The sequence below is a fragment of the Vigna umbellata genome, chromosome 10 (genome assembly GCF_029865625.1).
Source record: "Vigna umbellata cultivar VRB3 chromosome 10, Vumbellata_1.0, whole genome shotgun sequence".
NCBI lineage: Eukaryota > Viridiplantae > Streptophyta > Magnoliopsida > Fabales > Fabaceae > Vigna > Vigna umbellata.
Window position 1 is genome coordinate 7,574,600 of NC_142174.1, and position 72,089 is coordinate 7,646,688.

At 35.4% G+C, this 72,089-nt stretch overlaps 3 protein-coding genes and 1 pseudogene across 3 annotated transcripts; 2 read left to right on the forward strand and 2 right to left on the reverse strand.

The window, feature by feature from the left end:
• Positions 1 to 4,605: 4,605 nt before the first annotated feature.
• On the forward strand, positions 4,606 to 6,751 carry LOC148191783 (glycine cleavage system H protein 2, mitochondrial-like). Its single transcript, XM_088100107.1, has 3 exons — positions 4,606 to 4,763; positions 5,933 to 6,192; positions 6,416 to 6,751. Exons 1-3 carry the CDS (start codon positions 4,685 to 4,687, stop codon positions 6,539 to 6,541), a joined length of 465 nt encoding a protein of 154 aa, XP_087956233.1. The 5' UTR covers positions 4,606 to 4,684; the 3' UTR covers positions 6,542 to 6,751.
• A 9,423-nt stretch (positions 6,752 to 16,174) lies between these two features.
• Positions 16,175 to 19,272, reverse strand: LOC124829136 (uncharacterized). Its single transcript, XM_047302602.2, has one exon. It carries the CDS (start codon positions 19,255 to 19,257, stop codon positions 16,258 to 16,260), a length of 3,000 nt encoding a protein of 999 aa, XP_047158558.1. The 5' UTR covers positions 19,258 to 19,272; the 3' UTR covers positions 16,175 to 16,257.
• Positions 19,273 to 33,260: 13,988 nt separating this feature from the next.
• On the forward strand, positions 33,261 to 41,788 carry LOC148191784 (uncharacterized; annotated as a pseudogene).
• Positions 41,789 to 44,921: 3,133 nt separating this feature from the next.
• LOC148191785 (uncharacterized) lies at positions 44,922 to 46,049 on the reverse strand. Its single transcript, XM_088099961.1, has 2 exons — positions 45,866 to 46,049; positions 44,922 to 45,709 (listed from the first exon to the last, which is right to left on the reverse strand). The coding sequence occupies exons 1-2, from the start codon at positions 46,047 to 46,049 to the stop codon at positions 44,922 to 44,924; spliced, it is 972 nt and encodes a 323-aa protein (XP_087956087.1).
• Between the last annotated feature and the right edge of the window lie 26,040 nt (positions 46,050 to 72,089).

Consider the following 72,089-nt stretch of genomic DNA (forward strand, 5'->3'; position numbering starts at 1 on the left):
TTTTAGGAGAATTTAAACTTGTAAGTTACAGAGATATGCTCGCTAATCAAGTTATTTGGTTGTTGGGTGAGTGTGTATTCAGGCACTACTCACTAGGCAAATTTATTTGGTGGTTGAGCAAATTTGCTATCAGGTACTAGTCACTAACCGAGCAAGTCTTGTGGTTGAGTGAAAATACCAAAACTTTAACTAAATTTACATATATCTCTTATGATGGGTTTAATGTGTGTGTGATTATGTGAATGTTAAAACAATGATCGGTTTATAACATGACATGTGAATGATTGATAATAATCCAAGGAGGATTGATGATGCTTAAAGTAGTGTGTATATTGATATATGGATCCCGTATTAAGAGTTATCTTACGCTTTAATAATCATTCAATCTTAAGCAGAGAAGGGTCAGGTATGTGGTGAGAGGAGTAAAAGGTCCTAATACAAGGGCCTTGGCCAAAGGTGTTAACGAACGAACCTTGTGTGTAGTAGGGTGAAACTCATTGGCAATTGCTCTGTAGAGAAATAGAGGCCACTATAAGTGCATAACTCATCAAAGTCTAATATTAATACATGTATCCGGATGGTCAAGTCTATAATGAATGATTACACGCCTTAGGATTGGTTGATATAAATTCGTATATGTGTTGCCATCTATATAAATGTTGTATGAATGTTGTTTTGGTACATTAGCCTACCCTTTCTTTCTGTGTGTTTGTTTATGTTTCTTCTTGTTTGCAATGATCACCTAAATGGTGAGTAGACGAGGATGTTCCAGTTGATTAGGTGCAGGGTGAGGGAGATGTTGCCGCTTAAATAAGATTGATTATGTTTTTTGTATAAACCTTTCTTTTTTGAAAAATTCTAGCTTCTAATGGTGTGTATATAAATTTTTATATTCAGTACATGCTTTAAGGATGATTGTAATATAGTAGTTGTATGTTTGTCTCGTCTGCTTGTCGATAATCATTCTTATAACTTTCATTTAGTAGTTTTACACTATTAAAATGAAATGTTACATCGTTGGTATCAGAGGAGTTGTTCCTTATGAAACCTGTTGGTTAGAGTGTGCTTAGTTTCTATTGTGTACTCTTCATTATGTTTGGTTAGTATAGTTTCTTTGAGTTAGAATAATGGCTTTTATTTGTGTAGATAGAGTTATGGTACCTAGGCCATCACTTCCTCCCCCTCCAACCTCGAATATACCCAACCTAGCAAGGGCAATCGAGTCCATGGCAGCAGTCCTCCAACAATATAGTGTTGTCATGATGCAACAACATCAAATGACCTTGCAACAGATGGAATCTGATAGGCTCTCTTTTGAAGCCACCTAGTAGTAGCATGTGGAGGTTTCAAGACAGTTAAAAGAACTTCTTACAGCATCATCCGACGTAGTTTGATGGGAAGACCCACTCCAAAGGGGTTTGATTAATGGCTAAGAGATCTGAAAAGCATCTTTGACACCAAGATGTGTCTGGGTGAGAATAGGTTGCCTTATTTAGAGTATTAGTTGTCTAGAGAAATAGTTCACTAGTGGGCATGATGTTAGAGGAAACTGGAGAAGATATCATATAGGAGCCCTTCAAGAAGAAGTTTTATACCAAAAATTTCCCTGACACTGAGATATATGCGAAAGAGGTGAAGCTTTTGAAAATGGTTATTTTCAAACCAACTTATAGAAATTATTGAATTTTATATACTTAAAAAATATACAATTATTTAAAATGTAAATTCAAATAAAAAATATTAAAATATGATTTAATATATCAATATAAATAAAGTTTAATGTAAAATATAAAATTTAACAAAATAGGAAAAGTTTATAAATTTATATTATTTTATGAAATATAATTGATAACCAAGTTTAACATAGTTGAAATTAATTTTAAAGTTTTCTTTATTAACATTATTTTCTATTAACAATTTTAAATAAAATTTAACGTAAAAATATAAATTTAAATAAACTTAACCTTATTAAAAATATTTAATAAAAATATCAATTTTAATACATATTTATATAAATACAAAGACCAAATTGAGATAAAATAATTATACTAATAATGACACGTGACATGTGACACTAACATTATCACATTACATTGTTACTATTACTTGAAAGGTTTAATACCTCTTTTGGTCCCTCGAAAGGGGGCAAATGTTCAATTGGGTCCTACCTTTTTTTAGAAGTTCAATGTGGTCCCAAATTTTGTAAAAAGTGTGCAATCAAGTCCTTTTTGGAAACGGCGTTAATTTTTTAACGGAGCAACTGACAGGGTGGACTGAAGTTTGCTACGTGGCTGTGTGAGGGTAATACGTGGTTTTCCTAATTCGAAAAATCCTAAATTTGAAAATTAGGAACCTAATTAAAATTAGAATTAAGAGGGAAAACTCCCAATCTGAAAGGATTATGAACCCTAAATTGGAAATCCCAATTTCTTTCTACCCTCTTCTTCTTATGTCTGCTTCGTCACGCTCATGTGAGGGAAAGATATAGTTTTCCCTTCTCTTCTTCTCCTTCGGCGCTGCTCTGCAACCATATGGCAGCTTCCTTTCTCTCACGTTAGGACAACTTGCGACAGCTTTGGGGTGGTCCGCGGCGGCGGAGCTTGTGAGCGACACAGCGGCAGAGGCGCGACCCTTGGGGTTTCGATGGTGGTTCGCGCGGTGGGTCTCGAGCGACAGGTTTGCGGAGATCAACGAAACTTCGCCGAGGTTGGCCGCTCGATCTCTGGGTTTTGGTTTTTGTTTTTGGTTCTGGTTTTCTGCAGGTGGAGGGCTGGCCTCGCGGTACTTTTCGAACACGACGAACACCCTTCAGAAGAAGTCATTCGTATCTCAAACACCAATTTCTCTCTAACTCAAACCCTAATTTCTTAACCTCAGTAATATTACCCTCTCACAGCCACGTATCACCCTCACACAGCCACGTATTACCCTCACACAGCCACGTAGCTAACTTCAGTCCACCCTGTCAGCTGCTCCGTTAAAAAATCAACGCCGTTTTCAAAAAGGACTTGATTGCACACTTTTTACAAAATTTGGGACCACATTGAACTTCTAAAAAAATGTAGGACCCAATTGAACATTTGCCCCCTTTCGAGGGACCAAAAGAGGTATTAAACCTACTTGAAACAACATCAACTTCACATGTGATAATTTTTTTATTTTTTAAAAATAAAATAAAATTAAAATTAAAAGAAAAGATAAAAGCTTGACACCTATTTAAGACACATAAAATAAACTTAATTGAGATTTTTCAATAAAATGTGTACCAAATACATAATTTAACTTTTTTTAATTAATTAAATTGTAAGCGACCAAATTTATTAAAATGTTTTCTATTTTAGCTTTTACAAGTGAGTTAACTATTTCTAACTTGATTTCTTTTATTTTAACTTTGAAAAAAAGAAACAAAGACAAATGAATAAGTCAATCGAATTTTAGTAGATGATTAATGACTATTTTAATTTTGATCACTAAATATTTTTTCCTATTTTTATTTCTAATTGAGATATAAACTAAATTTTAGTATTTAACAACCGAAAATTTCCTTCCTAAAATTAAACTCTTTTTCAGTGTTTATCATGTGCACTTATACGCTACTTTTTGCAAAACTAAAACCTTTTTTTTATAAACTTTTAAAATCTAATTTTAAGATAGTTATACGCTAACTTTAATTTATAAAGAAATTTATTTTAGTTTTTTTTTAAATGATTTGGGAAAATTTATTCAAATGAAACCCTTGTGAAGATCGTTCTTACATAATTCAAGATAACTTCTATAATTTACATACAGCTTTGTAGAATTTGAAACTTAAGAAAAATATGATTAACAAAAAATGTTTAAATAATAATGCTTTCATGTAAATATTTATTATCTTTCAATGAATAACATTAAATATTTTTAAAAATAATTAAAAGATAATATTTTGCAAGTTAATTAAGTCATTAGTTTTATTTAAAAAAATTTACACGACAGAGGTCATAAAATAAAATATCATTATATAAGTTATATGATTATTTTATTTTAGTTTATAAAAAAAATATTACTTTTAAATCCTTATCATTTAAATAAAAATAATTTAAAAGTTATTGTTAACATATTAAATTTAAAAAAAAAGTAAAGTTAGATGCAGTTATTTTACTTGTAAAAGAATAATAAACATAATTTTTATTTTAGCTAAAATAGCAGAGTTATTTTAATTAATTAATTTTTATTTTAGTTAATAATTTTCAATTTTAGCACCAAATTAACTGTAATAAACTATAGACACTAAAGAAACAACATTAAACAAAGGTTGGATATTTAAAAGTAACAAAACTAAAAAGAAAACTAAAAGGCAATATTTACAAGGCTATTTTTTATTTTATTTTTAGTACTGTATTTATTCTTATAATATAATAATATAATATATTATTATAATAAGCTTTTGTAGTAGTGTTATCTGAGACACTCCATGAATCCAATTGAAACGCCACCAAATAATTAAAAAATAAGAGAGAATATATCTTGTTTTAAAAAAAGATAAAATATTTTCTTAATTAAAAATAGATAGTATTAAGGAATAAGGAATAAAAAAAGAAAGAAAACTTTCACCAACCCTCAGCAATATAAATAAGTGGGAAGTTGTCTCTTCATGATCACCACAAAGCAAAAGTGTTGAACTCACAAATACACAGAGAAGAGAGAAATGGCTTGCAGGCAATTATGGGCTTCAAGGGCTGCTTCTTATCTCAGGATCTCCGTCTTCCACAGAGGCTTTTCCAATGGTAACATGCTTTCTCCTTAACCCTTTTCTTCTCTCTCTGTTATGCTGCGATCTGCTTTTTATTTTTTTTCATTCATCATTCAAAATTTATTTTTCTTTTTTTGTGCTATGATGTGGATCTTGATCTATGTATTTTGTTTAATGATCTGAATCTAGGGTTTCTTCTTTTCGAGATTGGAAATTCATATTTCTTTGTACGATTTCTGATGTATGAAGTGCATTCATCATTGTGCTAACTTATAGTGCGTGGATTCAGATCTCTCAATTTGATGGCACTGTTCACATTTTTTGTTTTTTTTGCACCGTTTCCTTGATGTTATTATCTATGCATGTACTTTAATGGCACGGAGCTTTCTAACGGTGGTGTGGGGAAAGTGCACCCACCCACCCTCCCTGAAAAGTAGCACACAAATAATGCGTCTAATCTTTTATAATATTATCTTCACATTCTTAATGGCAGTATTATCTGTGACCTATAGAATATGTTACGTTCTGAACCTGGTATGATCAAACAGGAGGATGACAAGGGTGGAGCTGGTAATAGATAGTGTATAATGATAGAAGGGGTAAGAGGGATTTTAACTAGGATAAATTCCATTAAAATTTAAAACACTTGACATTTGTAAGCGTTTTCAGAGTTTATTAATGAAAGTTCGAAACATGGGTTGTAGCTATGCTGTTTGCTAGATTTAATACTAGATCAGAGAGAAAGGATTTTTGTTGTTTTCTAGTGCATTTTGGAAATTTGCTAGAAAATAATTTTGGGTGTTTTGGCTTTTTGAAGTTAACCATTGCCTTTTTTCGGCAATGCATTTTTGGGATACATTTATCAATTTCTTGTCGTTGAGTAATATTTTAAATTTTACCTAACTTGATCCTTTATAATCATTCATCCTAATTGGCTGGGTAAACATTTCCATCACACAGCTGCTTAGTTTCATATCGTAAATGTAAACATCTCAAGGGCTTTGATGTTTTTCTGACTCTTATCCACATCTGCAATTATATGTCAAATGTAATATTGCATTTGAACCTGTAGGATATGGAAATGTTTGGTTGTTTTCGCAGTAGTTGCAAATAAGATTTATGTAGTTCATCTACATAAAGGCTTCCATATATGAAAAAGAACATCTAACTTGCATTGTTGGCTTCGTCCATGTTTACTTGCAGTTGTTAAAGATCTGAAGTATGCTGATTCCCATGAGTGGGTCAAGGTTGATGGAAATTCTGCAACCGTTGGCATAACTGATCATGCCCAAGATCATTTGGGTGATGTTGTGTATGTTGAGTTGCCTGAAGTGGGAGCCACCGTGACACAAGGAGACAGTTTTGGTGCAGTTGAAAGTGTGAAGGCAACTAGTGATATTAACTCTCCTGTTTCAGGAAGGGTGGTCGAAGTTAATGAAGAGCTTAGTAGCTCTCCTGCTTTGGTGAGTTTTTTTGCCTAATTCTTAAAGAACAGCATTTTACATGAAAGACAAAATGTGTATGCTGAGTTTAGAGGCACTGACTATTCTCCCCCCTTTTTGTACTTTGTTGTTTTTGTATGCTACATCTTGGATCACTACGCCTATGTATCAATGAAGTATTGCAATGAATACTTTTTCTATAAACACTAAGAGTTTTCATGTTGTCCTACATTTCTTCACACAGGTAAACTCAAGCCCTTATAAAGATGGATGGATAATTAAGGTTGAACTGTCCGACAGTGGCGAACTAAACAATTTGATGGATTCAGAAAAGTATTCCAAATTCTGTGAAGAAGAAGATTCACATTAAGATCTTTCAGCACTCTTCCATGGTGTTGTACATCATGTTCATGTTTTAATTGGGAAAGCTAAGAAGGGCTTGTTCCCTTTTCTACATGTCATGTCTTTAATTTTCTATTTTTATTTTTCCTGAAATTCAGAATCAGTGAGATGATTTTTCACTCTTTGCAATGGAAATATGAATTTGATAATGTGGTAAATTCATGATTAGTTTTCTTTATTAAGGTATATCAATTTTGTTAGTTGAATGTAATAATTGAGAAATAAGATGAGACATTGGTTATCAAGAATTGAAGATGAATTGAAATTTCAACTTCCATATTCTTTACACGCCATAGAAACCATTTTTGATATAGGAAAAATCTGTTCGTATCGGTGGTTTAAAATGTATCCCATCTCACTTAATTCTTGCATGATTATGTAGGTGCCTTGTTCCATACATTTCAGAAAGCATTTAAAGGGAAACCTATGTGTATTCTAAAATAAGATAAGACTAGGTCTGAAAAAAAAGTATAGATTATTATGGCGCTAAACGGAGTTTAACTGATGTTACATTTGTTCACATCAGTCACCAGTCAATTTTTGGTGCCATATTCACTATTTGTGCGCCATGTTTAACCATATCTCGATGCTGTAACAATTTAATATCAATATGCAACTGGAAAAGTAGTGCAAAACAGAAAATAAAAATACTGGTATGAGCCATTGGTAACTATATGCCAGAACGCATAATTATATACATACATATACATACATATATATATATATATATATATATATATATATATATATATATATATATATATATATTCCATCAGGAAACATTGCGTCAATAACCAGCGTAAGTTGTTGTTCTTGCTCAGATCTGAATAATCTTTGTCATCATAATAGTTGTTTGTCCTTTTTGTACAGATCAAGAGGGGTAACTTCAGGGTTTTACTTCCTGTAGCCTGACAATTTCTTCATGCACTCCTTCAAATTTTTAAAATGATATTTTATCTTTCATAAAGGTCATTTTTGGATTATACATTTCTTAAACAAATTTTCGAAAAGAGATATCCAAAATAGAATTTTTGAACCAAATTTTTGGAAAAAATTTTCGAAATACATGAAATACATTCCGAAACAAGTTTTCTAGAATGGGATTTCTGGAACAAACTTTCCAGAACATATAATGTCATTTAGAATGAATTTTATGAAACAATCCTATATGAAAGGTTTTCTGAAAAAAAGTTTTTCAGAACACATGGAATGAGTTTCGGAAAGAGTTTTCCGGAATGAGTTTGGAAAGAGCTTTCTGGATTTTGTTTCCTCCTTTTCTTCTGCTGTGATGATGAGAGCGGCTGTGGTCATATCAGTGGTGAAAGATGATTAAGTCTTTTCCTGTCGTGGGTATGTAATGAGTAATTGTGGGAGTGCAAGAAACAATAGCCATAAGGAGAAAGTCCAACTCTAGCACCATTGGACCTCTCTAAGAAATTATAAAACTCAGGGTGTTGCTCCCTCCACCTCCACAGCCTTCTCCCTCCACCTCCCCAATTATCTTTAATTCCAATTATATCCTTAAAGTTAAAATTTTTTATTTTTATTATTTTATTATTTTAATATTTAAATATAAACTAATATAAATATACATTATTAAAATACATTAAAAAGATATTCAAAAATAATAAATCAAAATATTAAAATATCTAATAAAATAATAACAGAAACATAAAATTAAAACAAAGCTTAAACGGATGACATCCTTCAACGGATGTCAACATCCGTTTAAGGTGAAACGGATGTCGACATCCGTTTTGCCTTAAACGGATGTTGACATCCGTTGAAGGATGTCATCCGTTTAGGCTTCGTTTTCATTTTACGTTTTAGGGTTAAAGGATTATTGGAAAGATTATTGGAAGGATTATTGGAAGGGTTTAGGGTTTAGGGTTTAGGATTATTGGAAGGATTATGACTACGTACCTGGAGAGGAACCACGACAAGCACATTACACCACAAACGCACTGCACCACGTACTACACCGAAAGCAAGAGGAAGATTGCTTGATAATTCTTTTCACAATCACTGAGCTTTGCAGAAAAATATTTTACTCATACAAGGAACTATGTAGGTTATCAGTGAAATATGTTATAAATGAGTAAAATTATAAAACAATAATTCTAAAAATAAAATTTTACTGAGGGGCAAAATAGTAAAGGGGAGGTGGAGGGAGAATGCTGTGGTGGTGGAGGGAGCAACACCCTAAAACTCATTATCTAGATATTCAAACTTTCTAGAAATTATAAGGACTTTCTGGAAACTAGTATTGTAAGGACTGTCTTTATGAAAAGAATCCAGGTTACATTTAATCCAAGTAAGAGGAGAGGCGTTGACTAAAATCTCCTTTAGGAGCTTTAGAAGGATGAACCTCAATCTTAAAGTTTTTAGGATTATAAAATGAGTATACAACACTATAAACTCACACAAAACAGATTTTCCATCTATATTTTCTTTCATTTTTTTTTGAAAAAGCCATATAATGTGTTTGGACGAAATTTTTTCAAAGATTAATTTATTTTTATGAAATTTTTTAAGTACTTTCTAAAAAAGTAATTGATCTATAGACAATAAATTTTAAATTCTAAAAAATGGAATTTTTTTAAATACTTTCTAAAAAACTCTCTTATGCTCTTTATGACTCAGACAATAAGAGGTGAATTTTAGTCCATACTTGTAACATCCTATTTTAGTAGAATAAGATTATCAAAATAAAACATTACATATATATTAACTTACAAGAAACTACAAACTATTGATGAAAAAGATCTTACACTTGGAGAACAAAACCCTATTTATGTTGTTGCTTCATTCTCAACCTCACACTGAATGACCGGAAAGACGTCCTTCCTAAGCTCACACCATTTAAAGATGATTATCGCAAAAGAAAAAACACAAACAAATAATCAAAGACAAAAACAAGGGTAAGCTAGTGATACAAAACATTTTCATAATACATCAAAAACATATTAAACATTTTACTTAATGATACATATCTCACACCAAATCAACCAAACACTTTATGCATGACAACTCTTTGACTTCACCATCCAGATTAGTATGAATATCGAGCTATGACAGTTCGGGCACTTGTTGTGGTGAAACAGCTGGTCCACCTCAAGCTATCACACAATATTAGTCCGTTATCACTTGCTTTAGGCCAAGGTAAAACCCCTAGATTAGGACCTCCTGTTATTCTCATGACATGCCTCACCCCTCTCTACTTGAGAATGGGTGACCATTAGAATGTCAAGATGAGAAATAGAAACACCCTTACAAGTCATTAGAAATCACATAATAAAACAATTTTTCTTTATAGCATCTTGATACCCACATTAGGTAAGGAAAACAGCTTGAAAACTGTCACCAATAGCTCTGAAAGGGTCCAAAACCCCCAAAATGACCTAAAGAACATCCAAAATTAATATCTAGAACCCTAACACCCCCCAAATCTAGTGTAGTGATGCCCAATATGCGCTTAGTGGCACTCGAGCGCTCAGTGCCCTGGCCACTGGAAACGAGCGCTCAACACCCAGTTTGGGCACTCAGGTGAGCGCTATCAGAAAGACTCTACACTTTTTGGATCCTTTCACACACTTATCCCACAACTTTGAATGGTTCCTAGGACCTTCTAAACATTGAAAAACCTCTGGAAACACCACTCTAACTCATATTGAACACTTGAAACCAAATCACTCCTCTAAGCTATCCAAACTCCATTTTACTTCTTCCATCACCTATATCAACATACTAACATCATGGAAAATTCATAATACATTCAAGAATACACCCTAACACCTCAATTTTCTTCTAGCTTTACTACTTTCATTTTCCAACAACTTAAACCCCCAAAAAGTACTAAAAGTAACTAATAAATCACCCTCTTCTAAAACTAACACTTCCACGCAAGATTTTACTGATTTAGATGCCTAGACAAGTCACAAGTAATCTATTAACCCCTCAAACTTCTCAATACAGTTTATACCCCTCATATCAAATTCTCACTATTCAAAACCCCCATTTTTACACTAAAAATCTCTTAAAACTTCCACAAAATACTACCTATAACAAGTCTCAAATCACTTCATAACAACCCTATGACAATGGTTTTCTCACCTCAGCCCCTATTTCTCAAACTCACCCATCAAAATCTTTCTTTTTACCTTAAAACTCAAAAATTTGGTTAATCTTCACTCCAACCACTTTGAATTCAATACCAAGTATCAATACCCTTCATTTTACGCAATCATAAAAATATCATTACAAACACACCATATCAAACATTTCAATCCTCACATAATCATTAATCATCATTTAAACACTATGAATATTAGTAAAACCTACAATTTCACTCGAATCAAGTCATCATACATGCAAGCACTAAATTTACACAAATAACATAATAGAAAAACAAACACTAGCTTTCCTTACCTTACACCGAAGCTATAGAGCTCTAAGAATGAACACACTTTGCTTTTCGTACAAGGAACTCTAAAAACACCTACGAATAACCAAATTGTGATAGGAAATAGTCCTTAAGACCACAAATTGACAATGAATCAAGAAATGAACACTAATGATACATGCGTTGGGGTTTCCTAAGCATGATCATAAACAAAGAACGAAAGGAAAAAGAGGTAAAAACTTACTTGCTCTAAACGAGGAACTGATAGGTTAGAAATAGAGATTACTCAAATGTGATCTCATAGGAACTTCCTAGTCATCAAACAAATGACTGAGGAGTTAGAATTTTTAGAGAAAAGATAGATAACTCTAGAAAAGTAATTTCTAGAGAGATGATACGTTTTAAAATAATCAAACTCATTTATAACAAAATTATTTATAAATAACTCATTTAATATTAAAATAATTGAATCTCACTGTTTTTAAACTATCACGAATTTTACAATATTTTTTTTACTTTTGAGCTCCTACTCTTATAACAACATCTTATGCACATATTATCACTTAAAATTATATAATTTTAAATTTCATTTAGAAAGTAAGAATTTAAATTGTTTGGTATTCTTCTTTCTCACCTCAATTCAGTCTTGGTCAAGGCATCATTTGTTGAATTTGATGATTTTGCTTAGGTTAGAGTTGATCAGTTTACTTTTTAACAAACATCATTAAAATACGTTTTTTCACTGATGTAATGAACGTATGCATTGGTTAGGTAATTTTGGTCAATATCAACATTCATTATTGTTTTTACCCGCATCAATATTATTTTTCGACTTATATCAAATATAATTTTTTCAATTGATGTTAGTTGGAATCGTCGTTCAACTAATACTGATCGAATTTAGTTTTAGGCAAACATAACATAAGCATTTTTTTTTTATCGATGTCAATGAGGGTTTTCTCGTCTATCAATCCTTATTAATCTCATAAACATGAAATTTTAAGCTTACACGTGTTAAAAAAAATAATCCTAAGCAATATCAATCATATATAATAACTACATTTTACACTACTCAGAACATAACTTTGATCGATATTAATTAAAAAAAAATCTTTATTAGCATTAACTAAAAATTAGTAATTTATAAATTGAGTATCACTTTATTATTCTTTTTACAGCATATGAGATTCTCCCAACCTACACTATACGCTTAAATATATTATCTATGTAAAATTCAGCAGATCTTCATTTCAAAGGTTCTTACTTTTAAATGTTATCTTTGCCTTTTTCTCAATTTGGAACATTGTTTTACACAAAAGTCAAGCAACGATGATAGGTTATCCTTTTTTTTTTCGCAAATAATACTGATTTTAATATAAATATATCCAATGAAATAGACTAATATACGACCAAGTGAAAATTGGACTTCTTAGAGACTAAATTTTCAAACTTTTTATTCTTTTTTAAAATTCCGGAAATGTAACCTACCTTAAAGTCAAAATCTGAAGGAGAAATTTCATATATATATATATATATATATATTTCCTTTGTGTACTGGAGCCATCTAGCAGTGACGTTTTTAGTTGTATTTTTTTAGTTATAGTAAACAGAAGAAGTCAATTCATAAATATTTTATTTGTTGTAATGATATTAGAAGTTTTATTTTGCCATTGAATTAGTGTTTTTTCTTCCTACACGTCTATGATTTCTTTTTGTATGTGTTACTTCATTTTATTTTAAAATATCGGTTTAACCTTTTTATTTTATAACAACTTGTTTAATTTGGAAGGCTTTTGAGTCAAACAATCTCTATTAATAATTTAAGTTTAAGTATTTTTGCGAAAATTTTACATTCAAAAGGATTAAGTCTATTTTTTTTAATTATACATTGAGAAATGCATAATTTAGAAATATATATAATAAGTATAATATATATTATCGAACAATAATATAAAAAATAATTTTTATCGTACAATTTTAAAAACATTATTATAGAATTCGAAAATAAAATATTATTCTTTTAATTTTAAATATTTTATTTCTGCATTATACATTCATAATAAAATATTTTATTCTTTTAATTTGAAATAAGTTTATCCAAAATTTTGTCTTAAGTTATATAATCATCAGCCATTATAAAATATTCCAAAAAAATAAGAAAAGAAAATTAATAATAGAAATAATTTGGATTATTTTCTTTTAAATTTATATATTTGCTTGAAATTAAATGTAACATCCCAAATTTAAGCATCTTACTACTGGTTATAAAATTGATTTAAACAAAATAATTTGTCATCTCTTATAGATATAGTATTAATACAATTATTTAAAATAAATAACCATAATAATAATTATATCTAAAAGACTAAATAATCAAGAAGACATTCTACAACATCACTGCTCTCTACTATGATACTTCAACACCTATCTCTCATATATTTCCACTAATAAGGTGATCATCACAAATGAAAATAAACATCACACCAAGAACAACAACAAAGACAACAGGGTAAACTAATATTCAAAAGAAAACTTCATAGACAGTTTAATACATCACATATTAGTTCAATACTGAAACATTCTATAACTCATATAAACATCTCATCATTTAACTTTAGACTCAATTATCCGGATACAATGCTTTGACATAGACTTCAATAAAGGCGTGCACCTATGGTAGTTTTTATACTACATAAAGTTATAAACAAGGGTAACTCGACCTACTACTCATGAGATTAATCTTCCACTTCTAAGACTAAGAAGTCTAGGGTAAATACCTCTTGCCATTCTCTCTGCCACCCCATTCATGTGTACATCAGTTGAATGGTTGATAGAGTATCAAGATACTTCTTTTCAGAAATCTCACTATTAAGCATACACCATACCTTTCTCAAACACTAAACCTCTCCTTGAGGTTCTTCTCACATCACATATCTTCCATTCTCACAATCACATTTATATAATTCAATGAGCATCAATAAATATCAATTCAAGTATATTGTAAATCAAAGTCAATTAAGACACAACTTAGAGAACCCAAGAAAATAATAAAAGAAATTATAGAAAACAAGCATCCAACACCAAGTCTGGAGCCTAGCGATCCAAAACTCTCGCTTAGCGAGAACTCTCGCCCAACCATTGTAGAAACACTGAGCTTTATTTTCCTAACGAGAACTCTCACTCAGCCATTGCAAACACAATGAGCTTTGCTCGCCTAACGGGAACTCTCGCTCAACCACTACAAAAGTAGTGGGTTTTGCTTGCTCAAAGGGAACTCTTGCTCAGCCACTCTATATAATTACCTAACAATAGATCTTAAACTTCCAACTTTTCCTACTTACCAACCTTCTAGACTTTCATATGCTAAAACCTCATTCTAGACCAAAAACCTACCATTTTCTTTAGCCTAATATGAGACCAAGGTTCAACAACACTTAATCAAATTAGGATACCCAATTTAACATTTCCAAATCCTCAAGAGTCAAGCATAAAAGCAGTAATTCATATATACGCAAAAATACATCAAATTCCATTCAACATACCATCTTCATTAAGCAACCCAACATATCAAATTTCACAAATAATTCAATTTCACAAATCAACTACCATACAAACATCAATTAAGACCTGTTTATAAGTTAAAATCAAATTAACTAGCTCCTCTTACCTGTTAAACTATTGCACGACTTTAAAGAACCCCAAAAAACTCTCACATATCAAAGGATCTATAGCTACGAACAATGAAAATATGATCAATGTATGCCATTATAACTATTGATCATCACAGAGTCTTATAAAAGACTCAAACTTTACATGCAAAAACACTAAGGCTCGTCGAGACAAACCAAAGAAAAAGAGTAGAAGCTAGCTTACTATTTTGGAGAAACTGATTAGGTAGACTTGAAGATCTAGTCACTGCGATCACTTAGATGGTCTCTGATATTCAAACAATGAACCCAAGAGAAGAACTCCTAGAGATAAGTTAGAAAATTATAAAAAAGTGGTTTTTAGAAAGATTACATTTTCAAATAATAAAACTTGTTTATAACAAAAGTATTTATATTAAAATAATTTAATACTAAATAATTGAATCTCATTGTTTTTAAAATATTACTACTTCCAAAATGTCATTTTATAGGTCTCGTCTTATATGTCTTGGATATCAAAGTAACCAATTATTATGATAATTTCTTAATATATAAATAATAAATAAATAAATTAAGAATTAAATATGTTTTTAATTCTTAAATTTAAATATAATATTTCTTTTAAGATTTTGATACTTTTTCTTTTTAATTTAAAAATTTTATTTTAAATTTTAAAAATAGATGAATATAGTATTTTAATTTAATGTGTTGTGTTTTTTAGATTTGTTAAACTTTGCTATAGATTGATATTTGAATTAAAAGTTGTCTAAACAATATAAATGTTATTTTGAAAAATGTTTGACAAAAAAAAATTTAACATAATTAAATTATGAGATTATATATATTTATTTTTAAAATTTAAAATCAATCTATATCAAAATTTAAAATATTAATAAATATCAGTTTTGTGTCCAAATTTAAAAATTAAAAATATATTTAATTCATGAATTAACTATCTACCGTATTTGCCGCACATGGTCTGCTTTTTATCACTAAGGTGAAGAAGTATTTACTTGAAAGTGTAGCTTCATGGCCTCTTATATTTTAAAATTTTTAATTTGTATAATAGTTTAAATTTTCTTTATGCTAATTATTTTAGTTTAAGAGTTGGTTTAGAACAAGAAATTTAAATATTGTTTGTTTGTTTTGAAACAAAAAAAATTCTACTTTTCAGTATTAATTTTTCTAATAAAAAAGCAATATTCTATGACAATGTGTAAAATTTATGCACAACAGTGGTACAGAGAAAAATTCCTCGCAAAAGTCTGAAATATGAACACGCATTTTGATTATTTTCATGTTCAAACTAAAAATGTATGATAATATTAATAATAATAATAATAATAATTATTATTATTATTATTATAATAATAATAATAATTATTACATTTCTCAAATTAAAAAAAAATCAACCTTTCTTATGAGTGTAGGGGAGGTTGTATGACTCAGATTATTTGGGAATTGGAAAAGGATACACTTTCCAATATTTTAGCAACTATTAGTTAAACTATAAATTCTACAACTTGCATTTATTCCTATTTTACAAAGTCCAAGTAATTATTTATCAAGCAAAATAAACGTGAAATCTTCCAATAACAAAAGAGAGACAGAATGGATAAAGACTACCATAGTGTGTCACTCAGCACCACGATTCACTATTCCTGTCAATCTTTCCTTAAAAGTTGCTAAATGTATTGTCAATGATTCATTTATCCTCTGTGTTGACTCATCAATATATTGAAAGTAAGCAAGTCTCCAACTTCTCTTCAACAACAAGCTTCCCGTCACAGCCCAAAATCCCATAAAATAGCCAAGTGCAATGACACAGTAAAACCACAATTTCTCTACTTTATCCTCTTTGTGATCTTTTTCTTCATCTTCATCACCTCCTTGGAAATCATCATGAAAACACTTATTCGGAAGTGGAGGTCCACACAGAAACGGGTTTCCACCATAAATAGAAGGATCCTCAAGGGTTGATAATTGAGGTCCTTGGGGGATTTGTCCTGAAAGGTTGTTGTAGGACAAGTTTAAGTAACTTAACCAAGTTAAACTAGTTATGCTTTCTGAAATTGCACCAGAAAGTTGGTCATGAGAGAGGTCAAGAGATTCTAGTGATTTCATGTCTCCAATTCTTTTGGGGATATGTCCTGACAAACGATTGTGTGATAGATTTAGGCCATGCAATGCACGAAGTGATGTTATTCCTTCTGGAATAGATCCAACCAAATTGTTATTTGACAAGTCCAAGTTTACCACAAGTTTTAGATTTCTGGTATACTCAAGTTCTCTTCCTTTGATGACCACTCTAACGTCTTGTTCATACCATTCAACAGTTCTGTTAGATTGATTTACAGAACTATTCTTTTTTGAGGCCATACCTGTGAGATTTCCTATGCAATGAGGGATTGGACCCATCAAGTTGTTGTTTGAAAGATCCAAAATTTGCAGTGCAGAAAGTTGGCATAGTTGTAAAGGAATTGTTCCATTCAACCTGTTCTGCCGTAGCCTTAGAATCTGCATCGAGGAAAAGATATTCCCCATCCATGAAGGGATAATCCCAGACAAATCATTATCTCCAACATTCAAAATTAAAAGTTGACTTAAATTTCTCCAAGATGACGGAAAGCCCCCATGAAGGCTGTTATTGTTCAAATGTAACCATGCCAACGTGGGTAGATTACCAAGAGAGCTAGGAATGACACCGGATAATCTGTTGGATGCCAAATTTATGACACCGATTTTTTGAGTAACACTCCAACAATTAGGAATTTCACCAATTAACATGTTTCCTGAAAGGTCAAGATTGTACAAGGAGCCTATTCTGCACAATGAGTTTGGAATGGGACCACTTATAAGGTTGTTTCCAAGAAGCATGTAACCGACATTGGGCAAGCTATCAGAAATATTTTGGGGAAGTGACCCGCTGATACGATTATCGGTGAGATTTAAGTAGACAAGTTGCCTGGGCCATCTTATGTCAGACACCAAATTCTCCAAATGGTTTAGGGATATGTCTAAGTTCTGAAGGTTTACAAGCTGACTAAGACTGAAAGGAATGCTTCCGTGTAACTTGTTTTCAGAAAAATAGAGGGTGGACAAATTTTGAAGCTGACCAATATTGTGAGGAATGCTACCATTTAAAGAGTTTCGTGAAAGATTTATATCTGTTAGGCTTACAAGTTTCCCTAAACTCCTTGGAATGATCCCATCAAAATGATTGGAAGAAAGAATTAAAATCTTTAAACTGACAAGTTCCCCGATACAGTCAGGAAGAGAACCGGTGAAGTTATTGTTGGAAAGCACCAAAGTCTTCAGATTGACAAGTTTTGTTATTATAGCACAAGGAAGTGATCCCACCAAGTTACTGTCAGTCATAATCAATGAACTTAGATTTTCAAGCTGTCCCAACCATGCTGGCAAAGGACCATTACATTCGTTGTGACTTAAATCCAAGTACATTAAATCGTGCCTAATGCATTCAAACTGCGTATGGTTTCCAAGTGCATCACTTTGAATTTTGTTTGTTGACATATCTAATTGTTGAAGATGGCAACAGTTTCCCAGAAGATATGCCAGAGATCCCTCAATATGATTGACATCGTTACTTGAAAGATTGAGGTATTGAAGACCCTTTAACTCACCTAACCAACCCGGAACAGAATCAAACTTGTTTTGTGAAAGGTCGAGAGAAACCAGGGAAGTCAGATTCTGCAAAGCAGATGGAAGTGAGCCATAAAAAACATTACTATAAAGAAATAGACTGTCGAGGTTAGCACAGGTTTCCAACCAGAAGGGAGTGGAATTCAGGTTGTTGTGAGAAAGGTCAATGACTGTAATGGAAGTCATATTTTGAAAAGCATCCAAAAACGGAGTCTGAAGTCCATTTTCTGCTAGATTGAGGTATTCCAGTCTGGAAAGGTTTGTGGTGCTAATATGTTGATGGGTGTGCAATTTATCAAGTCCACAATTTCTCAAATCTATTTCTATCAAAGAAGGAAGCATGTTGAGTGACTGCAACAAATTTTGTGCTTTATCAAGAATCACATCACTCATGTATAGGTATTGGAGAGATGAAAGTTGAGAAATCCAATAGAAGTCATCCGTATACAAAAGAGCATTGAAGCTCAAATCAAGAACGAGCAAATTTGTGAGGTTCCCAAGATTGGACGGGATCCTACCACTAAAATGACTATCAGAGAGATAAAGGGATTGCAGATGCTGCAGCTTTTGAATGAACGCTGGTATTGAACTATTAAGAAATTTGTTTCCACTCAAATCTACATAAGTTAGATATGTAAGCTGCAATATAGAAGGGTGAACATGTTGAGCTTCGAGGACATGATCGTAAAACTTACAGTTTGGTTGAAAATCTCCTTGTAAGGGATAACAAGGATTTCTGAGATCTAGCTTCACAACATGGCCTGTAACATTATTGCAACCTACGCCTTTCCATTGGCAACAACTAGTTCCTTCCCAAGATGAAAGCCTTGAAGGATCTTTGAAGCTTCCTTTGATCCTTAGAAGAGCTTGCCTTTCTTCTTCATTGCAACCAAGTGGTGCATGTCCACATGAACATAACACCGCAAATGCTGCAGTCAAAAGGAAAACAATACCAAAAGGAAACCCCAACATGTCTGCAGAGAAGAGTGTCAGAAAACAAAGAACAGAGTTGGCGAGGATCAACGAAGTAGACAATATATAGGCGTCACTTAGTTTATCATATAAAACTCCGAAAACAGGAAACTGAAATATTGATGACTCGGCACCACTAGTAAAGCGGTCAAAGCCAAAGTGTTGAAGTTTGATTTTTGTGGTTATTAGACTTTTGTGGTCAAAGCCGGCAATTTTATTAATAAAATTTAAATGTCTAAGATAATTCTTATGCACCGGAAGATACTGATATGTATATATAAAGGATATTACATGTAATTTTACAGGTTTTATATGTAGACTTTATGAATATGCGTCAACCTAATTAAGATGCCGTACTTCGATAATCATTTGCAACATTTGCAATAATCTGTTAAAAAGAGAGAGAAAAAATGAGAAAAAACCAAAATTCATGTTCTAAAAATTACAAAAACCTTTTTAAAAAACAGTTAAACATGACGGCAAAAAGAGAGATTGACAAGGGTAGAGCTGGTAATGTATAGAATCTAGTGATAGAAGGGGTTAGAGGGATTTTAACTAGGATAAATTACATAAAATTGAAAGGTTAATTTTAAAATATATCACGTTTGTATTCGTTTTCGCAGTTTATTACTGAAAGTTCGAAGCATGGGTTGTAGCTATGCTGTTTGTTAGATTTAATATTAGATAAGAGAGAAAGGCCTTTTCCAGTTTTCTAGTGCATACTGGAAATTTGCTAGAAAATAATTTTGGTTGTTTCGGCTTTTTGAAGCTAACCATTGCCTTTGTTTTCTTTCTGTACTGCATTTTTGAGATACATCTATCAATTTCTTGTCGTTAAGTAATATTTTAAATTTTGTCAAACTTGATTCTCTGTACTCATTAATCCTAATTGACCGAGTAAACATTTTCATCACACAACTGTTTTATTTCTTAAATGTAGACATATTATGGGCTTTGATGCTTTCGTGAATCTTTATTTACGTTAAAATTGAAATTTGTTAGTGTTTAATTTTTTGATATATTTTAGTCTTTAACACTTAAAAAATAAATGTATATAATCTTTTTAATTCAATGACGTTAAATTCTTTTTACGTATTAAATGACGTTTCAATATTGACATTTGAATTTAAACATGTCAAATGATGTAAACATATGTGAAGGAAAGGATATGTGATGGAAAGCTTGACACCCTACAAATTCTTCTCAATGGGAAAAAGTTGATCATGATTATCCTAAGTTTGGGAAAGAACTACAAAACCTATGTCTTGTTTTATCTAATAATGGAATAAATCTATATGGTATGAAAAACAGCTCGCATAGCACGTGACCCATGATTATGATTATATATAACCTACTTCCATGATTATGCATGAAAAGGAAATTCATGATGTTGTTCATGTTAATTCCAAGTCCAAAACAACCAAGGAATGACATAAACATATACTTGACACTTTTTATTGAAGACTTGAAGGATATGTGGAATGATGAAGTTTTCTTCTAAGGGCAATATTGTTTGGCATAATTAATTATTTTCCAGTGTATGGTAATTCATCTAGAAATAGTACTAAAGGAAAATGTGCATGTCTTATATGTGAAGATAATATAAATTGGGTGTGATTGGAACATGGTAGGAAAATGAAAGAATCATTGGGCCCTTACAGTACTCTAATCCTATTGACTGTGCACAAGGTGAGGGTAGCCCAAGTACTACTGCAGAAGCTGAACACGGCCCAACCAATACTCCAGAGGCTTCTAGTGATCGACCTAAGAGGGTTGTGCGTCAGCCAATTTATCTTAGGGATTTTGTTACTGAGTGACGTGTCTCCCTTTTAGGGGAAACCGTTATACCATGTGAAGGAATATTAGCTGTAAGGAGTAGTGCTTATATAAAGCACCTTTCTGTTATGCAGGGAATAAGAAAGAATTATTACGTGTCTCTTCTGAATTTTCTCCTTCTCTGTCCTGTTTTCTTCCAGATTATTCTATTCTCTGTTTTCTTCCCCTTACAATTGGTGCTTTCATTGAGTCTTACTTCCTCCATCCATGGCCGACTCACCTGACCCATTCACCTCCCTTGACCGCAAATTAGAACAAATATTACTAGCCCAAGCCAATTTTTCCAACACCCTCATGGACATTGACAATCGTACATCCCACCTTGAGAACCAACTCTCACTCAACCCTAAACCTCTCAATACCCCTTACCGTCCGATGAAAATGGACCTTCCGCCCTTTGATGGAACGGATTCCCTTGGTTGGATCTTCAAAGCCAATCAGTTCTTCGCCTTCCACCAAACTCCCCTAGAACAACGCATTCAGCTCGCTTCCTTTTCTCTTGAAGGAAAAGCCCTTTCCTGGTTTCAGTGGATGCACAACAACGGGTTACTCACCTCGTGGGACTCTTTCCTCCGAGCGCTCGAACTCCGATTTGCTCCGTCAAAGTTTGACGATCCTATCGCAACCCTGTGCAAGCTTTCTCAAACACACTCATTGCAAGACTACCTCTCTGAGTTTGAGCAACTCTCTAATAGGATCTCTGGTTACCCCACCAGCTTTTATCTGAGTTGTTTTATCTCGGGCCTCAAACCCCACCTTCGTCGAGAGGTCACGGTCCTCCAACCGTCAGACCTGAACCAAGCTATTGCGTTTGCCAAGCTGCATGAGGACAAACACTCTAGCAACCCCCCATTCAATCGTTTTTCCCGTCCATCTCCATCAACCAACACACCACCACTTACCTCCCCAAAACCACTACCACCACTCTTACCCACACCCCCCAATAAACTACCCATCAAAAGATTAACAGATGAAGGTATCAGAGGGGGTATTTTTCGAAGAGTATAGCGCAGCGGAATTAAAACTTAGAGAGCGGAAAGCGTATTCGATCACAATTAAACTTAATTTGGTCCTTTTAGTAAAAATAATTTTCTTTCAGAAAATTAATCAAACAGTTGATATACGTAAAATAAAATGAGTGTAGGGAAAAGAAAATCAACACAGAATTTTTATCTTGGTTCGAATCAAAAGATTCTACGTCCAGTCGTTAATCACTATAAATAGTGATTAACCTTTTTCACTAAAAATGGTTTCACAGATTACAACAAATAGTGAATAAAGCAGATAAATAAACCTTCCTTCGACGAACGAACCGGAAGAAGAACACTCTACCAACTCGAAGAGAACCGCTCCGACTATCGACAAACGAAACGCGAGCTTCTCCTATTCACGAGACCAGGCAGAGCACCTTGCTAACTCGAAGAGAGCTTGCTCCGACTATCGACACACGACACACGAGCCTCTCCTGTTCACGAGACCAAGCAAGGGAACTTGAACTATAGCTTCTGAGAACTTCCTCTGACAAACAGTATTCTGCAAGAGCTTCTGTTCAACAACGTTCATTTCTAATTTCTCCAAAAACAAAATATATAGCCAAGTACACTGAATGCCAAAGGTCAGCTCCCAACTGCCATGAATAATCGATTATTGTAAGTGATAATCGATTATTCAAGTCCGTTATAGGCTTTCAAAAATGTGATAATCGATTATATGAAGTGATAATCGATTATTCAAGTATGACTTGTGATAATCGATTATTGCTTAATCATAATCGATTATTGTAGTTAAAAATGCAAGTTTACAAGGTTTACAAGAATTTCCTACTACATTTAATTTCTACAAATTGCTTTTAACTAATTCTAATATCTTCTACAACTAAAACTTCTTGTAGCATCATCAAAACAAATTTCTTCAAGATTTACCAATACTCCTTATTGGTAACAACAGAGACAGAAATGCAGGCAAGAAGAGAGAAGAATTTATGCTACAACTGCGATGAACAGTATACGCGTGGGCATCGTTGTAAGTCTCAATTTCTCCTTCTAGTCTCAACCGAACCAGACGATGACCCAGATACACCAACAGACTCGGATCCACGGGTTATAGATGACCCTTCTCCTGAATCAGGCCTCATTAGTCTACATGCACTCTCGGGTCAATGGGCTCCTCGCACCCTACGTCTGACGGGATCCATTAACGTGTACAAAGTCCAAGTTTTGGTGGATAGTGGAGCTACACACAATTTCATACTAGCTTCTTTGCAGCTATCCATACCAAATTTCTTAAGAATTTCTAGGGTGGCTCATTTCCTTTAGCTCCAGAATGAGCCCACTTCAACTCCTTTGAGAGTAATGGTCGGTAACGGTGATTTTCTCCCCTGCTCAACTTTTTGTCCCAAGGCCCAACTTCATTTGGCCTCTTTAAAATTCTCCATTGATTTGTATCCATTAGAATTGTCTGGTACTGACATTGTATTAGGGGTTCATTGGTTGACTCAAGTAAGCCCATTTGTGATGGACTACAATGGCCCTTTTATGAGATTCATGTGGGAAGGTCAATTAGTGGAACTGAAAGGAGAAACCGGCCCAATTCTGAGCCCAATTTCTGTCCACCAATTACGGAGACTGCAACAAACAAATAGTATTGAGGCTCTTTTCCAACTCACACTCGAGCCTACATACTCATCATCCTTCCACTCTTACTCTGCCACCACAACCACACCCCATCCTTCCCCCGCCACCACTATTACACATACTCCCACCTCTGATCACCCCCACCTTCAAGCCCTCCTCCACAAATACTCCTCTCTTTTTCAACCACCAACTACCTTACCACCCTCAAGACCCACAGATCACCGTATTACATTACAGCCAAATACTTCACCAATTTTAGTACGACCTTACCGTTATCCCCACTTCCAAAAGCACGAAATTGAACAGCAAGTGCAACGGATGCTTGACTCAGGCTTTATTAAGCCTAGTACGAGTCCTTTTTCTTCCCCAATTATCCTTGTCAAGAAGAAAGATGGGACTTGGCGTTTTTGCGTTGACTACCGCGCCCTCAATGCTGCCACTGTGAAGGACAAATTTCCAATTCCAACCATTGATGAGTTATTGGATGAGCTGGGTAATGCCGCGTGGTTTTCTAAGTTGGATCTATTTTCAGGTTTCCACCAAATCTTGATGCTTCCCAGCGATTGTGAGAAAACTGCCTTCCGCACACATAACGACCATTTCGAATTTCGAGTCATGCCATTTGGGTTGTGCAATGCCCCTTCTACATTTTAGGCCACCATGAATGACCTCTTTCACCCACATCTTCGTCAATTCATCATTGTATTCTTTGACGACATCCTCGTCTATAGCCCAACACTGGATTTACACATTTCCCATCTAGAGTGTACTTTTCAATTGCTAGTGCAGAATAGCTTTCACCTTAAAGGGGAGAAATGTTCAATCGGAAAGGAGTCCATACATTACCTGAGCCACATAGTCTCTAATAAGGGCGTGCAGCCAGACCCTAGTAAGATCCAAGCTGTTCTTGATTGGCCAACACCCACGTCCGTCAAGTCTCTTCGGGGCTTCTTGGGTTTGACTGGATTCTATCGTCGCTTCGTGAAGGGTTATGCCTCCATCGCTAGTGCTCTCACCGACCTCCTCAAACGTGACAATTTTTCTTGGCAAGATAGTGCCTCACAGGCCTTCCAACATCTGAAAGAGGCACTAACGAATGCTCCTGTTTTGTCACTGCCCCGTTTTGATCACACGTTCCTAGTTCAAACCGATGCCTCCGGGTCAGGCATGAGGGCTGTTCTCTCTCAAAACGGACATCCCATCGCATATTTCAGTAAACAGTTTTGCCCGAAGCTGCAAAACTCATCCACCTATATTAGGGAACTATGTGCAATTACCTCAGCCGTACAAAAGTGGCGGCAGTACTTACTTGGTCGAAGATTCATTATCCAAACAGACCAAAAATCAATCAAAGAGTTGTTATCCCAAACTGTTCTTACTCCAGATCAACAACCTTACCTCTCCAAGTTGTTGGGCTACGACTTTGAGATACAATATCGGCCAGGGAAGTCTAATTCAGCAGCAGATGCTTTATCCAGACTTTCACAACCACAACAGGAGCACTGCCTTCTCATTTTATCCATCCCTCAATTGGATTTTCTATCTGATCTGAAGCAGTATTTGTCTACCAATGCTGACTTCCTTTCACTAAAGGAGGGAATCACAAAAAATCCTGTTAACTTTCCTCTATATTCTTTGAGAAATGGGTTAATCTTGTTCAAACAACGCATCTGGATTCCTTCATCATGCCCTTTCATCCCCACTATCTTACATGAGTACCATTCTACACCTTTGGCAGGACACCCTGGGGTAACACGCACCTTTGGGAAGTTAGCAGCTAATTTCTTTTGGGCCAAAATGCGTCAAGACGTTCACACATTTGTCACCCAATGTGAAATTTATCAACAAACTAAGATTCCAGCTCAAAAACCTGCAGGACTACTTCAACCAATTTCCCCACCTACCAAATGTTGGGAGGATTTATCCCTGGATTTCATTGTGGGCCTTCCTCCATACCAAAGTAATTCTACAATATTGGTTGTTGTAGACAGATTCTCAAAGGCTGCACACTTTGGCATGTTACCCAGGTCTTTCTCAGCTTCCAAAGTGGCTGACTTATTCATACACATGATCTACAAATTGCACGGCCTTCCCAAGAGCTTAATTTCTGATCGAGACCCTGTGTTTCTTAGCCAGTTTTGGCGAGAGCTTTTTCGCTTAAGTGGTACCAAATTACGGATGTCCACAGCTTACCATCCTCAATCCGATGGCCAAACTGAGGTGGTTAACAAGGTACTGCAACAATATCTTCGTTGCTTCGTTCATCACAAGCCTTCATTGTGGGGCAAATTTCTTCCATGGGCCGAATGGTGCTTCAACACTACTATCAACGCTTCCATCAAGATGACCCCATTTGAAGTCGTGTATGGCCATCCCCCACCATCTATTCCCCAAGGTCTTTCTCCTGACACTTCAAACGCTGCTGTTCAGTTTGAATTGCAATCTAGAGCTGACATCATCCGTAAACTCCACAACAACCTCCAAAAAGCACAAGAAGATATTAAGCGATGGGCAGACAACAACCGTCGCGATCTTCAATTCCAACCTGGAGACTGGGTTTATGTTCGTCTTCGCCCGCATCGTCAGGTTTCAGTTGCTGGTCATTACCAAGGCAAGTTACAGAAACAATTTTTTGGTCCCTTCCAGGTCTTGGAACGGATTGGACAAGTTGCTTACAAATTAGAGCTCCCTTCAAATGCCAAAATCCACAATGTCTTTCACGTCAGCTTTCTCAAACTACACAAAGGAAATCCCCCAACAACATCTTCAAAACTTCCTTTGGAATTCAATGATAATCAGCCCATATTGGAACCCATAGCTATTCTGAACACTAAGCCAGATTCTGACTTAGTCTTGGTGCAATGGAGAGGTCTTCCACCAGAAGATGCTACGTGGGAACCATGGGGAGTTATGAAAGAGCAATTCCATCTTGAGGACAAGGTGCTTCTCCATCCGGAGGGAGATGAAAGAATCATTGGGCCCTTACAGTACTCTAATCCTATTGACTGTGCACAAGGTGAGGGTAGCCCAAGTACTACTGCAGAAGCTGAACACGGCCCAACCAATACTCCAGAGGCTTCTAGTGATCGACCTAAGAGGGTTGTGCGTCAGCCAATTTATCTTAGGGATTTTGTTACTAAGTGATGTGTCTCCCTTTTAGGGGAAACCGTTATACCATGTGAAGGAATATTAGCTGTAAGGAGTAGTGCTTATATAAAGCACCTTTCTGTTATGCAGGGAATAAGAAAGAATTATTACGTGTCTCTTCTGAATTTTCTCCTTCTCTGTCCTGTTTTCTTCCAGATTATTCTATTCTTTGTTTTCTTCCCCTTACAGAAAATGTATTTCTTGGTCATCTTAGATTCTTACCTATAAAAGATCATTATTGAGGGTGGAGAAAATCATTTAATAGAAAGCTAAAAATGTTGAAACAATCGGTACCGATTTTTTTAACGTAGCGGAAATATTAAAACAGAGTACGATACAAATTGTTAAAAGCAAAGAGCTTGATCGGTCAATTAAAAAAAATGGTTCCTTTAATTTTCTTATAAACTTTTTATCAAATAGTGATGAGTAGAAAATACAAAGAGCATAGGGAATAGAAAAAAATCACACAACTGATTTTTATCGTGGTTCGAATCAAAAGATTCTACGTCCAATCGTTAATCACTATAATTCGTGATTAACTTTTTCACTAAAATATTGTTTGTACAGATTACAAGATTTCAAATAAAGATTAAGAAACGAGAAAACCTTTCGTTCGACAAACAAACGGAAGAATGCAGCAAGAACCTTCCTTCGACAAACGAACCAGAAGAGCTTCATTCGACAAACGAACTGGAAGCAACAACTCTCCCAACTTGAAGAGAACCGCTCCGACCTTTGACACACAAAGTGCGAGCTTCTTCTATTCACAAGACTTGACAAGAGTAAGAACTAGCACTCGAGAACTTCCTCAGATTTTATTGTATTCTCAAATTCGCAAAGTTATTTTCGAACGGTTCGGAATAGAGTGTATATAGTGTTGGGTCTATCGAGGAGGAGGTTCCTTATGGGTTACACAAAAACCAATAACATCTGAGTCAACTATATAAGGGATCCGCACCACTCTTTACCCAAAACCTTAAGGCAATGGATTTATGGGTCTTTCACCTTTATATACTACTTTACTTTCTTATTTCTATCCAATGTGGGACTTGGACTCATACTTGGATTCACAACAATCTTCCCCTCAAGGGTGAGTCCCTTCCACATAGGTACACTCCCCCTCCAACGGAAGCATTCCAAACCAACCACAACCACGAGTAGCCCTTTCCAACCGCCAACTTGCTTACCTGAATACCCTTTGCCAGGAAGACTTTCGGTATAGGGATCATTATACTTGTTCGAGCCGGTCACCAAGACAAACCACCGGCTCTGATACCACTGTTGGGTCTATCGAGGAGGAGGTTCTCTGTGGGTTACACAAATACCAATAACATTTGAGTCAACTAAATAAGGGATCTAAACCACTCTTTACCCAAAACCTTAAGGCAATGGATTAACGGGTCTTTCATCTTTATATAGTGCTCTACTTTCTTATTTCTATCCAATGTGAGACTTAGACTCACACTTGGATTCCCAACATGTCCCCCTCAAGGGTGAGTCCCTTCCACATAGGTACACTCTTCCTCCAACGGAAGGATTCCCAACCAACCACAACCACGAGTAGCCTTTTCCAACCGTTATATCTTAACGGAACTCGCTTACTTGAATACCCTTTTCCAGGAAGACTTTCGGTATAGGGATCATTATACTCGTCTGAGCTAGTCACCAAGACAAACCATCGACTCTGATACCACTGTTGGGTCTATCGAGGAGGAGGTTCCTTGTGGGTTACACAAACACCAATAACATCTGAGTCAACTATATAAGGGATCGACACCACTCTTTACCCAAAACCTTAAGGCAATATGTTAATGGGTCTTTCACCTTTATATACTGCTATACTTTCTCATTTCTATCCAATGTGGGACTTGGACTCATACTTTGATTCACAACAATCTCTTCCTCAAGGGTAAGTCCCTTCCACATAGGTACACTCCCCCTTCAGCGGAAGCATTCCTAACCAACCACAACCACGAGTAGCCCTTTCAAATCGCCAACTTACTTACCTGAATACCCTATTCCAGGAAGACTTTCGGTATAGGGATCATTATACTCGTCCGAGCCGGTCACCAAGACAAACCATCGGCTCTGATACCATTGTTGGGTCTATCGAGGAGGAGGTTCCCTGTGGGTAACACAAATACCAATAACATTTGAGCCAACTATATAAGGGATCAACACCACTGTTTACCCAAAACCTTAAGGCAGTGGTTTGGAAGCAACAATTCTTCCAACTTGAAGAGAACCGCTCCGACCTTTGACACACAAAGCGCGAGCTTCTCTTATTCACAAGACTTAACAAGAGTAAGAACTGACACTTGAGAACTTCCTCAGATTTCACTGTATTCTCAAATTCGCAAAGTTATTTTCGAAGGGTTTGGAAGAGAGTGTATATAGTCTACTGGTCTGAAAACGAAATGACATATTACAACTGCCAGTAATAATTGATTATTGTAAGTGATAATCAAATTTTTGTGATAATTGGAACAATTTGAATATTGATTCTTCAAAACAGTTGGCTTTAGTTCTTCAACTCCTTCTACCGTTCGGTTTGAGCCTTCACAACCTTATGTCGTTTAGTCTTCAACTATGTTTGGCTTGAGCCCTCATCACCTTTTTCCATTCGACTTGTTTTAGCTTTCCAACGTTCGGTTTGATTCCTCACTGTATTTCATCGCTCAATCCGAACTGCTCGGTCCCAGCATGCCTTTCGAGGTCTAGGTCATGCCCTCCACTGCTCGGTCCTTACCACTCGGTCTTGATCATACCTCGCTTGGTCTTTCCCATAACTTTCCACCGCTCGGCTTGATTCTAGTGTTTGTTGGACTTAATATCGTTCGGCCTTTATTTGTTATGACCGTTCGGTCTTCAACTAAGTTTGGCCAGTGTTCAACTTCGTTCGGTCCTATGAGTGCCCATTTGGTATTGAACTATTTTCTGCTAGTGTTCATCCTGTGTTCAGCCTTGAACTACTATACATTGTCCAGCCTTCAACTATTACATACCATTCTGTCTTTAGCTGGTAGTGACCGTTCGGTCTTTAATGTTATATGTCGTTCGGTTTGCATCTGTGCTCTTGTTCCATTTCCTCGCGGACCAATCATACTGGAATGCTTTTAAACTTAATACAACAAGGATCTTCATATTCTTTACTTTGTAGCATCATCAAAATCATTATTTTCATGACACCAATGCTCCTCATTGGTAACAAAAAGAACGTATAGCCCTATAATTGTTGTATGGTGATAAAGTTTTTGAAAAAGTATAGGATATAAACAACAAATTTGGTAAGCCTTTTGCAAGAAATCTAGTCACAAGTGGGTGGAAGAAAAAAGTCAATATTTTTTATTTGCCATATTAAAAGCCCTTGTATGTTAGACATTTTCTTAATGTGATGCATAAGGAAAAAATGTATTTGATAGTGTGATAGGTACATTGTTGAATGTTTCTAGAAAGTCTAAGGATGATATTAGTGAAAGGTTGGACTTGCTTGATATGGGAATTCGAACAAAATTGAAACAAATAAAGAAAGGTAAACGTTAATATCTACCTTTAACAACTCATACTCTATCTAGAAAGGAGAACCTTGTGTTTTGTAAGTTTCTACTAGGAGTTAAAGTTCTAGAGAGGTACTAATCAGACATGAGGAACCTAGTATCTATGAAAGATCTAATAGAGTTAAAGTCTCATGATTGTTACATTTTATACTAAAGAACGAGATAATCAAAGTACTATGCAAAATAATAGTGTTGCTTTGGTTGCTGAATCTTTGCATATCTCAATTGCTAAAGATAGAACACACACACACACACACACACACACACACACACATATATATATATATATATATATATATATATATATATATATGTGTAAATATGTCATATTTTGGGGTAATTGAACATATATGGGTGTTGGATTACAAAACATTTCAAGCTCTCATATTTGGTTGCAAGTGGGTTGATAACAATAATGGAGTTCAACAAGATGAGGTAGGGTTTATGCAAGTGAATTTTAATAAAGTTAGCTACAAAGATGAGCCATTAATTTTAGCATTATAAGCTCAACCAATCTTTTATTTCACTGATCATGTTAATGTCAATTGGTCAATTGTGTTGTTGACCAATAAAATAAATGATATCCTTCCAATAATGATATAGAGGATGAAGATACAAATATTTAAGATGATCCTTTGTATGACATATTATATGATGATGATCCAATAATATATGATATCTTGTATAGGAGACATGATCATGATGAAGGGGTTTGGATAAATTCATCATTTTTTTGCCAACAAGAAACCTAAGCATTTAAAGTTGACTTCAAAGAAGAAAAGGTTGAATTACACATCATTTTTTTTATATTGCATTTATAACTTTTTATTTGTAAGTGTTTCCCTTTTTATGAATGCTATCCTTTTTTTTTGTGAATCAATTTTATTATAGATATATGACATCCACTAGAGAAGATGATAATCTTCCTTCTAAGAAAACAAAATGGAAGAAAAGTGTAGTGATTATGAAAAAAATTATTCAAGCTAGAAGTGAAGGAAAAAAATTAGATATAATGTATCTATTTTATGTTTTGGTATATAAGATATTTTACGTTCGTTATTATTGTTCAATATGTACATATTCATATTATTAGGTTTCATGGAATACGAAAGGTCAATCAATTGAATCCGATGACACAAAATTCCTTAGTTATCTTGAATTCATTGTTCGACCTATGTTCCTATAACCTATAACGTGTGATAATTGGAAATAGTCGAGTTTCAGTGCCTATAAGGACATTATTTGGAATGATATACAAGTATTAATAGAGGACTATCCCTTCCTACAGAAGAAGAACATGAGGAAGAGCCTTTGCAATTCAAAGGACCTATGACAAGGTCAAGGAGCAAATAGTTGAGAGAACAAATCTTCTTTAGGCCCATGATGCTCCATTAAGATTGGAAGTCAAGGGACATGAAGATCATGACTTGAAGCATAATTATACAATAGTTTAGTCAATTAAAAATATTTATAATTTTCTTCTAATTGCAAACATTTTGTTTCTATTTTTTTTTAATTTTTTAGTTATTTTTGGACCCAATGTCTTTGAACTTTCTTTTAGGATTTCTTAGGTGCCTTAAACATTTGTGCTTATATATAAGGGCACAAAAGACATATGTAGACACTTTTGAGTCATAATATATGAATTTACATTTTTTAGAGAGGATTCTCTTGGTTCTTGGATTATAACTCTGATTCTTATCAAAGATTAACATCTTTGTGATAAATCTTTACTTGACTTATCAATCTGATAGATTGTGACATCCCTATCTCTATCTCATTCCATATTCTTCTTTGATTTATTTTTGTTGTGCCTTTTGAGGATTCAAATTCAGAAAAGATCATATTCTTTCTTGGATATGATCATATCATCTGGTATCTAGATCAAGGTTCTGGTTTGAATATTTTCTTTAATCTTATTATTACGTCACATTAAAGAAAAACCTAATAATATCCAATTCCGTTGAGTTTTTAATTTTTTGTATTTTTTGTGTTTTTCTTTTAATTTGTGTATTTCTATGTTTGACTTGTGAAAATTATCTATTTTGTTTTGTTTTTCTGGTAATTGTAGTCACAATTAACTGTTTAGCTTGATCTTGTTTGAATTTTGGTGTTTAAAGGATAATTTTTGTTTGTGTTGAACTGCCAAATTAAATAAAAATAATGGATCAAAGTAAAAAAGAAAAAAGTATATATTGAAAAAAAGAGTAAGTAAGGATCCAAGAGGAAAAAAAATTGTAGAGTTCAACACAAATTATTATGTTGCACTATTGTTTATGATTGTTAATCTATTAAATTATATTTAGTCTTGTTTTAGAGTCTCTATGTTGTTTCATTTAACTCTTTTTGGTAGTCTTATATTTTTCTAATTTTATTATTTTGTGTCATTTAAAATTCCTTGACATTTTTGTCTAGAGCTTTCTATTTTCTTTGACCTCTTGAGTCAAATTTAGATCTCGTAACGTTTTTCACATTGTTTGTTTAGTTTTTGCTTAAGCTACTGAAGTTATCTACCAAGCACTAAAGAGAATTTGAGTGGGAAAAGACAATAAAGTACTTAAAAAAAAACCTATTTGTGTGCGAGTGAAATTTGAGTGAGACACTTAAAGAAGTGGTGAAGTCCTAAATATATTATATTATTATTACTAAAATTTTCTTGTAGGACATGGCTTCTTCCCAAAATAGCGATCCTCCATCACCTAAGATTGTAACAATTATGGTTGCACTTGAGAAGCCGAACTTGCAAATGGCTCAAATGCAACAACACACTCAATTACAGTTTGAAAGGCTCTAAAAGTCTAATGACGATGTGAGTGTGATATTGGAGGGAATGGAGAGAAGGAGAAGGAGACACGATGATTCATACCGTTATTCTTATAATGATGAAGATGAGCATGCTTTTAGACCAAGACGAGAAGAGTTTGAGAACCACACACTTGGGAGGGATAATGATGAAGAAGAGCATGGTTTTAAACCAGGGTGAGGACAAAGATGAGAAGAGTTTTAAAAGCGCACATCTAGAAGAGATAAAATGTGGAGGAAGATTGTTATCCCTAAATTTAATGGAGCTAATGACCTGGAAGCCTACTTGACATGGGAAATGAAGTTTAAGCAAATCTTCAACTCTTATGATTATGAGGTTGATGATAAGGTTCTTATAGCATCCTTGGAGTTTGAAGGCTATGTTATGAATTGGTGGAATCAAATTACCATGGACATAGTTAGAAGGAGAAGACTGTCAATCTCTACATGAGAGCAATTAAAGGTAGCTATGAAGGAAACATTTGTGCCTCCTTATTATAAAAGTGATGGAAGACCATCTAAGACATACATTGGACCTCTTACTAGAGCCATGGCTAAGAGAGTTCAAGAGGAAGAAGGATCACTTAATATTTTGCTTCTATGGAAGGTGAATTATCTTAAACCTTCTTCTCTTAATTAAGCATGTTTACTTTGTTTTGTAGGATTAAATAAATTGGAGGGAGCAGCTGCCAACATGGCATTTGGCACGTGAAAGGAAGGCCTGGTTGGAGAAGCTTGCTGCCAAAGTCATATGCACCCAGCCAAAACCCCAAAATAGCCCAACGTTGGATGAGAAGATGCTTCAAACACGTGAGGAGCTGACCTGGAGCAAGGCATGGGATTTGCTGGAAGGATTTGGTGTTGCTTGTTAGGCTTCCCATTTGAAATTAGGCGGGAGTTCAATTCAGAAAAGAGACCCATCTTCACTTATAAATAGGATGGTTTCTTCCTTGTATGGTACTTTAGAGCTATGCCCAAATGCTGAGAAATATATTCCAGTCTTGCATTCTGCTCTTGAGTCAAAATTGCTTGCTAATTCTTCATTTTCTCTCAAGCTTCCTTCCATTATATGAAGGCTTTCTGAGCTGAGAGGTTTCACTCATTTTACCTTGCTTCATTCAAACATCTCCATCACCATTTACTCCATCAATTCCGCTGCACACCAACACATCTACCACACCTCTGATCTGGGATCTTCAGGCCACTGGTTTCCTCTGGAATTTGGCTCCATCAAGTGGTATCCAGAGCTTAGGTTCTCCACGCACCAAGGAGCTAAGCATTTCTTCTCATTCTGCAATTTAATTCTGCTGAATTCCATCTCTGTTTCTATTTTCTGTTTCTGTTTCAGTTTTAATTCTGTGTCAGTTTTTGTTCTTTTAATTCTGCTTCTGTAATTTTGTTCCAGCCTTTAATTCTGTGTTCTTATAGTGTTTTATGTCCATTTTTCATTTTAAACGGTGAATCATTTCTTGTTTGAGTCAATTCCAGCTTTGAACTTTAAATTCTGTTTTGTCTAAAGTCTTGTGCAAACTACTGTTGCTGTTTTATAGTTGTCACTGTTTTGAAATTGTTTCTGTTGAGTTCTGTGCTTACCAGTGCTATACAAGCTGTTTGTTACCATCAGAGGCAGTGATGAGTTGATCTAGCCTTGGTAATATAGGCTGAAGCATCCAATAAGCCAAACTGGTTTTAAAATTCTGTTTAAATCTGATGCAGAATTTTGTTTGCTGTTCTAAATCATCAAATCTGTTTTCAGCTGGTTTTGGTTGATTCTAAAGCTTGATACAACATTGTTTAGTGTTGTTGAATGATGCTAAGAGTGTAGCCAACCATAACAAGCAATGAAATGCAATTTGCATAGCTTGGTTGTGCATAGACACTAGTCATTTGCTATTTCAGATTTAAATTTGGTTTATCACCGTGCCAATTTTCATTGCATAGTTTAATCTGAGTTTGGTCATGCTAAGCATCTTTAATTCCAGCTTAGATCTGTGTATTCACATTTCCTAGAGTCTTTTCCTTGCTGATTCAAACTTTGATTCCATAAAACTGAATTTGGTTGGTTATTTTGGTGCCATTTACTGCATAAGTGGTACAGCAGTAGGGAATTTCGAAAATCTGCTGTTTCCTTACTGTTTTATAGCTCGAGCAAGTTTCAATTGATGGTTCAAAGTTGCTAGTACTGTTCATTTGGTCAAAACATGACTTATATGCAAATTTGCATTTGAAACCATCAATTTTTGAGTGAAAATGGAAGTGAAACAATGATTTTGAATTATAGGCAGTTACTAAGTTGTCTTAAGGTCTGAACATGTTCAAAATCATCATTAAAAATTGTTGAAACTGTCCAAACAAAGATTGAAACATTTCCATATAGTTTTGGATCTCAAACCACCAAAATTCAGTCTAATTTTTCTGGTGCAGTTCTGTTTTCCAGCTGCTGTTTGGTAATTTTGATGCAAAAAAAATTCATTACTGGATTGTGAAAAAGCTGGTTCCATGATTAAAAAATGAAATAGATGACTCAAAGAAGTAATATCAAGTGATAAAAAGCTGTTGAACTGTGCAATCCAGATTACAGGCCCTGAAAAATCAAAATTCAAAAATCTGAAAGTCATTGGGGCATTTTATCAAATAGTTTTGAAAATTATCAAACAGTTTGCATTTGGAATCATTTCTGAACTGTGTTTGCGTTTTTTTTTGCTTTCTTAATCTGTTCTAGCACCTTTGGTAGGTTCCTTTTGTGTACTTGCTGTTTTTCCATACCTAGTTCATTTGTTTACCACATTTTTGGCTTCCAAAATTGTCAATTATTGCTGGAAATTGGTGTGGAAAACTGGTGCAGAATGGTAAATCTAGCTTGGTTTGTTTGAGTGGATTTAAGGTACTGTGACAGCTGTTGTGAAGCATCCAGTTGCAGAAACCTTTACTTATAATGGTAGCATACTAGGAAGTGAGGGGAAAGCTGAAATGAAAAGCAATTAGGAGCTCTTGAGTAGATGCAACTCTGCTGTCCAGCAGCTGCAGAATACATTACAGCAGCATAATTTGCCACCAGAATTGGAACAACTTGCATACTGTTTTTGAGATACACTTGGCAGCAGCTGAAGATTGAAGTCCACACTATTTTTACACATTTAATTGAGCTTGTTTGAGTACTCATATCACGAAACCTTGTAGTTTTTTTTTATATTTCTGTTGTTGTGCCAAGTGACTTGGGAAAATGCTTTTGAAGCAATTCCAAGCTCACAATTGAACATTGTAATAGTCCAATTTCGTTTTCTTAGTATGAAAGTGTGTCAAGGGGCTCCAAGTGTCACTTGCACTTTCACTTAGGGCCGTCTAGCATTTACATTCTTGCATCTTTATTGCTTTCCTTAAATGTCTTGAGTAATCCTTTTGTTTTTAGGTCTCCGTGGTATCTAGGATAGCATAGCATATAGTAAACCTTTCTTTGGTTTGTAGGTTCATAACATTTAAAAAGAATTTGAAGAATTTCTACTTAGAAACTAAAGTAAAAGAACATTCTAAGGAAACTCTGGCTAAGGAAGAACTTGGTTTCTAAGCTTGTCCATTTGTGACTCACCTCTTCTTCCTGGGAGCTACATAGAAACATCTTTTACTTCTAGAATCTCTTAGAAATTTTTCACCAAAAACAAAGAAAGTTTGTGAAAATTTTTTCATTCATTACTTGTCAAACATTTTGAAAACCTTTTGAAAATTTTTCTTTGACAAGAATGAGTCAATCAAGTGTGCAAGGAAGTTTGAAACCCGATAGTGAAATGTCTTTAAGGGAAGAATTTGAGCAAAGATTTGAACAAAGGGATAAAGAGATTAGTGAGCTCAAAGATATGATTAGTCAACTTTTGATTAATCAAGATAAAAAGAAAGAGAGGTCTTCCCATAGGAGAAGAGAAGAATCATCATCTTCTCCAAGTGAAATTGAGCAAAATAGTAGTCATCACAATGATGACCACTACCAAATGCCTCCTAGAAGACAACATAGAGTTAGAGAGCATTACCCAAGAGAGCCTAAGATTGATCTTCCTTCCTTTCATGGAAAAGATGATGTAGAAGAATACCTAGAGTGGGAAATGAAAGTTGAGCAATTGTTTGAGTGCCACCAAATAGATGATGAAAGGAGAGTCACCATGGCTTCTCTAAGCTTCCAAGGTTATGCCTTAATATGGTGGACAGCCTTAGTCAAGGACCATAGGCTAAGACACTTACCTCCCATTAGGTATTGGAATGAAATGAGATCTGCCTTGAGGAGGAGGCATGTACCAGCCTACTATGATAGGGAGATAATGGATAAACTCCATAAACTCCAACAAAGGAACATGAGTGTTGAGGAATATAGACAAAAAATGGAGTTACTCATGTTGAGAGCTGGGATAAGAGAAGAACCTAGGATAACAATTGCTAGGTTTCAAAGTGGACTCAATTATGACATAAGAGATAGGGTTGAACTTATACCCTACAATGATCTCAATGAGTTAGTCCAACTTTGTGTGAGGGTAGAGCAACAACTAAAGAGGAAAAGCTCCACCAAGAAAGATTACCCTCATAGTTCTCACCATAAGAAAGAGTATAAGAGGGAGGGTAGTCAAACCAAGCCAAGATATGAAGAAAGAGAGAGAGAGAGAGGAAAAGAAAAAGTCAAAGAACCTTCAAGAGATCATAAGAGTAAGGAGACTAAGTGCTTTAGATGTGGGGAAAAAGGGCACTATGCATCTGAGTGCCGCAATAGAAGGTCAACTTACATCCTTGAGCATGAGAGTGAAAGTGAGGGTTCTTCATATAGTGAGTCTGAAACATCCACTTCTGAAGAAGAATAAGCTTTACCTTGTGATGGTGACTTACTTATGGTAAGGAGACTCCTGGAAAGTAAACATGTAGAATTAGAACAGTCACAAAGAGAGAACCTATTCCACACAAGATGCAAAGTTTTAGAAAAGACATGTTCAATGATAGTGGATAGTGGCTCTTGTTGCAACTGTTGTAGTTCTAGAATGGTAGAGAAGCTTGGCTTAACCACTACTCCTCATCCTAAACCTTACAAACTTCAATGGATCAAAGAGGATGATGGAATAGTAGTTAAAGAACAAGTAAGTGTACCCATTTCCATTGGCAAATATGAAGATCAAATTGTTTGTGATATAGTACCAATGGAAGCTGGGCACATATTACTTGGAAGACCTTGGCAATATGATAAACAAGCTTTACATGATGGAGTCACCAACAAAATCACCATTCAACACAAGGGAAAGAAAATTATTTTGTGTCCTCTTACACCTTCACAAGTAAGAGAGGACCAAATAATTCTTAAGAAGAAGTTGGATGGAGAAAAGAAAAAAGAAAATAAGAAAGAAAGAAAGAATTTGGTAACCCATGCCTCAGCCCATGAAGTTGTCCAACCTCAAACCTTGAATATTTCCAAAAATCTTTTTCTTGGACAACCTCATTTCCTTCTTTATTGCAAAGAGGCATTTGTTTCAATCACTCATGGACTTGGTTCTCTACCGAAGGGGTTGCAAAAACTTTTAAAGGAATTTGATGATATATTTCCCAAAGAGGTACCAAGTGGATTACCACCTTTGAGGGGAATAGAACATCAAATAGATTTGGTACCTGGGGCAAGCCTACCCAATAGGCCAGCCTATAGAACCAACCCTATGGAAACAAAAGAAATAGAGAAACAAGTTAATGACTTGTTGAACAAAGGGTGGATCCAAAAGAGTTTAAGTCCCTGTGTTGTGCCTGTGTTGTTGGTCCCTAAAAAGGATGGGTCTTGGAGAATGTGTACAGATTGTAGGGCCATCAACAACATAACTATCAAGTATAGGCATCCCATTCCTAGGCTAGATGACATGTTGGATGAATTACATGGAGCAAATCTCTTCACCAAAATTGATCTTAAAAGTGGATACCATCAAATAAGAATTCATGAAGGAGATGAATGGAAAACTGCTTTCAAGACCAAGTTTGGTTTATATGAATGGTTAGTCATGCCCTTTGGCTTGACCAATGCTCCAAGTACATTCATGAGATTAATGAATCATGTGCTTAGGGAATGCATAGGCAGATTTGTAGTGGTCTACTTTGATGACATCTTAATCTATAGTCAAAGTCTTCAAGAGCATCTTAGACATATCAAGGAAGTCTTGCTTCTTCTTAGAGAACACCACCTCTTTGCCAACTTTGACAAATGTACTTTTTGTCAAGAAAGTGTGATTTTCCTTGGTTTCAAAGTTGGAAAAGAAGGTGTGCATGTTGATCCAGAGAAGATCAAGGCTATACAAGAATGGACAACCCCTAAAAATATAGGAGAAGTAAGAAGCTTTCATGGGCTAGCTAGTTTTTATAGGAGATTTGTGAAAGACTTTTCCACCATAGCTGCTCCTTTAAATGAGTTAGTCAAGAAAGATGTTCCTTTTCTTTGGGGTGATAAGCAAGAGTTGTCTTTTGAGACTTTGAAACATAAGTTAACTCATGCACCCATTCTCGTTTTACCTGATTTTTCCAAAGCCTTTGAATTAGAATGTGATGCATCTGGGATAGGTATAGGAGCTGTTTTAATACAAGGAGGACATCCCGTAGCTTACTTTAGTGAAAAACTTAGGGGACCTACCTTGAACTATCCTACCTATGACAAAGAGTTATATGCCCTCATTAGAGCTTTAAAAACTTGGGAACATTACTTGGTTACTAGAGAATTCATCATCCACACTGACCATGAATCTCTCAAGTACATAAAAGGGCAAGCAAAGCTAAACAAAAGACATGCCAAGTGGGTGGAATATCTGGAGCAATTTCCCTATGTCATCAAACACAAAAAGGGGAGTACTAATGTTGTTGCGGATGCTTTATCTAGAAGACATGCATTATTAGTAACCCTAGGATCCCAAATATTAGGATTTGATGACATAAAAGAGTTGTATGAAAATGATGAAACATTTGCATCCACTTATTCATCATGTCTTAAGAAGCCTTTTGATGGATTCTATCTTTCTGAAGGGTATCTTTTTAATAAAGGAAAACTTTGTATACCCCAAGGATCCATTAGAAAACTTCTTATCAAAGAGAGTCATGGAGGAGGACTTATGGGCCATCATGGAGTTGATAAAACTCTAAACATTTTGAAAAGTAAATTTTATTGGCCACACATGAGAATAGATGTTCAAAGGCATTGTTCTAAATGCATAGCTTGTTTACAAGCTAAGTCAAAGATTATGCCTCATGGAGTCTATACACCTCTTCCCATAGCTAATACCCCTTGGGAGGACATAAGCATGGACTTTGTCCTAGGATTACCAAGAACTCAAAGGGGTTATGATTCTATCTTTGTGGTAGTAGATCGTTTTAGTAAAATGGCTCATTTTATACCCTGCCACAAAGTAGATGATGCTAGCTATATATCTCGACTCTTCTTTAAGGAAATAGTGAGATTGCATGGTTTACCCAAATCTATAGTGTCTGATAGAGATGTGAAGTTCCTAAGCCACTTTTGGAAAACTTTATGGGAAAAGCTTGGGACTAAACTTCTATTTTCTACTACATGTCACCCACAAACTGATGGGCAAACTGAAGTAGTTAATAGATCTCTATCTACATTATTAAGGGTAATATTAAGAGGTAACAATAAATCTTGGGATGAACATCTACCTCATATTGAATTTGCTTATAACAGGGTAGTCCACAAGACTACTAATCTTTCTCCTTTTGAGGTTGTTTATGGTTTTAATCCTATCACACCTCTTGATTTACTACCTCTTCCAGAACCATCTCTTTTTCTTCATAAAGAAGGTGTTTCTAAAGCGGAGTTCATCAAGAAGTTACATGAGAAGGTCAAAAACCAAATTGAAAAACAAACTCAAAAATATACAGAATACAACAACAAAGGGAGAAAGAAAATAGTTTTTGAAAAAGGAGACCTAGTTTGGCTTCATTTGAGAAAGGAAAGGTTTCCCTCTCAAAGGAAGTCCAAACTTAGTCCAAGAGGAGATGGTCCATTCAAGGTGGTCAAAAGGATAAATGATAATGCATACATCTTAGATCTTCCTGAAAGTTATGGTGTCAGTCATACTTTTAACATCTGTGACTTAATTCCTTTCACAGGAGATGATCAACAGGATGCAACAGATCTGAGGACAGATCCTTCTCAAGAGGGAGGGTCTGATGGAAGACCATCTAAGACATACATTGGACCTCTTACTAGAGCCATGGCTAAGAGAGTTCAAGAGGAAGAAGGATCACTTAATATTTTGCTTCTATGGAAGGTGAATTATCTTAAACCTTCTTCTCTTAATTAAACATGTTTACTTTGTTTTGTAGGATTAAATAAATTGGAGGGAGCAGCTGCCAACATGGCATTTGGCACGTGAAAGGAAGGCCTGGTTGGAGAAGCTTGCTGCCAAAGTCATATGCACCCAGCCAAAACCCCAAAATAGCCCAACGTTGGATGAGAAGATGCTTCAAACACGTGAGGAGCTGACCTGGAGCAAGGCATGGGATTTGCTGGAAGGATTTGGTGTTGCTGTTAGGCTTCCCATTTGAAATTAGGCGGGAGTTCAATTCAGAAAAGAGACCCATCTTCACTTATAAATAGGATGGTTTCTTCCTTGTATGGTACTTTAGAGCTATGCCCAAATGCTGAGAAATATATTCCAGTCTTGCATTCTGCTCTTGAGTCAAAATTGCTTGCTAATTCTTCATTTTCTCTCAAGCTTCCTTCCATTATATGAAGGCTTTCTGAGCTGAGAGGTTTCACTCATTTTACCTTGCTTCATTCAAACATCTCCATCACCATTTACTCCATCAATTCCGCTGCACACCAACACATCTACCACACCTCTGATCTGGGATCTTCAGGCCACTGGTTTCCTCTGGAATTTGGCTCCATCAAAAAGGGAGATCTTCAACAAATTACAAAGACTTACACATGGAAATAGGAGTGTTGAAGAGTACGTCCAAGAGATAGAGGTCACCTTAATGAATTGATGTAGAAGAAACACCTATGGCTACAATGGTTAGATTCTTGAATTGATTAAATAGGAAGATTCTAGATGTGGTGGAAATTCACCATTATGAGACTTCGGAGGATTTTATTCACCAAGCCACAAAAGTGAAACAACAACTCAAGAGAAGAAGCTCCTACAGGAAGTCATCCACCTCATGGAGGGATAAGGAGAAATCTAAGAAGGAGGGAAATACTTCTACCATTTCTAAATCTAATGAAAATGAGTCATTAAGTGGTTAAGTAACTTCTCAACCTAATAATGATGATTCTTCACGTTTTAGTTCAATAAAATATTTGGGTAGGGGACATATAGCAGTTGAATGTCCTGATAGGAGAACTATGATATTTTTTGAGATACTTGATAGGGGAAGCACACGTTTAGCTGAACCCACAATCTTTGTGATATTTATTTTTGATGATGACAACACATTATTAATAAAAACATATGTGTATGTACTGTGTTATATGCTTATATGATTACTGTGAGATTTATACAAGCATAACTGTGAACATACTGTGTTGTTTATTGCATACTACTGTGCTTGAAATGCGATTATGTGTATGCATAATATGTGATTTGGAAATGGAAAAATCACATGCACCAAGTGTTAACACCCAATTTCGTCCGGGTAACTAATTAAGTAAATAATGATTAAATTTATTTGATCGTGTTTATTTTATTTGATTTTATGTTATTTTTATTCTAATTTTATTTCATTGTACGTCACTTTATTTTGTTATTTTGATTTATTATATTATATTATATTATATTTTATTTTATCTTTTAAATTTTTATTCTTTTGTATTTTATTTTTATTTTGTTATTTAGTGTTATTTTATTTTGTTATTTTAATCTTTCTTTCCTTTAATTTACTTGTCCAACGTTTAAAAAACAAAAAAAATATGGAACACAATTTAGGCAAAGTCAGCTTTCTCAAATCACTCCTTTCCTCTACGTTATCTCCCATTTCTGGGATGCAAATCCTTACACAGACCTACTCTACCTCTGGCTGGATTACCACAAAATGAAAAGAACTTCTCTGGCCATGAAGGATGGCTAGATTGCAGAGTGGTTAGAGATGTCTTCTGACTTTAGCCTGTGAAAGGGAAAAGAAAGATTCAAAAGGATTCTGTTCAGAAGCTAAGAACCCATTCCTCCGGGCTTTTGCACCAAACTAGGCATTTTTGCCTAGAATATTACGTAAATGGGCAAATTTGGACCAAATATGAAGTCGTGGGTGGCCAAAACGACTTAAAATGGAGAAGTCGTGCCCCTCTTGCACGACTTCACACTGTTTGACCAGTGGTGAAGTCGTGCACCCCAAAAAGGACTTCTGGGTCCTGTAATCGATTACAATATAATGGTAATCGATTACAGAGTGTTGAAATCGTGACCCCCCTGCACGACTTCATTGTAGTAGGCAAAAATGCTACTGGTAATCGATTACGACACTTCTGCAATCGATTACCAGTGTTTTAAGTGTGCAAGAACCACCCTGGTAAGCGATTACAAGCTTCTTGTAATCGATTACCAGTGTGTTTTGGTTGGTTTTTGAAAATGATTTTGCAGTTTACATATTTTATGTATTGTTTGTGTTATACGAAAAAAGAAATTGTGGTTATTATTTAATGAATGGAGACAAATTTGAAGAAAAGAGAAAAGAAATATTAATAAGAAATATTAATAAGAAATATTAATAGTAATATATTAATAATCGATTTGATTACAATTGGGTAAGATTTAGAAATAACTAATGACGAAATGGACAATTTCCCCTATGATGACCTTCGTTGCGGCAGTAAGAGCATTTTTTTGGCTTATCTGGATTAGATTGATCCATTTCATTATGAATCCTATTTGTAGATGATCTTCCGGATGCCTTGCGTCGCATTTTAGGATCTGGTATGAAGTTTGGACCTGTATACGCAGACCAATAATCTTGATTTTGGATTGGGTGAAATTGTACTTCATATGCCTTGAAAATGTTGTTAAGACTGTACACTGGATTGATTACTTGGGTTAGTGGGATATGCGAAAATGCACAAGCAACAATGACATGATGACATAGGAGACGAGTAGCTTGGAAGTGACCACAATCACACCACCATTCATTTAGGCTGACCTTATAGGAAAGTGGAACAGGGCGGTAGTGGTGAGGTGTTGAAATTTCCTGAACATCAAATTCAGAATTTTCACGGTTGTAGCGATGAACATGACAAAATGCGGATTGTTGTTGATTTTTCCTAATGATGTCGGCAATTTGTTCAGGAAATTGGTGGCCTGCTTGTAGCATATAGTTCGCCTTTAATCCTCGTTCAACAAACCATGATTGTGTCCTCTCAAATGTTGTTCTGATGAGAGCACATATTGGTAATGAATGTGCTCCCTTTAAAATGGAGTTGGTGCACTCAACAAGATTAGTGGTCATATGTCCATATCTTCTCCCTCCATCAAAAGCCTAAGACCATTTTTTTAATGGGATTTTATCTATCCAATCAACTTGTTGTGGGTATTGGTTTCTTAGTGCAGTAAGTTTTACCGTGACAGTTGGTTGCTTGACCTCGTAAGCTGTAATGACATAATGAATAAATAAATTTTAGAATAATGTTACAAAATTATAAAAGTAAAAGTGTATTAAAAATGTTTGTAGTAGTACCTAAATTGATGAATTATTTTTTGAGGTCATGATTTTTGAATTTGTTGTTGAAGTTGGATGCTAGATGACGTATGCAATAAACAGAGTTCAAACCATTTTGTTCCCAACCAACTTCTTCTGATCTTAAGGCCGATAGGATACCCTTTCCTCTGTTAGTGATGATGCAAATATTTTGTTGAGGGCAAACATGTTCTCGAAGTAATTGAAAGAACCATATCATGGCCTCCTTTGTCTCACCTTCTACAATGGCAAAGGCTAATGGAAAAAGATTTCTATTGCCATCTTGAGCTATGGCGGTGAGCAAAGTTCCATGATATTTACCCGTTAGAAACGTACCATCAACTTGGAGAATGGGTTTACAGTATTTGAATCCTTGTATGCAAGGACCGAAAGACCAGAAAACTCTTTCCATAATATAATAATTATTGTCGGTTTGTCCATCAATCTGCACTAGAGAACCAGTGCATTGTAAAATTGTACTTGGGTTTTCATCCTTCACGACATGTAACCACCTCGGCATGTGGTTATAAGAGTCTTCCCAGTCTCCAAACTCCATAGCAAGAGCCTTTTGTTTAGCGATCCAAGATTTTTTGTATGAGATAGAATATCCGAATCGAGCTTTAATATCTGCAATCAAACTCTTGATTGGAATGGATGGGTTTGTCTGGACTGAATTTGATATGATCGCGGAAATGTGAGTACTATCAAGATTTGTATGATCTTGAGATAGTATGGTTGAGAAACACGAATGTTGTCCGTCGATATTCTTGATTTCCCAATATTTATAGACTTTTCTATAAGCTACCCTCAAACGCCATTGACAACCATTATGGTATTCCACACAACGAATAACATAAATGTTTGGCTTCGATTCAACAACGGTGTATTTGTAACCGTTGGTGATGTGATAATGTTTGATTGCAACAATAGTTTCCTCCTTTGACTAGAACTGCATACGTTCATTCAACTTTGGAATGACATGTTCAGATGATTGTGTGATATGGTCGTCGTCATTGTTGTCATCTTCAAGTATGTGGTCTAATTCATCATCGGTGCTGAATTCATCAACATTATATAATATCAAAGGTTGTTCGTCAATGATTTGCGATGTTGAAGATGGTGCAAAGTTCCCCGATGCCATCAGGAAATAAATGTGTGGGAGAAAAAATAAGATTGGAGTAGAATGAGATTTGTTGGTAGTGGAATATGGATGAGAAGATGAATTGCTGAAAGATTCATATATGTAATGAAATTTCAAGTGTGAAGGTTACTTTGTGCATTGTACGTGTTATGGTTTGAAGTAGGGAAGTACTGGGCATATATGTGCAGTGTCATATATGTATAGGGTTGCATGCATTCAGTAACTTGTAAGCTATGTATAGAATTACATCTATTTGATTCTGTATAAAGTAATAGGCACTGCTATGATATATCATTTAATATTCATGACACATTTTTTGTATTACTTATAGATGTTGAGAGAATTTTTTTTTTCTTGTTAAGAAATAAATAATTTACTATTTAGATGTATGAAAATAATTTAGTATTTAGTATAATGTGAAATTTAGAAAAATTAAATTTTTGAAATATTATTTAAATTTTAAAAAAAATGGAAAAAGTGAAGTCATGCAGGGGTACACGACTTCACCTAATGAAGTCGTGTAGGGGGTTCACGACTTCACCTATTGAAGTCGTGTACCCTCCCACAACTTTACTTTTCCCATTTTAATTTTTATTTACATCTTTTTTTATTTACAAAAATTAGTTTTTAACTTTAAACAAATGCTTAAAAATTAAAAAAAAAGTTTACACACTTGAATACATTTAATTCAAAAAAAAATGGATTTGGGTCATGTAAATGGTCTTATAATAATTATAATGATAATAACGTAGTGTTTGGATTATTAATTGAAGTATTAGATATGTACTTCACCTTAGGCTTTGACCTTTGGTCTTAGGTGTACTATTCATTATGCATGCTTTCCTATTCATTATGCATGCCTCTCTTCACCTCTACAGATTTAAAGATTCCTTCACGTTGCACCACTCATTTGGAATTTGAACTGTGCATCCCATCTTGTCAAGCACGTGAAGTTGTTCGTATGGGCATCAATGCTTCGTCAATAAATTGGTGGAGGGAACCTTACTACCATTGTATTTTGATTTCGAATTGTTTGTGCCATCTCTTTCCATAATTTTTTTTCATTGGTTTTACATCCCACTTTCCAACAAAATATTCGAAATGACTTCTGCACGTCAACTTCCCGTTGATATGTCCCTTCTACATCTGCAGGACAAACACATTGTGAAGGCAATTTGGGAAGGCAATGAACGAGTTATTTGCCCTCGAAGACATGCAATCTGGATAGCAAACCATGTTAATGAACTTGATGAAAAAATCATGAATCTTCTACAGGCAGCGGAGTTTACCCATATTTTTGAAAGCGTCAAATATGAATATAAATCACCAGCTAGTGACTGCTTTGGTTGAGAGGTGGAGAATTGAGACTCATACTTTCCACTTCCCTCTTGGTGAAAGTAATATAACATTGAAAGACGTTGCACTGCAACTGGGGCTTCCAATTGAAGGTCATGCTGTGACTGACATCAGTAGTGGTCCTCTAACATGTTTTTGTCAACTACTACTAGGAGATGTTCCTCCTGAGAACAATGTTAGAGGCAACATATTTAAGTTGTCTTGGTTGAATAACACATTTCGCCATTTGCCTCGTGATGCCACAGATCAGGTTATTCAACAATACGCTAGAGCGTATATGTTGCTGATAATTGGCAGCATCATGATGCCAGATACATCTGCAAGCATGGTGCATTTGATGTATCTACCCCTTTTGGCTAACCTGCAGAACGTCTCAAAGTATAGCTGAGCATCCGCAGTGCTTTCCTTCTTGTATCGTGCCCTTGATCATGGGACTAGGGCTGACCAAGACAATATCGGAGGGTGCTTGATCTTGTTACAATGCTAGGCATGGGAAAGAATAACATGTATTTCCCCACAAATATTTGAAGTCACACAGGAAGACATTTCTTCTGGTGCAGTTTTTCCCTTGGCTAAAAGATGGTGTCGAACAACACAATCAGTATTCCATGACATGACAACTGTACAACAATTTCGTCAAAAGTTAGACGACCTATCACCTAGACAAGTATTTTTGACCTCTGGCAGATTTGTGCTTTATTTATTTTGCACTAAATGTGGCTTAATTTGTTTTTAAACAAAAATTTCAATATGTCAGTTTATATGGAGACCGTACATACGTGATGACATTTGTCAAATCATTCCAGTCGAAGTGCCCCCTACTTGTCGGGCAGTTGTGCCTTTTATATGTTTCTCTGTTGTAGAATACCAACAATCAGACTGTGTGGTGCGTCAATTTGGATTTCGACAAAATGTCACCCATCCACCAATGAATCTAGATGAGGAACATAAATAGGATATGAGAGGACACGCAGATTGGAATTGGCAAGAACACCATGAATAATGGATTGCATTATAGAATGATCGTCATAATCGTGTATTTAACGGTATTTCATTCCAAAAAAATGGTCACTTACGCGATGAATCTGAGTACATGCAATGGTATATAACTCATACAATCCGCTATATTGCTCCCATAGAAGATTCAACCGACGAAGAGGTACAACAATATCCCCACCTTTTAAATTATGAAAGCCTTATTATCTTGCGATCCTCAATCAAACATTGTATTAAGCAGTATGACATGGAGCACGAACAACAGTTCCAACTGCCATCTGCATACCGTGCATCACCAACATTTCATGACCCACAAAGGTCTTCTTCTGACCATCTCAACTATCAACATCCATCTCCGTATTCAAGGTTCGAACAACACATCCCACCGACATCAACAGATCCTCAGGTTGAGACCTCTTATTTCGCCTTTCCACCGACAACACCGTTTAGTGGAGGTCCATCATCTTTTAGTGGAGGTCCTTCTAATTATTTTGGAACCTCGACAATGACTCCACCATCTTCGTACCAACACGCTTCTTCGTCACAAAACGTCTATCGACCGACCCATGATTTCCAATACCTTCAACAGTCCATTGAAAGTAATCCCAGTGATGAAGACCAACACACACAGAGTCCCGCACCACAACAACAACAAAGGCGAGCCCAACGACAACGACGAAGACCAACATGTGGGACTAGAAGACATAGATAGATTCCAATTCAATTTATTTATAATTATGTACTTTGTCTATATTTTCTTAATTAATCACAAATATTTATGTCATAAGAAACTTTTATCCTTTTCATTTCTCATTTCACATCATGTAAAAATAAATAAATAAATATATATATATATATATATATATATATATATATATATAAATCAATTTTAATATATAATGCATTGAATTAAAGTGAAAGCAACAAATAAATCAAATTTTGAACCAACAAACACTGGTAATCGATTACAATGTATACTGTAATCGATTACCAGATACACCCTTTAAACGATTACAGGTTTTGCTGTAATCCATTACCGGAGTGGCTAGTAAACAATTAAAGGGTTTCTGTAATCGATTACCAGAGGACTCTGATAATCGATTACAGAAACCCCATAATTGATTACCAGCCAAACTCTACCCTATAAATTCAACTTTTTCTCTCTCCTCAGGAACACCCACCCATTCCCACTCGATCTGCAGCGCCTCCCCCCTCATTCAGCAACTCTCCAACCTCCAAAAATCACTTCCTGTTCCACTAGTTTCACTTCTAAACCACATTTATCCACTATCCTTTCAATTCTCTTCAATTTGCACCGATTGAAATCTCAAATGGCGGAATCTTCAAAGAGGCAAAGAGTTAGGGGCTCATCTTCTACAGCTGTGGGACGTCGCCACTGTCAACCTTCACCCCCTGAAAGCTCACCCTCACTCTCACCACCACCGTCACCGACTCCAACACACCAAAATCTTTAATTTTCCACTCCTGCACTAGCTGAAAGGTATTTCTCACTTTTTAATGACCGTCAAATCATTGATCCAAAATACCTAGATGACCAATATTTCGAAGATCACAGTTTTGAATTTTTTGGCATGCTGAAAAATCTGGGATTGGATGATTTTGTCTGCGATGTTGCGCGCTATTATCCTAATTTGCTACGTGTCTTTTATAGTAACCTCAAATTTTCTAATAATGGAACAATGAAAACTGATGTCAATAAAGTCAAAATGATTATCAAACCCAGCATTTTTGCTTCCATAGCCAACCTCCCCTTTGTTGGGTTGAACTTTGAAGGTAATTATTTGAGGATTGGGCCGATCATTACAATATCGACGTAGCAAGACAATTGATTTGTTTGCCACACAATCCTCCTACGAATAGAATTCTAGCCGACAATATGACAGTTGAGGCTAGAATATTACATTATGTTATATGTCGTGTTTTGTTTCCACGTGTTTCTAACTTTGCACAGGCAACCGAGGAAGATCTTCTGTTAATGTGGATAATAATGACGGCAAAGCAGATAAACTGGACCCATCTCATCCGACATAGGATGAAGAAGGGTTTGAGGCCAGGTGCTCCTTTACCATATCCAATTTTGGTCACCCGGATCCTAGAACATTTTCAAGTTCCATTGGAGGATGAAATATTTGTGCCACCTAGTAGGCATACAACAATATCAGGAGGAGTGATACAGTCATTTGGATTGACCAGAAACGCTGACAATAGTTGGGTTCACAGAAATTCTCCTCCTCAACCTCAATGTCCAAATCAAGCACCTCCTCAACTACAACCACTACCACTACTTGTTCAACAACAAACTGCTTCATTTGATGACGTCATGAGGGGGATCAACGATCTCCGAACATTTGTTGGGGACAACTTCAATACACTCAATGAAAGCATGAATGCAAGATTTGAACAATTGGAGTTGAACATGGGTGACCGCTTTGATACTATTGATGCTCGAGTTGAGCATGTGGAGCACGACATTGACTATCTGCGTTGTCATTTTGGTCCACATGGTGGATCATCTTCCTAGATGCCTTTCAATGTGTACTGTCGTTTTTTTTAATTTAAGCTTCTTCCTTTTGTAATGCATTTTGAATTCAATAAAAGACTACAAATTTCATTTATGATTTTGTCTTATCATTTACATGAAATTAATTACTCTTCCTATACATAACAATACATCACAATGTCATCAACAATAATGTGTGCTAACAAATATTCAAATCATTAAATATAATTAACTTCAACTAATGCTTTACAACACAATACAAATTTTCAAATCAAAACACATTGGTAATCGATTACAAGAAGCTTGTAATCGCTTACCAGGGTGGTTCTTGCACACTTAAAACACCGGTAATCGATTACAGAAGTGTCGTAATCAATTACCAGTAACATTTTTGCCTTCTACAATGAAGTCGTGCAGGGGGTCACAATTTCAACACTCTGTAATCGATTACCAATATATTGTAATCGATTACAGGACCCAGAAGTCGTTTTTGGGGTGCACGACTTCACCACTGGTCAAATGCACAGTGTGAAGTCGTGCAGGAGGGGCACGACTTCTTCATTTGAAGTCGTTTTGGCCTCCCACGACTTCCCCATTTTGGTATTTTGAATTGAATTTGCCTATTCTCGTAATTTATGAACTTTTTTGCCTATTTTGGTAACAAAGCCCAGTCCTCCGTCATGCCCAACCACAAGAAACTAAGGCAATAGGTTTTTTATGCTTCGGTTTGGTAGGAACCGAGACAAAAATGTTGGACAAAATTTAAAAATTGCCATTTTAATTTATTTTTAAATTTTTTCGTGCAACTTTATGCCTCGGTTAGCTGAAAAACGATGCATTAGACCCCATATTACTTCAGTTTTAAGTTTAATCGAGGCAGTATCTCCTGTCAGAGTTAAATTTTGACAAAAACATGATTGCAAACTGCTTACTGCAATCTTGTGTACCGTTACCGTCACTGTTGACACCGTTCTTCTTCTCCATTCGTTACACTTGTCCTTTACAAGTTTTCATCTAATCAAATTTGGCTTTCTTCCCCGTGGTTAGAGCCATTTTCTTCCATTGCAAGTCTTGAGAAAGGAGAAGCTTGTGTTTAGTGCGTCTAAATTTAAATTGAGTTGGTATTCATTCCATCGTGTGTTAAAGGAAGGTGTTTTCTACTCTTATTATTTCATCATTCTTATCGTAATCTTAAACTTATTTGTAGTGAAAAAGTTAATCACTCTTTTATAATGATTGACAACTAGATGTGGAATCTTTTGATTCAAACCAGGATAAAATCATTTGTGTGATTTTCTCTATCCCTTCATCTCTTTACTTTATTCTTCTCAAAGAAAATTTAAAAAAAGAAAACAAAGTTTTTAAAAGAACTAATTCACCCTCCCCTCTTGGTTATTATCATGGTCTTTAAACATTTCGCTACGCGATACCAATTTCGAGATGATAGTCCCCAGCCTCCTTCACCAGAATCTCGTGATGAGAAGTGGAAGTTAGCCTGTCTACGATCATCAGGCTCCTACACTTATTTTGGATCCTATGTAGGCATTAAGCATTATTTTGGGGCCTCCTCACGTCACATTTCATACACACACATCCAAAAGTATGAAGAAAGGCTGACGAAAGATATCATAAAGAAGATCAAGGCGCAATTATTTGATGAAGTCCCTTTAGAAGTGACTAAAAGAGTTATGTGCCAGTTTCAGCAACAATTTGAGAGTTATGGGATGTGTCCTCAACCATTTCTTATAAAGGAAAATGTGCTTCCCCTAGGTAAAGTTAGTAATAATTTTTGTTCAATAATTTATTCTTTGTTCAATAATCAATAATTTAAATCTTTTCTTACCTGGCCTATACAGTTGGTTGATTCTATTTCTGAACCCCCGGTATGGATTTATACTTTACACTTCTCAATTTTAAACTTTACATGTTATTGATGTCCAAAGTTAAATATTATTTCAATTAACAACAGACGTGTGGAGAGAAAAGTCCTACACCCAAGAAGATTCATTTATCTGCGGATGATCCTCTTGGTGCATTACACCAACTTTTTAACATCATTACAGATAAGCCGATGACGGTTCAATGGGATTCTATTATATTTGGGAGAGACTCTGAGATCTCATTGTACTTGCATAGGCAAGATGTCTTGGAGTTTGCGTCGGGGAAAGAAGAGTTGAATATGACCCTAATTTGGCTATGAATGATGTAAGTCTATGAGTAATTATTTATGTAAAATTGATTTATCAAGTTACTTATATCAAATAAAATTTTGATTTCAGGTATATGTTTGGTGTAAGTAACAATATGAGGTTCAATGATGTTTATGGGTTCATTGACCCCGAACTCACTCACAAAGGCAATAAATTTGATGACATCGAAGCATATGTCACTAGCTGCTTTTGAAGGGCGAAGAAGATATATTTTGTCCCTTATATAGTTGAGTAAGTGAAGTTTGTTAACTTCAAAGTTCCATATGTGGTTTTAATATATAACACTGAAGTTATTATGAATTTAAGGCACCATTGACAACTACTTGTGGTTTCCATACCAGAGAACATTGTTCTATGGTTTTGCTCATTGCACAAGTCTCCTCCCAAACATCTCAGACAAGTAGTAGATTGGTAAGAACCTCAATGCTTGGAATTTTTTTATTATACAAATGTATCCTAAAGCCATTTTTTTTAATAGTTCAATTGCTTTAGGAATAATGTTTACTAACTTTTTCGTAACTTTCATTCTGATCATGATGTATGTAACACTTATGAGTTTGTAAGTTAGTAAGCGCAATCCTAGAGAGATCATTTACTTAGCCAACTTAGAGTATCCAAGATTGAACGTAGGCAATAATCTATAAGTGGCGCCAAACGTTAGATAACAAAGAGAGCATAGTAAGGTCAACAAACTACATTGTTTATCAACAAATTAAAAACACTCCATGCTTTATACTACTTCACCTGTTAAGGCTACGTCTAGTTCTCCTCTAAGTTAACTTAATGATGGAACCCTCTCCTAGCATTAAGCACGCAAGAAGAAGCTCTGAAACAGATGCACAACGGAATTAGATTTGGTGAAGTGAAATGGATGCATAGAAGGTGTTTGATGAAATTTTGGATGAAGGTGTGGTGTGTGTATGATGCCACCAAGCTCAGAAGGCCTTCCTACTAAGGAAGGAAGCTAGAGGAGATTATCTGAATTCGAAATTCAAAGGTGACTAAGGGATATAAAAACCTGAGCAAGCAATTCTGCAGCATTTCATTACATCCAAAAGTGGAAATTACAAAAGAGAGGCCCTCTTATTTATAGGTGAAGAAGGGCCTCAATTCTGTCCTAATTTCCCTCTAAAATTCAAAATAAGAAACGAGCTTGAAGGCCAAGTCAGTTGGGTCACGGAAAGCATGCTGGGTCACATGGACAATGCTGCCAAAACGTGCTTCAAGTAGCTCTGCTGGCGTTGGAGCCCCCCTGTCTGAGGGCGCCTGGGCTCACGTGAGATGGGAAGTCCATTTGGTGCATCTGCGCTAGAGCCCCCTATTTGAGGGCGCTTGAGTAGCCCCGATGTTGATTCCTTGAAGAGTGCTTTTCCTAAATCTGATTGGTTGGCCATGGTTCTTGCCTTTATTGTATCCTACAAACAAAACAACCATATAGTATTAAAAGAGGAATCCTTCTAAGTATAGAGAAAGAAAATCAAGAAAGAGCCTTTAATAGTTCTTCTTCAACTTCCCTTTCTTAGCCTTAACATGAGTTAGTACTCCTTTGGATGGCTTGCCTAATTAGGTTTCCATCATACCCTCCCTTTTGAAAAACGATTTGTCCTCAAATTGGGAAGATATAAAGAAGCACAACTTTGGTTTGTCACTTTCCTCCTGGATCAAAAATATATCTACAATAACCATCAAATATATCTCCAATTAGTATCAATACAAGAAAGAATTTTTTTATGGAAGTAACTTTAGAATAAGGACTTTGTTTTATAGTTTTAAGGAAATTTGAAAGTCCTAATTCACAAGTCATTTTCTTTATCTTGAGTTTCTTGTATCCCTAAGGGTAACAATAACTTAATATTTAAATTGCCATATTTTGAAGAGGGTAGTATAATGAAAATTGGTGTGGCAATTGGTTCAAAAGAGAAGTTATCATGCAAAGACTTAAAGATAACTGAAGAAGAATTAAAGGATTGGAAACCTTCCCTTTTTGATTCCCTTTGAATTGTAGGAGTAGAATTTGCCATCAGTAGCAATTGCTCCTTTTCTCTCTTTTCTTTTTCTTTTTCTCTTTTCTCTTCTTCTTCTTTTCTTCTCTTGTCTTCTGCTCTCTTCTCTTCTTCTCTCTTTCTATTTTCTTCTTCTATCTTTTCTCTCAATTCCTCTTCTCTCCTTCTAGTCTCTCTCTTTCTTCTCTTATCTAAGAGTTTCTCAAGTTTTTCTTTAAATTCAATTTCCCTATTAGAGAAACCATCTAGACCTTTCATAAATGTTTTTCCCTATTGAATGAGGTGTCCCATTAATTCTAGGTCTCTCTTGGCTGAAGGAGGAACAAAGTTTCTTCTCATGCAAGCTCTTAGTTCATACCAATCATGAATGGAGGATTTTCTACCTTTCTTGACACTATATTGCCTATGATTCCACCACGCACTTGCATGTTCTTCTAATCTAGAAAGATATATGTTAAGAGCAAAGGATTCACTATCTCTAGCAAGAAAAGGATGTATTTTATCAATTTTTCTTTCCCAAGCTAAGTATGTTAAAGCACTAATGTCTTCACCAAAAAATGGAATATCTTTCCTAGCTTGGTTGTACCTTTCATCCTTCCTTCTTTCTTTTTGTTCACCTTCATTTTGATTTTTCATTTATTGGGAAAACAAGTTCCTAAGCTCACTCATTTCTATTCCTCTCTTGGTGATCATTATTTCCTCAGACATATTTTTAATTTCAAAAGTGGATTCTTAATTTGAAAAGGTTTAAGATTTTACCAAGAGACAATTCCCAAGTAAGAGAGGTGAGCCAAAGGCCGCTTAAATACCAAGTCTTACCTAGACAGAATGTCTAAGGTTACTTACTTGACCATTTTCAAAGTAAGATTCACTATTGAATTTAAAAAAATGGACTCAAACAAACAAAATGAAAGATAAAACACCTAGCCTTCTAATGGAACAAAAGCCTAGAGCATGAAAATAAGACAAAAGAAATCCTAGGTGAGGCTTGTAGCTTCGGCTAACAAGACACACTCACCGTCTACTATCAAAGCAAGCAAAGAAAATTGCCAAGATTGGAGAGAGCACCAAGGACTCTTCTAAACACATTTGGTCTTAATGTCCTTTTACAAGAAAACAAATGAAAACTAAAAATGGAAACAGATTACAAGTTCAAAACTCAAAAAGATTCAAGCTAAACTACTCTGCTACTCCATATATGCACCGTTTTTGGAAATTGGTTCAATTGCTCTCTTGGTTGCATTGCTTTAAATATGCTCCTTTGGTCTTACATCTCCTTGGACCTGCCGTGAAGAACTAATTGGAAGTCTGCCACGTTTCCAAGAAGGAAGCTGCTGTGTTGGAGACTTGGTTTTGTCGAGAATTGCTTGGAAGGTCTGCCAAGAGCTTTAACTTGATGCACTTTTGTTGTTTACTGGATTGGAACCTTTGTGCTTTATGGTTCAATGTTGAATCTGCTTTATCCTTTCAGTTCAAAGAAACCTGCACTGTTACACACCATAACCAGCAAATATACTACAACTTTCCAAAATCAATTTTACACAAGCAGCAAAAGACTCAGTTTATTAGTGTCAATCAACGTGAAATGAGAAAATTGTTTGTTCTAATTGATCACCAATAATGAACCAAGCTGATAAAAATATATAGCAGCACTAGTAAAACCAGAAAACCCAATTAGTCAAGTGTGACTGTTTTGAGCAATTTGGATAGATTGAAATTTGCACCTTCAATTGGAAAAACCAGTTCAAACAAGTGTTTCAAAAATCTTTTTGATCATTGGCATTGCCTTTTCAAAACAAAAACTGTGTAGACATATTGAATAGCACAAATCAGATTTAAGAAATTGGACTTTTCAGCATTGGAAGCTAAAATAAGATTTTCCTCTCGGCCAAGTATTTTGGCTTCATGTGCATCCACTCAAATCCACTTTCTGAACTGTTTTAAGGTGCTCTAGCAAGTTTCTTTTAGGTTCCAAACACTCAATCTCTCATTCACTTTGGTATGGAGCTGGTCTCTCAAAATTTGGCTATAGGAGTTGCCAAATTTCACTCAAATTCTCGCTGCAGAAAAGTGTTTTATGCTGCTGAAAAATGCAATTAATGTTTACTGGACAACACACTTGAATTCTAAAATTCAGGTTCCTGTCCACTTCCTGAGATGCTACCTTGGTAGGGAAAAGGTTCTGCAACTTGAATGCTCCAATTGGACTTCAGAAGACGATTGAAATCAGCCAACACAATCACCAAACAAAATAGTAATTGCACCAGATTTTTGTACCAAAAAGTGGTTCTAGAATTAACACTTAAGAAGCCAAAATTCTTAAAAGCAATGAAAAATATGTAGAAATGAAGGAAGCACACAAAAGGAATCCTAAGAAGGGTTCTATAACAGATTAAGAAAGCAAGAAAACTCAAAATGCAGGTTCAAAGATAGTTAGCACGAAACTGTTTGATAAAAACAGAAGGTGTTCGATGAAATGCCTCAAAGACACCCAGATTTTGTGTTTTTGGGTTTAGACTAGGCTGCACGGTTCAGAATCCCTTTTAACACTTTGCTTTGCTTCTTTTAACCATTTAATTCTATTTTTAATCACTGAACCAGGTATTGCTGCAAGCCAAATTGGATTTCAAAGCACATTCATCAAAATAGCACCTAATGTTCAACTCTGCACCAAGAAAAAATGGCCTGATTTTGGTGGTTTGATACTCAAAACTGTAAGGAAGTGTCTTAAACTCACAACTAACAATTCAAGCAACTTTAATTGATGATTTTGAGTGTGTTAAAACTCTGAAACAACTTATAAACTGTTGACAACTCAAAATCATCATCTCACTTCCATTTTAACTCAAAAAGTGATGATTTAATAGGCAAATATGCATATAGGCTAAAATATGACCAAATGAACAGTGCTAGCAACTTTTAAACATCAATTTAAACTTGCTCAAGATTTTAAACAACACAGAAACAACACCAACTGAAATCAGACCTTGCAATAGCCAAATATGCAGTAAAATATTGTAATAAGTCACCCAAAATCAGTTTTCCCAAGGATTCAAGTATTGGACAGCAAAGAAAATAACTCAAGAAGATGTCACTCAATGGAACTAAGCTAGAATTGAGATGCTTAGCATGAACAAACTCAGATTACACAGTTCAAATAAATTGAGCACGGTGAAAAGCCATAATTCAAAACTGAAACACGGAATTGCTAGGGATTTTGAGCAACCAAGCTATGCATATTGCATTTCATTGCTTATTCTGGTTTGCCACACCTTAAGACACATTCAACAACACTAATCAATGTTGTACCAAGCTTCAGAATCAAAGGAAAACCAACTGAAACAGATTTAAGGATTTAACCAGAAATTGAATTTCTTGAGCAAATTTGAAACCAGACTCAGTTTCTAGTGCTTTTGCTTATATCACCAAGGCTAGAACAAGTTCTCATTGCCTTAGTTGGTTCATTTAAAGCTTTTCTAGCACTTTAAACTCAAGCCAACCGAAATAAACCCAGCAGAACAGTAAACCAAACAGAGACAAAATTAAAACTACAATTATAAAATGCACAAGACTAAGACAGAACTGGAATTGAAAATTAAAGTTGGAAATGACACAAACAAGGAAGCTTCACCGTTTAAAATGAAAAGTAAACATGAACACACATAGGAATCACAAAAACCATAACTGGAAATACAAATAAAACTCAAAACAGCAGTGAAAGAACTGAAATAATGGACTGAAACAAGAACAACACGTGTGGAACACGAATGGAGTAGAAAATTGAAGAAAAGACTTAGTTATGGATGCGTGGATGACCACAGCTCTGATACCACTTGATGGAACCCTCTCCTAGCATTAAGCACGTAAGAAGAAGCTCTGAAACAGATGCACAACAACATTAAATTTGGTGCAAGGAATTGGATGCATAGAAGGTGTTTGATGAAAGTTTGGATGAAGGTGTGGTGTGTGTATGATGCCTCCAAGCTCAGAAGGCCTTCCTACTAAGGAAGGAAGCTAAAGGAGAGTATCTGAATTTGAAATTCAGAGGTGACTAAGGGATATAAAAATTGAGCAAGTAATTCTGCAACATTTCATTACTTCCAAAAGTGGAAATTACAAAGGAGAGGCCCTCTTATTTATAGGTGAAGAAGAACCTCAATTCTGTCCTAATTTCCCTCCAAAATTCAAAATAAGAAACGAGCTTAGAGGCCAAGTTAGCTGGGTCACGGAAAGCATGCTGGGTCACATGGACAATGTTGCCCAAATGTGCTTTAGGCAGCTCTGCTAGCGCTGGAGATCCCCTTGTCTGAGGGCGCCTGGGCTCACGTGAGCTAGGATGTCCATTTGGTGCATCTATGCTAGAGCCCCCCCTGCATGAGGGTGCTTGAGTGGCCTAGGTGCTAATTCCTTGAAGAGTGATTTTCCTAAATCTGATTGGTTGACCATGGTTCTTGCCTTTATTGTATCCTACAAACAAAACAACCATATAGTATTAAAAGAGGAATCCTTCTAAGATATAGAGAAAGAAAATCAAGAAAGATCCTTTAAAAGTTCTTCTTCTACTTCCTTTTCCTAGCCTTAGCATGAATCAATACTCCTTTGGATGACTTGCCTAATTAGGTTTCCATCACTTAAGGGGTTCCATTAGATATTTAATGAAGTAGAGTCGAGTTTAACTCACTCTTGATTATGTAGTATTATTCACCACTCTCGGTATCCCTAGACGCTCTCAATACCATTAAGAAAATGCGTGTAGTTTAGTTTTCCCCACTTCTGGTTGCGTAATATTATTCACCACTCCTGGTATCTCTGATCAGCGAATAACCTCTAGTTACCCTAGATTAGTTGAGTATTCGCACCATGTCTGCTACTCAACAACCCCGCTAAGATTTCCTTTGAGTATTAGCACCACTCTTGGTACTCAATAACCCACTGAGATTTTCTTGAGTATTCGCACCACTCTTGGTACTCATCAACCTTGTTGATATTTCCTTGAGTTTCAGCCACTCCTGGTTGTGTAGTATTCTTCACCACTCTTGGTATCCCTTATCAGTGAATAACCTCTAGTTACCCTAAATCAGTTGAGTATTCACACCACTCTTGGTACTAGATGATCTCACCTAGATTTCCTTAACCTTTCAGAGTTAAGTTATAAGTGTTTTTTATTCTCTCCAGAATTAGAATCATACATTTCTTACAATACAAAATACAAAATAGTCTAAACACTCGCAGATGTTTCTCTCATCTCTTTATTTTTCTCTCCTTACACGTAATACATTGAAGTACTAGAGGCATGCTTTACTTTTCTCTTCTCTCTTTCTCTCATGTGATAAATGTAGCAATAATGATGCCAATAATCTTAACCAAGAGGGGGGGAGGGTGAATTGATTAGCCCTTTAAAAAATTTGATCTTTCAAAAGCTTTTCAAAAATCTTTAAGGTTTCTTGGAATGCAATATAAAAGGTATATGAATCAACAATACAAGAAAAGGAAGAAAAAGAGCAACACAAAGATTTATACTGGTTCGGCCAAGCCTACATCCAGTCTTTCTTCAACAACTTGAGTTGAAGGGAACCACTATCGTGATAAAGTTTACAAGCAAGAAAACAGAGAACTCCCCTATCAATGCACTCTCTTTCCCCAACTCAATACCACCTATAGTACAAGATGTGAATCACCTCACAATATCACAATCCATAAAGCAATCCCAACTTTTTGTAACCTTACAGCAATCCCAACTCTAATATGCAGAACACACACGTTCTCTTCCTGGCTCACAGCAACAGGGCACACAATCCTGTTGATTGTAGGCAGACACTAATCTCTAAGAATACACCTCACGTGCAGAATATGATTAGCAATGTGTAAGAACAACTATCTTGTAAGAATATTTATGAATTTCTTCCAAATGAGATCTTGATTCTCAAGGAAGTTTAGGACGCTCCTGTAATTGAATACTCAACAAACAAATCATTTATGAAAGTGTAAAATCATTAATTCGTATTGAAGTAGCGCGCAATGCACCTATTTATAGAATTTTCAAACTCTAACGCAGTTTAATCAATTAAGCACATAATGTAATCTGTTAGGTTTTTTCCTTCTACTTTAACAATTTTACATTTGTTTCAGATTTAATAGATTAAATGGTTGATGCAATCGTTTATGTAAATCATACAAGCCAACAATAAACAAATATGACCAATATAGACAGTTAGGGCTTTTAATGTAAATGATTTCATAAGATACACATTTTAATCGATTAGGAAACTAATGTAATCAGTTAAGTTCCATACTTAAGAAAATTTGAAAACATTTTCTCTTTCAATCACATCAATGCACTCAGCAAACACATGTTGACATAACAACGTGTTTGAATCGATTATACAACTAATGTGATCGATTAAATCACAGTAGTTTTGCTCCTGTTAATCATATTAAGAAATATATGGAAATTTAACAGATTATATAAACAGTATAGTCGATTATTTCTTCCAGATATGCAATGTGCATTATGTTTCAACCAATGATTCATTTCATACATATACCAATCAATTCAAGAAAAAACATAGTAAAGATCAATGAACTGTTTCGCCATTTGTTGTGCAAGAAACTATAAAACATTTCTTTTTTTCATCATAGAAAACTTATACGTGAGATGGATTTTGCTATACATAGCTCCCCCTATCAACAATCTCCCCCTTTTTTGATGATGCATAACAAGAAATCTGTTTTCAAGTTACTCCCCCCCTTTGGGCATTAGCAAAAAATGGCATAACAAGTAACATGGAAATCAAGTGCTAAAAAGAGAGATCAAAATAAATTCCTTATAGACCACTGAAGAATGTGATGCTCCCCCTATCATGAAGCAATGTAGCACTTATAAAAAATGAGCAATATAAGATTTTTCATAATGTAAGTCAGAGCTCAATTTTTAAATTCAAAATAGTATAATAGTATATAAATGTATACAGATCATAGTATATATACTTATTTCAAAATATATCATAATGTGCAATTTGCAAGTACTCAATATGATTTATGCAAATAAAATGAAGCAAAGTGTATGATTGTAGTGCCAATCCATGATATCCGTTAATACTGTAGCAAAATGTATGAACAATGTTAAGAACATCTGGAGTAGTGGTGCCTTTTTCAAAATGATGCACATATTGTTCTTTTCAAAACGTTTTTTTATCAATATGCAAAAAATGACATTTAAGATGAGATATCTTCATATTTTCTCTCATCGTCATCATCATCATCTTCTTTCTTCTGATCTTTTATTTATAAACCATAAGGATATAGCCTTTGTGACGATGCTTCTCTTGAGATTTGACAATATGACCGTTTTACAATGTTTGTCTTGAGATTTGTACTTTTTGGCTATTGGTGCCGATGTTAGTCGTAGGATGGTGTACTTTGTCAGAGAAGGTGTGCTTTTCAAAGCCTTTAACAAAAGTGATTTTGACTTGTCTTTTTGGCAAAATTATTGATAATATGATCAGAGCTCTTCTTTGTCTTTCTCTCAACATTTATTTTGGTAACCATATGAACGTTGGTAGTGATTGTCCTGCACAAGACAAATACATATATAACGAATTTATTTATTATTAATGTTTTATCTTTTATTTTAGGATTCTTGTGCTTTCTTGTGCTTTCTTGTGTCTTGTTATTACTTTAGCTTGAGAGTTTTCTAGTGTTTTACTTCATTGAGGTTTGTTTCTTCACACGTTTTATATTGTTGTTTTCTTGGAAGAGATCATTTTGTGAATGTCTTTCCTTTTACCTACTTCTGATCTAATTTTGATTTATGATCAGTCTATCAAATGTTGCTTTTGTTGTTTTTGAGCGTTGAGCATTAAGTGTCATTTAATGCTTTGCTTAAAACAACAAAGTGTTTTTTGATTTTCTACCGTTGGGTAGCGTTTTTCGATCAAGCTCTTTTCTTTAAGGATACTAAGCACAAATATATACTTCATCATAAGATGAAGTATTTGTTAAGCTCATGGCATCGTTTAGTCAAGTAAACGCTTTTTTAGCTTTTGTCTTTGTTTAGACATATAATGTTTAGCTTGCTTAAGCTTTCTTACACATTTTAATAATTAAATCTTTTAATATATTTTGTCAGAGACATTGTATCGACCTATTTTATTTTCAAGAGATCCTGAATTCCTATTCAAGGTATTATAAGCATTGGGCATTTAACTCAATCTCTCTTGAACGCTTTTAGGAAGAACATTGTTTAGCCATGCATCTGGGTGTTTTTAGCCTATATGTTTTTCTATTTCCTAAGACCTAAGTGTTTTCTTATGTTTTTCTATGTTGAGGATTTCGGTTATGTGTTTTGGGTTTCATGTTCTAGGTCTTTTGTTTTCACCCTATGTTCTTGGATTATTAATCAAAGTTGTTTTCTGGAGCCTTGAATTGTTTTTCTTAATCCTTAGTTTATTTTTTTTATTAATTCTTTCTCCTAGATGATCATTTATAGTTTTTGGTTATGTTCTTCCTATCCAGAGTTTTATCCTACAATTTTTGTCCTATTATTTCAGGCCTTTTTGTTTTCTACTCTATTTCCTGAGCCGTTGTATTTTCATTTCCCTTTCTTGGCTTATGGCTTTATGTTCATCTATCCAGGGTTCTCTAATTTCTTCTAGCTTAGAGTTTATTTTCTATCTTAAGATTTGTCTTCTAACTTGGGTTTTACTATCCTAGTATCTAACTAAATGTAGGTTTCTTAATTTAGGTTTGGGATTTTCTGACTTAGTGTTTTTTTAACCTAGTGTCTAACTAAAGGTTGGTTTCCTAATTGAGGTTTGGGGTTTTCTGACTTAGTGTTTTACTATCCTAAGGGTTTTCATTTTCTTAGCCTAGATTTTTTAACCTATTTGGTTTGCTTAGTGTTTTTCTAGTTTTGGGGTTAGCTTTCCATACACAAAGACTTCTTCATTTGATGTTATTTACACTAACACAAAAATAGCTTTTAACGTCTGTTATTTTAGGCTTTTGACATCTGTTAAACGTTTGACGTCATAGCATAAGACATAAATTGACGTCTGTTGTCTTTGAACAGACACCAATTCACATTTGTTGCATTTATTACAGACGTTAACTGGCGTCTTTGAACACACACCAATTTTTGGGTTTTTTTTTTTAAAAAAAATTGCTGTCGTGAAGATGAGGGAGTAGACAGGTTCTGATGTGAGGATGAGGAGAAAAACACGCACAATAATGGTTCGAAAATCACCGTTGTAGTTGTCCTAGAATGCGCCCAAGAACTGCACTAAAAGCCAATGAAAATGTATTTTAATCGGTGCAAATTAAAGATAAGGGTTCCAAACGTAATATAATCGGTGCAAAATGATTTTAAACAGCGAAAAATGGAAGAAAACTTACTTGAACGTTAATGGAAAACGAGAGAATGCAGAGGAAGAAACTCACGACGCTAAACAGTCATGTAATTACTTAACTAATTAAGACTTTGAAGAACAATTTTGGGTTTTTAAATGTAAAAAGTGGAAAAGTAAATATGAATGCAATTTTGATCAATTGAAGAGAAACACAAAAGTGAATGAATGATGTTTGTATTATGAGATGAGTATGTTGTTGGGATTTAGATTTCACCTATTCACTATCGTGCATATATAAATTCTTCTTCTTCTTTAACTATTAATATCACTTTCTAAATTACTTAAAACCCGATGTCTCGGCGAATAAAGCATATCCTTAATTACTAGATCACAATGTCTTGTCTCCCTAATAATTAATTATGCATTACAATTGGAAGCTTAAGATAACCAAGTGTCTCTCCCTTTGTCTAGGCAATAGTTCCCTTGGGAGAAATTTCCCAGATCATGAAGTGTAAGATATCAGTCGATACTCAGACAAATTATATATCATGCCATGAATGAATAACTCAGAACAAATTCAAATACATATAAGTTTATGAGCTTACATCTTCCCCAACAACATATAAGGTTTAGTTCTCCATTGTCATGGAGAAACTAGATGTACAATGAAATAAGAATGAAAGATAAACCTTAAAAATCAAAGAGGAGAGCTTCTGCATCCAATTATGTCTCCATAGAGTCGAAAAGTGTGAATTTGCATCCTTTCTCTCAAAAGATATCTCCTCCAAAATGTGCAAATCATTAAATAGGGCTGAATTGGATCATGGGCCAACATCACAAGTGCTTAGTGCCCCAACTTAGGGCGCCCAAGCGAGCTTGCAAGGGAAGTGGCGCTCAACGCCCCTAGAAGGGCGCCCAAGCGTGAAACGACACTCGAAGACTGGCGCTTAGCGCCCCTGAAAGGGTGCCCAGGCGTGGAAGCAAGACATCCTACGCTCAGCGCCCCGAAAAGGGCGCCCAAGCGTGGTTGCGAGGCATCCTACGCTCAGGGCCCAAGAAAAGGGCGATCAAGCATTCTGCAACCTTTTGTAGCCTTCTTTTCTGGTGCTTTTTCAGTCCTTTCTAGGTTCCAACTCCTTGCTACTTTAACTCCTCTTCCAAATCATTCCAATTTCTTACAAAATCAAGGTAATTTAGTGATAAAATCCTCAAGTATAACCTCAACTCTCTTATTCACAGAAGTAAACTAAAAACAAGAAATCAAGCAAGTTTCTAAGTCAAAAAGGGTTCATTTAGTATCAAAATTGCATCACAAATAACGGTATATTAAACCATTATCACCTGTCACATATATTGAATTAGTTCATATGATAGAAATTTGTTAATTAGAAATTGAATAATATCAACTATACTAACATGGCATTCCTTTGATGTCCGACTTTGTACAAAGAGGCGCCAAGTCTCCTCATCAATGGTCTTATATTTTGCACATGGAGACTCATTTTTTTTGCCCCAAATATATATCTCGAGGTCAACTTAGTCTTAAAACCCGGGAATTTCTCAGTAATAGATGATAAACAATTATTTCTAAGTGTTGCAACATTTGGAATGTCAAATATGGTTGGTAATAAACATAATAAAGTTGTATCAGTACAAAATTATCAATATAAACAAATGATATTAATTAACTTACCAATAGATCGTTCCATATAATGTTCCGATCAACCTCAGACACATGTTCAAAAGATGGAGTTAAAATATTAATCCTATCACGGGCCAGTACTCCAAGGTATGATCTGAAGGCATTTGCATTTGGGCCAGATGCCACACTAGTGATGACATTAACATTCACATATGTCCTTTCACCACTATTTCTTTTGACGATCAGTTGTTTCAACCTGGTGGCTCCTCTAATAGGTCTGGATGAGGGAGCGTCATCCCTTGATGAATGTGGGTGGTCAGCCATATATCTGTCAAAATACATAACAACATGAAATATTAATAAAAGACTTATGTAATATCATATAATTTAACAAAACATGTAATAGGGGTCATATGAAATATTAATAAAAGACTTATGGAATATTAATGAAAAACTTATACACAAATTTGAAATTCATACATAAATAAATGGATTGGTCAAATGTACATCCCCTCATCATGATCTGACCGAATTGCATGTACATCGTCAAGTAAAGGGTGGTCATTCAAATTTGTCATTGTTTTCAATGAATGGTTGTCAGCAATATGAATATTAATCAGATTGTCTTCGTTAACTTTAATTTGTTTTTTGCCTTGAAGAGCGACATATTGTTAACAGATTGGCAAGTGTACCAAATTGTATCAAGTAATATAAAATGGTAAGACCAAGTATCATTTTCCAAGAGACTCAAGACACTAAACAATCATGTAATTACTTAACTAATTAAGACTGAAAAGATATTTTGTTGGTTTTTAAATGCAAATGCAACAAAAAATAAACATGAATGTAATTTGATCAATTGAGGCTTTAACACAAATGTGAATGGATGATGTTGATAATATGAGATGAGTATGTTGTTGGGGTTTAGATTTCACTGTCCTTACTCTTATGCATATAAGAATTCATCTTCTTCATTCAATTGTTAATGTCACTCTCTAAATTACTTAAAACTCGATCCCTCGGTGAAGAAAGTCTATCCTTAATTATTAAAGCATAATCCCTTGCATCCCTAATAATCAATTCTGCATTACGAATAAAAGCCTAAGACGACCAAACCTCCTATCCCCATCCCTGTGCAATATTGCTTTTGGGAGAAATGCTCTAGATCATGGTTTCTAGGTATTTCCCAATAATAAAGAAGACCATAAAATCATGCCATGAATGATCAAAACATAACAAGCATAGAGCAAAGGAGAAAATCCCTAACAATTAATGAAATAAGCATATAATAATTTAGAACAAATTCAAATACATGAGAGTTTAGAGGTTACATTTTCCCTAACAACAAATGAGATTACTTCTCCATCGTCATGAAGAAACTAGGTGTATAATGGAATGAAAGCCGCATCCCCAAATCTGCCTCCAAAGGGGCAAAATGTGTGTTTCTGTGCTCAAGCCATCAAGAGATACCAACCCTAGGTCGTTCAAGTCCTTAAATAGATAAACATTGGATCATAGGCCAACGTCATTGGCGCTCAACGCCCTAAGTGGGGCGCCTAGGCACTCTGTGGCACATGGAGTATGCAGCTCAGCGCCCTTGGAAGGGCGCCCAGGCACTGGTGTGAGCTACCTAGCGCTCAGCGTTCCTGAAGGGCAACCAGGCGTCCTGCGACCTTCTGTAGCCTTCTCTTCTGGTGCTTTTTCTGTCCTTTATGGGCTCCAACTCCTTGATACTTTTGCTCTTCTTCCAAATCATACCAATAACCTACAGAATTAAGGGAATTTAGTGATAAAATCATTAAGCATAGCATCAATTCTCTTATTCATAAAACTAAGCTAAAAACAAGAGTTCAAGCAAGCTTATAAGTAAAAAAGGGTTGATTTAGTATCAAAATTGCATCACAGATAACGATATATTCAACCGTTATCACATACCAATGATCAGACACAGGATCTTTGACATAAAAAACTTGAGATGCTTGATGTACCATGATAAACAATTCGTCTCGGTAACCCACCTTAAAAAAATCAACTAGTGTCATACCCAATTCATCTATTTTCACACCACTCTTATTGTCAAACCACTTACATTTGAACAATGGAACATAAAACTTAGTGTAATCAACCTCCCACATATCTTCTTTTATACCATAATATCTCATTAATCCAAGTACAGGATTTTGATCTTTTAATTTGGAAAATTAGAGTGACTCAGCTTCTAGACTGACTTCACTATTTTGTACTGTGTTTTTATCATTTTAAGTCTTCGTATATAATGTGTAATTATTGATTTCATAACCTATACAACATATGACATCAAACTTTAAACCATTTGCAAGCCACAACAAAGTCTGAGAAGAATGTGGCTCTTTGTCAACTTCAGATTTGAACCAAGACATAAATGTTTTGTTATGCTCCATCAACTGTCATTTCTTTGATTGTCTTGGATTTTTATTCTTCATAATGATTTTGTGTGCTTCCAAAAAAGGGATCACCTCATCTATATTGTTCAATATATAAAGATATGCTAGCAACAATTCTTCGCAGTATTTGGTCACCACATTCACATCTTAGATGCTTTTACTTGTAGAACATTTATTCAACCATGATGTACGAGGAACTCCTATTGGATTTGTTGATGTCATGTAATCTGAACAGAACTCGATACTTTCTTCAGCAATATACCTTTCAATCATTGAACCTTCAAGACGATACATATTTTTAACATTACCCTTTCAAAATCTCCATATAACGCTCAATATGATACATCCATCTTAAGTATATCGGTCCGCACAACTTGATTTCTCTAACCAAATGAACAAGTAAATGTACCATGATGTCAAAAAACGATGGAGGGAAAAACATCTCTAGTTGACACAAGATGATAACAATCTCACCTTGAAATTCATCTAACTTTGTAAGATCGATGACTTTACAACAAATTGATGAAAAAAGTGAACACAACCTGTTTATGGTCTGCCTAACATTTTTGGGCAAAATTCCACGAATAGCCACCGGTAACAATTGTTGCATTAAGACGTGACAATCGTGAGACTTCATGCCGACAAGCTTTAAGTCCTGCAGCGACACTAAACTCTTCATATTTGAAGAGTATCCTTGTGGTACCTTGATACTCTTTAAACAAAGGAAAAAACTTATCTTCTCTTGTCTGGACATTGTGTAACATGCAGGGGGCAAATAAGTACATTTACCAATCTCCCTGGGTGTCAACTCTTCTCGGATCTTCATGTCAACCAAATTCAAACGAGCATTCACTCCATCTTTTGTTTTTCCCTGAATGTTGAGTAGTGTATTAATCAAGCTATCACACACATTCTTCTCTACATGCATCACATCTATGCAATATCTAACATCTAACTTTGACCAGTATGGTTGATGAAAGAATATTGATTTCTTCTTCAAAGGGTTCGTTAAGATGACTTCTTGGATGTTTTTCCCAAATACATGATATATTTTATTAAATTTTTCGAGGATTTGAAGGCCAGTAAGTGGATTTGGTGCTTCGTCATATTGGAATAATCTGTACCGTTATTGCGTAGTGGAAATATTAAATTGGAGTACGATACAGATTGTTTAAAAGCGAAGAGCTTGTTCGGTCAATTTAAAAAATGGTTCCTTTAATTTTCTCTTAAACGTTTTATCAAATAGTTGACGTGTAGAAAATGTAAAGATTTTAGGGAGTAGAAAAATCACACAAATGATTTTTATCCTGGTTCGAATCAAAAGATTCTATGTCCAGTTGTTAATCACTATGAATAGTGATTAACCTTTTCACTAAAACAGTTTCACAGTTACAATGAAAGTGAATAGAAAATAACAATAACAAAAACACCTTCCTTCGACAAACAAACTGAAAGAGTGCTGCAAAAACCTTCCTTTGGCAAACGAACCGGAAGAGTTTCCTTCAACAAACGAACCGGAAGCAACAACTCTGCCAACTTGAAGAGAACCCCTCTGACCTTTGACACACAAAGCGCGAGCTTCTCCTATTCACAAGAATTGACAAGAGCAGGAACTAGCACTTGAGAACGTCCTCAAATTTCAATGTATTCTTAAATTCGCAAAGTTCTCTTCTAAAGTGTTTGGCAAAGGTATATATAGCCTACTGGTCTGAAAATGAAAAGACACATTACAACTGCCAGTGATAATCGATTATTCTAAGTGATAAAAGATTATATGCGAGACTTAGAGCAGTTAAGATTTTTAACTCTTCAATCGTTCGGCTTGAGTTCTTCATCTTTTGTCGCTCTGTTTGATTCGTCACAGCCTCCTGCCATTCAGATTAAACCCTTATCACCTTCTGCCATTCGACTCAATTCCGTACTGCCTTTGATCGTTCGGTGCTACCTACTCTGTCTTTGTCATGTTCTCCACCGCTCGACTCAATACTTGTAAACTTTCCAACTCTTAACATTTTTCTTCTACAGTGTTAGTTGGACACAATATCGTTTGGCTTGTTTGACACCGTTTGGTCTTCAACTACTATGCTCCATTCAGTTTTTTAGCAGTGTTCAACCTTCAACTGTTTTCAACACCGTTCAGTCCTCAACTTATGTTCGGCCAGTGTTAGTGACCGTTCGGGGTTCAACTAAGTTTCGCCAATATTCAACTCCATTCGGTCTTTTACTGCGTTCGGCCTTCAATTGTTACACTTCGTCCGACCTTCATTTATTATGACCATTCGGTCTCAGTTATGCCTTTGCTCTGTTGCCAGGTTCAATTCTTTCTACCACCACTTCCGCGTCCAACCGCTCGGTCTCGTTCATGCCCCGCTTGGTCTTGGTCATGCTTTCTACCATTTGGTCTTAAGCTGTGTTCGTCCATGAACAGTGTTCGGCCATAAACAATATTCGACCTTTATCTGTTATATGTTGTTCGCCTTAAACTACTCAATGACCGTTTGGTCTTAACTGCTCGGTTCTGGTGTCTTATCTTATACATAAATGCTTTTAAACTCATACAGCAGAAGTCTTCTTATTCTTCACTTTGTAACATCATCAAAATCATTATCTTCAAGATACCAATGCTCCTCATGTAACACGTCCTTCTCTTGATATCCATTGAATGACTTTTTTAACTTTCGATATGGATGATTATATTTTAAATATCTCCGATGACACAGATACACCGTCTTCTTTTCGTGTTTCAATTGTTGAGCTATAGTTTCAGAAGCGAAGGCATGAAATATTTCAACCCCACACTAGTGCAAAAAGGGCTTTAGACGTCTGTTCTTTTGGCCTTTTGACGTCCGACGTTTCCCTGACACAGGACCACAACGACCACCTGCCTGAATTGTTTTGTGGTAGGGTTGGGGTTTGACGTTCATTGTGCACTACCAGACATCCGTTTGTGCACTCGGTTGACTGCCTCTATAGATAAGGCGGAGCTTCCTTGGCTCAGCATCGGCCGGTGCTACTACAGCGCTTCGCTAACTCGAACCGTCGCGCGCTCGCTTTCTCAGTAGGAAAAGCGCTTATCTTGCTTCCGCTTCCTCGCATCTGCGTTCGTCAAGCCAACTTTGCTTTTTGGGAGGTGAAACTGCGGTTGAAGCGGACATTTCCGAGCGGGGCGGGAGGTGAAGGCCATAAGATTGCCCTCCCGAGAAGAAAGAGAGGCCATAAGATCGGCCCCCTGCTTGCAGAAATGAATGGATCAGAAGGGGGGGATGGGTTCTAAATAAGTGAAACTCTCGACATCCGTTGTGGAGGGGGACAAATGTCTATAATTATATAAACGTCCGTCCCCTGATATTGGACGTTTCGGGTGCTGACAGGGTGGTTGAAGAATTAATTGTCTTCAGCCCATCAAACGCCCGTGCAAGAGGGGCACGAACGTCTATAATATTATAGACGTTCGTCCCCCTCCACACGGACGTTTAAGTGGCTGAGAGACAATTAATTCTTCAAATACCCGTCAACACCCCAAACATCCGTTGTGGAGGGGG

What these genes read in the sequence shown, in the direction of transcription:
- LOC148191785 (XM_088099961.1), bottom strand. Translation starts at nt 46,049, where the DNA reads ATGGCATCGGGGAACTTTGCACCATCTTCAACATCGCAAATCATTGAC. An exon ending in CATTCCAAAGTTGAATGAAC is followed by an intron (nt 45,710 to 45,865) that starts GTATGCAGTTCT and finishes GTTTGAGGGTAG; the next exon opens with CTTATAGAAAAGTCTATAAA.
- LOC148191783 (XM_088100107.1), top strand. Translation starts at nt 4,685, where the DNA reads ATGGCTTGCAGGCAATTATGGGCTTCAAGGGCTGCTTCTTATCTCAGG. An exon ending in CCACAGAGGCTTTTCCAATG is followed by an intron (nt 4,764 to 5,932) that starts GTAACATGCTTT and finishes GTTTACTTGCAG; the next exon opens with TTGTTAAAGATCTGAAGTAT. An exon ending in TTAGTAGCTCTCCTGCTTTG is followed by an intron (nt 6,193 to 6,415) that starts GTGAGTTTTTTT and finishes TTCTTCACACAG; the next exon opens with GTAAACTCAAGCCCTTATAA.
- LOC124829136 (XM_047302602.2), bottom strand. Translation starts at nt 19,257, where the DNA reads ATGTTGGGGTTTCCTTTTGGTATTGTTTTCCTTTTGACTGCAGCATTT.